Source organism: Bos grunniens, chromosome 19, assembly GCF_055505025.1.
Source record: "Bos grunniens cultivar Pamir isolate PY7600 chromosome 19, Bosgru_T2T1.0, whole genome shotgun sequence".
NCBI lineage: Eukaryota > Metazoa > Chordata > Mammalia > Artiodactyla > Bovidae > Bos > Bos grunniens.
In genome coordinates, this window is record NC_141183.1 from 19,302,917 (window position 1) to 19,364,276 (window position 61,360).

The 61,360-nt window shown below is 48.4% G+C and overlaps 1 protein-coding gene across 1 annotated transcript; it reads left to right on the plus strand.

Moving 5' to 3' along the window:
- Positions 1 to 27,778: 27,778 nt before the first annotated feature.
- SLC4A1 (solute carrier family 4 member 1 (Diego blood group)) lies at positions 27,779 to 38,927 on the plus strand. The gene is made up of 18 exons (XM_086357390.1): positions 27,779 to 27,859; positions 28,177 to 28,241; positions 29,096 to 29,276; positions 29,369 to 29,504; positions 29,924 to 30,047; positions 30,201 to 30,282; positions 30,430 to 30,626; positions 31,094 to 31,304; positions 31,507 to 31,713; positions 31,862 to 32,010; positions 32,125 to 32,319; positions 33,429 to 33,602; positions 34,049 to 34,138; positions 34,646 to 34,812; positions 35,305 to 35,558; positions 36,619 to 36,788; positions 36,886 to 37,062; positions 37,746 to 38,927. Exons 3-18 carry the CDS (start codon positions 29,123 to 29,125, stop codon positions 37,824 to 37,826), a joined length of 2,568 nt encoding a protein of 855 aa, XP_086213516.1. The 5' UTR covers positions 27,779 to 27,859; positions 28,177 to 28,241; positions 29,096 to 29,122; the 3' UTR covers positions 37,827 to 38,927.
- The last annotated feature ends 22,433 nt before the right edge of the window (positions 38,928 to 61,360 follow it).

A 61,360-nucleotide genomic window follows, 5' to 3' on the forward strand; every position in this document is an offset into this window, starting at 1 on the left:
TGTTCTCAATCTTTTTTTTGGGGGGGCCATGCCATGTGGGTTGTAAGATCTTAGTTCCCCAACAAATGATTGAACCTGGACCCACAGCAGTAAAAGTGCTGAGCTCTAACCACTGGACCACCAGTCTTTTTGAATTTTAGCCATTAAGCGGGTCTGTAGTAGTATCTCAGTGTGGACTTAATTTGCATTCTCTGATGACTAAAGATATCAACATTAGCCATCATTAGATGTTTTTTCATGAGCTTATTAGCCCATTGTGTATTTTCTTTTGCAAAGTGTCCAGGTCTTTCATTAACATTTTAATTGACCAATTTGCCTCTTCTTATAATTGAATTGCAGGGGTTCTTTATGTATTCTAGATGTAAATCTTTTATCAGATAAAAGCATTGCAAACATTTTTACCCAGACCATGATTTGCTGTAAGGACTAAGGTGTTGCATTTTGTTGTTTTCCAAGATTACTGAACTTTGTTCTAACAGGCTAGTCTCGAAATTATCCATGATCAACTTAATTCATTTGAAGTTTATTTTTAAGGTGTTAGGGAAGATCTAAACTTGTTGTTGTTTAGTCGCTAAGTCATGTCTGACTCTGTGATCCCATGGACTACAGCACACCAGGCTTCTCTATCCTCCTCTAGCTCCCAGAGTTTGCTCAAATTCATGCCCATTGAGTCAGTGATGCCACCCAACCATCTCATCCTCTGCTGCCCTCTTCTCCTTTTACCTTCAATTTTTCTCAGCATCAGAGTCTTTGCCTATTAGTCAGCTCTTTGCATCAGGCGGCCAAATTATTGGAGTTTCAGCTTCAGTTCAGTCCTTCCAACCAATGAATATTCAAGGTTGATTTCTTTTAGGTTTAACTGGTTTGATCTCCTTGCAGTCCAAGGACTCTCAAGAGTTTTCTCCAGCACCACCATTCAAAAACATCAATTCTTCGGCACTCAGCTTTCTTTATGGTACAACTCTCACATCCATGCATGACTACTGGTGAAACCATAGCTTTGACTAGACAGACCTTTGTCAGAGAAGTGAGGTTTTTAACATGATGCCTGGGTTTATCAGAGCTTTCCTTCCCAGGAGCAAGCATCTTTTAATTTCATGGCTGCAGTCCCTGTCCACAGTGATTTTGGAGCCCAAGAAAACAAAATCTGTCACTGCTTCCACTTTTTTTCCTTTCATTTGCCATGAAGTGATGGGACCAAATACCATGATCTTAGTTTTTAAAATGTTGAATTTCAAGCCAGCTTTTTCACTCTTCACTTTAACCCTCATCAAGAGGCTCTTTAGTTCCTCTTCACTTTCTGCCTTTAGAGTGGTATCATCTGCATATCTGAGGTTGTTGATATTTCTCCCAGCAATCTTGATTTCAGTTTGTGATTCATCCAGCCTGGCATTTCTCATGATGTACTCTGCATATAAGTTAAATAAACAGGGTGATAATATACAATCCAAACTTAATAAAGCTGAAATAGCTGTCATTAACTACTGAAGTGTTAACTTTCTGGGGTCTCTGCTGAATGACCTGGATATTTTAAGGAATATTCTCCATTCTGGGTGATCAAAACTTGATTATATCCTAGCCTTCTGTAAACTCCAGGAATCCTGTAGCTCACAGCTTGTCCGATTCTCTGAGATGTGCAGTGTTTGACCCTCACAGGAGTGGTTTAGTTAACTCAAAGACTCTCTCAAGAACACTCATGCATGTCACTGGAGCTCTCTCTCTACATGGCTTCCTTTTCTTTAATATTCTACTTTGTAAATTCCAAGTGTTACAGCCTCCTTAAGCTGTGATCTCTCATCCCAATCCAGCAAATCTACTGCTTTGGGACCCCTTCCTGACACTGGGACCCCTTCCTGACATTGGGACCCTTTCCTGACACTGTGGTTTAGAGAGTGCCTTCAGGCAGAACTTGAGGCAATCATTGGGCTCACTTTGCTTGTTCCCTTTCTTTTAGATATCTCAGCCCTGTACTGCCTATCATCCAATGTCTACAACAGTTGTTTCATATATTTTATCTAGTTTTTTGTTTAAGCAAAAAGGCAGTTCAGTTCAGTTCAGTCGTGTCTGACTCTTTGTGACCCCGTGGACTGCAGCACGCCAGGCCTCCCTGTCCATCACCAACTGCTGGAGTTTACCCAAACTCATGTCCACCGAGTCGGTGATGCCATCCAGCCATCTCATCCTCTGTCGTCCCCTTCTCCTCCTGCCCTCAATCTTTCCCAGCATCAGGGTCTTTTCAAATGAGTCAGCTCTTCGCATCAGGTGGCCAAAGTATTGGAGTTTCAGCTTCAACATCAGTCCTTCCAGTGAACACCCAGGACTGATCTCCTTTAGGATGGACTGGTTGGATCTCCCTGCAGTCCAAGGGACTCTCAAGAGTCTTCTCCAATACCACAGTTCAAAAGCATCAATTCTTCAGTGCTCAGCTTTCTTTATAGTCCAACTCTCACATCCATACATGACCACTGGAAAAACCATAGCCTTGACTAGACGGACCTTTCTTGGCAAAGTAATGTCTCTGCTTTTTAATATGCTGTCTAGGTTGGTCATAACTTTCCTTCCAAGGAGTAAGTGTCTTTTACTTTCATGGCTACAGTCACCATCTGCAGTGATTTTGGAGCCCAAATAAATAAAGTCTGCCACTGTTTCCACTTGCAAGACAGCAAGTCCCTATAATTCCATCATGATGAGATATAATTCCCTTATTTCTTCTTGAGTTGGTTTGTGATATCATAACTCTAGGACTTTGTTTGTTTTATTGAAACTTTTAAATTCTTTGGTATAAGATAAATGTATCTGTGATATCCTCTTATTTTTTCAAATGTCCCTAAATTTGGTAATGAAACTCTTTTCATTCTGATATTTGCAGTATGTGATCTTTTTCTTTCATGATAAATCACACTAGAGATTTCTACATTTTATTAATCTACTTAAAGAACTACTTTTGTCTTCATTGATTCCCTTTATTGATATTTCATTCTATATTTTATATATTTTATTATTATTTTTCTTCTTTCTACTTTTAAGGGACTCATTTTGTTTTTCTGCTGAGTTACGTGTGCATGCTAAGTCACTTCCCCCGTGTACGACTCTGTGCATCTACATGGACTGCAGCCTGCCAGGCTCCTCTGTTCACGGAATTCTCCAGACAAGAATACTGGAGTGGGTTGCCATGCCCTCCACCAGAGGATCTTCCCAATCCAGGAATCAAATGAGTGTCCGTTATGTCTAACCTGCAATGGCAGGTGGGTTCTTTACCACTAGCGCCACTTGGAAGGTCCTGCTAAATTATAGAAATGGGTAATTTAGGGAATTCCTTGGTCCAGTCATTAGGACTCTGCATCCCCATTGTAGGGGACACAGGTTTGATTCCCTGTCAGGGAACTAAGATCCTGCAAAGAAAAAAAAGGAAAGAAAGCCCCAAGAAGTAGGCTGAGGATACAAGAAAGAATAAGTCTGGTTCTTCTCAAGGATTAATTCCCAATAAATATCTAAAGTAATTTTTAAAAAAGAAATGGGTAATTTAGATTGTCCATTATATACTTATTTTCTAACATATACAATTAAGGCTATAAATTTTTCTGTGAATATTGCTTTAGCCATATCCCACAATTTTTTTTCATTCATTTCAAAACATTGTATAATTTCCTTATGGTTTCTTCTTTAACCCATGAGAACCAGCAGATCAAATAGGTGGACACATATAGATATATAAACATCTCTCTCTCTATATATATAGACAGACATATATATGTAAATATAGATAGATATTTGTATGCACCCCACTCCAGTACTCTTGCCTGGAAAATCCCATGGATGGAGGAGCCTGGTAGGCTGCAGACCTTGGGCTCGTGGAGAGTCGGACATGACTGAGCGACTTCACTTTCACTTTTCCCTTTCATGCATTGGAGAAGGAAATGGCAACCCACTCCAGTGTTCTTGCCTGGAGAATCCCAGGGATGGGGGAGCCTGGTGGGCCGCCATCTATGGGGTCACACAGAGTCGGACACAACTGAAGCGACTTAGCAGCAGCAGCAGCATAGATATAGTTGTGTATTTCTAGATATATTTATAGATAAATACAGAGAAAGAGAGAAGATTGATTGATTGATTGATTTACTGTTTTATTGCCAAGGAATTGACTTAGTCAATTGTGAGGGCTGGTTAGACAAGTCTGAAATCTGTAGGGCAGGCACTGACATTGCAGTTCACAGAATTTCTCCTTCCTCAAGGAACCCTTAGTTTTTCTCTTATGGGCTTTCAGCTGATTGGATGAGAATCATCCATAATATCCTTAAAGTCAACAGATTGTAGATATTAATCCCATACCTTCATAGCGGTGTCTAGATTAGTGGTTTGATGGAATAACTGAGTACTGTGGACTAACCAAGTTGACACATGGAATTAACCATCATGCTGTTGTCTGTCTGATACTTCTCTCATGATTAGACTCAGTTATGAATTTTGAGGAGGAAGATCACAGAGTCCCATTTTCATCCCATCATCTCAAGTGTACATAATATCAACATAATTTATGGTTGATGAGGTTGACTCTGTTGCTGGCTGAGCTAGTGTTTATCAAGTTATTCCACTGTAATTTGCAGGGTTTTGTTTTGTTTTTTTAAGTAATCATTATGTGCAGCCCACACTTAAAGCAGGGGGAGTCATGAGACTTTCCTGGTCCAGTGATTAAGAATATACCTTCCAGTGCAAGGGCTGCAGGTTCAATCCCTGGTCAGGAAGCTAAGACCCACACACCTCAGGGGCCAAAAAACCAAATCAGAAGCAGTATCATATTAATAACCAGTTCAATAAAAACTTTTAAAAATGGTTTAAAAGGGGGATGAGAGGAGTCAAGCTCCCCATCCTTGAGAGAGGAGTATCATCAATATATTGCTACATTATTTGTAATTCTTCCACATGGGAAATTTGTCTTCTGCTCCACTTACTAATTTATGCAATTATTTAAGTATATCAATATGGACTCATGGATACTCTATTTTGTTGTTCAAATTATTCTAGCTTTGGCCACTGGAAACTGCATGGTATATGTATTTCCCATCTTCTTATCTTCACCTTTCAGCATGCACATTCAACAAACATTTATTGAGTACCTACTGTGTGCCATGGCCTGTGCTAATCATATAGAATCTACATGTAGTTTAGTATATAAGTGGAGAGAATGAAGAGGAAGAATGAAACTCAAGGTTATACAGAGCTACAGGATTTGAACATTAGCATTTAAAAAAAATATTTTTTGGCCGAGCCACAGGGTATATAGGATCTTAGTTTCCCAACCCAGGAGCTAAAGCCCAGAGTCTCAACCTCTGGACCACTGGGGAAGTTCCTGAACATTAGTGGGATTTTTTTTAACTTTTTATTTTCTATTGAAGTATAGTTGATCAACAATGTTGTGACAGTCTCAAGTGTACAGAAAAGTGATCCATTTTACATATACATATATCTCTTTTTTAAAATTCTTTCCCCATTTAGGTTATTACATAATATTGAGCGAGTTCTCTCTGCTATAGAGTAAGTCCTTGTTGGTTATCCATTTTAAACACAGTAGTATGTACATGTCAATCCCCAATTCCCTAACTATCCCCTCTCCTCTCTCCCCCACCCCCAACTGTGAGTTCTGAACATTAGCAAGGAGTGACAGGCTCCAGGTTGGGTTTTTAAAAGGTCATTAGTTATAGACAAGTCAATGGGCAGTTCCTTGGTAACTGGCCAGATAAGGTGGAGGCTTTGCAGTCATTTCCAGGTTTCTGGCTTGAGCACTGGGTAGACTGGGTTGTCACTGGCTGAGCTAGTTCACCTTGGATGAAGGCCAAGTTGCAAGAGCATGCAGAGTGGAGCAAGAAGATAGCCCAAGAAAGATGAACTTGGGGGAGCATCAACATGGAGGGAGGTGATAGGAGGAAGATGAGCCAGCCAAGAAGATAGAGCAGAAACCATCCAACAGACAGGAGAGGAAGTGAGAGCAGATACCTCTAAGAAGGGAGACGCTGCACGTGTCAAATGCTATGAAGAAACCCAGCTGGGGAGCTGGGCAGTGTTCATGAGACTTGACAGCTTGCAGGTTATTAGTGGAAAGGGGAGATAGAGGAGAAGCTGAGTTGTCTTGGGCAGAGGAGGGAATGAGAGGTGAGAGAATTGAGGAGAGTACTATGCATTTGAAGGCAAGGAGAGCAACAGAGCAACCTCTCTAGGGTCAAGAGAAGCTTGTCTGGTTATGTCCATGGACAGACTTGAGCTCCTTCAGGGCTATGGGGAAGGAATAAGTTGGGGAAGGAGAATAGGGAGGAAGTCCAGAGTGGCCTGTGCCTCAGGGTGGGAGTGGAGTGATCCAGAGAAGTTGAGTGTCCTGTGGAACAGCCTGAGCCCCCTAGAGGATCGGTGGTGTCACTGCAGACAAGTTTACAGGCCTTGTGGGAGGCTGCTCGTGCCAAGTCGCTTCAGTCGTGTCCGACTCTGTGCGACCCCATAGACAGCAGCCCACCAGGCTCTCGTCCCTGGGATTCTCCAGGGAGGAGAGGTTGTTTATTAGAAACTTCAACCTTTAAGAATCTTTACTGATGGAGAGAAATCCTCACTATTACCTGAACTTTGTTTTGCGTCCAGTTTATTAACCTTCTGTATCTACTAAATAATTGACATCACTTTAAACAATCAAAAAATAGAATAAATAAAATAAAAAAGGGAATTCCCTGGTGGGCCAATGGTTAGGACTTGGCACTTTCACTGCTGTGGCCCTGGATTCAGTCCCTGGTCAGGGAACTAAGATCCCACAAGCCACACAGTGTAGACAAAAAATAAATGAATAAGGCAAATAAAAATAAACAACCAACCTCTCTGATAGTCACTCAAGCACAAATTAACATTTAGGAATTTGACAAATTAAATTTCTCCTAACATTTTAAACACGAATTACCAATACAATGATGATAAAAATTGGTAACACTGAATATTGTCTTTATTATGCCTGAAGCACTTACATATATTACTTCATTAATCCTCACAACAGCCCTTCAAGGAAGGTAAGTATGATGGCTCAGATGGTAAACAATTTGCCTGCCATGCAGGGGACCTGGGTTCGATCCCTGGGTCGGGAAGATCCCCTGGAGAAGGGAATGTCTACCCACTCCAGTATTCTTGCGTGGAGAACTCCATGGACAGAGGAGCCTGATGGATTACAGTCCACAGGGTCACAAAGAGTCAGATACGACTGAGCAACTAACTCGTTCCATTTTGCAGCTGAGGTGACTGAAGCCCAGAGAGGTGAAGTCACTTGCCCAAGGTCACAGAGTTGGTAAGTGTTAGATTTGTACTCAGTCACTTGAGCTATAGAGATGTTACTATTAATACAATTACATACTATAATGAAAACATGGCTGACTTCTCTGAACACTTAAATGATTCTCAAAACATACACAAAATGATTATTTCGAAAAGTATTCTGTCTGGTTATCAGGCAAATTGAGGGTTCTGTTTGGAATGGTCATTTCCTGATGATCTAAACTCTGTGTTTTGTGGGGTTTGGGGGCTGTGCCATGTGGCTTGCAGGATTTTAGTTCCCTGACCAGGAATCGAACCCGGGTCCCTGAAGTAAAAGTGCAAGGTCCTAACCTAACCACTGGATTACCAGGGAAGTCCCTAAACTCTGTTTTTTAAGTACAAAATGAAAAGAGGGAACTTACAGCCAGCAGGTAGAGGCATCTTATGTCCGTGCTCATGTTTTTAACTTCATTTTCTGCCCCGCTTGGGCACAAGGAGGGCCATTTCTCCTGCACTGATCTGTCCAGTGCCATAAGCACGTTTTGACCCACAAGGCATCCTGTCTGTGGTGCCTTGCTGTGTCTCACACCTGGTTTATTTCAAGTTAGCCTAATTGTACCTTTCTTTCTGATGCTCACCCTGTCCTTGCCCAACAGAAGGACTTCTCAGCACAGCCCTTGACATCCTTCAAAGTTTTCTGGCTACCCCAGGACATGGAAGCCACTATCACCCTGGGAATCATATCTCCTTTGGTCAAAGAACTTAAGTGTGCTTGACAATGCAGGAGATGCAAGAGACTCAGGTTCAATCTCTGGGCCGAGAAGATTTCCTGGAGAAGGAAATGGCAACCCACTCTAGTAGTCTCACCTAGAAAATTCCGCAGACAGAGGAGCCTGGCAGGCTACAGTCCATAGCGTACCAAAGAGCCGGACACAACTGAGCGACTGAGCACACACACACACAGACTCAAGAGCTTATTGGAGCCAAACCCAGGAGTTGGGCCATGTTTGGTCTGAGTGATATCCTCCAGCACCAGAGCCTGGGGTGTGAGAGGACGCCCTCTGGTCATGCAAGGCTTGGGATCTGTGGGCAGATGAGGCAGAAGGATGAGGGTGCCCATGCACCACAGGTACTGGCAGGCTTTCTTAGAATCCACCCTCTCAGTTCAGTTCAGTTCAGTTGCTCAGTCGTGTCCAACTCTTTGCGACCCCATGAATTGCAGCACGCCAGGCCTCCCTGTCTATCACCCACTCCCAGAGTTCATTCAAACTCACGTCCATCGAGTCGGTGATGCTATACAGCCATCTCATCCTCTGTCATCCCCTTCTCCTCCTGCCCCCAATCCCTCCCAGCATCAGGGTCTTTTCCAATGAGTCAACTCTTTGCATGAGGTGGCTAAATTACTGGAGTTTCAGCTTTAGGATCACTCCTTCCAAAGAACATCCAGGACTGATCTCCTTTAGGATGGACTGGTTGGATCTCCTTGCAGTCCAAAGGACTCTCAAGAGTCTTCTCCAACACCACAGTTCAAAAGCATCAATTCTTTGGCGCTCAGTTTTCTTCACAGTCCAACTCTCACATCCATACACGACCACAGGAAAAACCATAGCCTTGACTAGACAGACCTTTGTTAGCAAAGTAATGTCTCAGCTTTTGAATATGCTATCTAGGTTGGTCATAACTTTCCTTCCAAGGAGTAAGAGTCTTTTAATTTCATGGCTGCAATCACCATATGCACTGATTTTGGAGCCCAAAAAAATAAAGTCTGACACTGTTTCCACTGTTTCCCCATCTATTTCCCATGAAGTGATGGGACTGGATGCCATGATCTTAGTTTTCTGAATGTTGAGGTTTAAGCCAACTTTTTCACTCTCCTCTTTCACTTTCATCAAGGGGCTTTTGAGTTCCTCTTCACTTTCTGCCATAAGGGTGGTGTCATCTGCATATCTGAGGTTATTGATATTTCTCCCGGCAATCTTGATTCCAGCTTGTGCTTCTTCCAGCCCAGCGTTTCTCATGATGTACTCTTCATATAAGTTAAATAAACAGGGTGACAATATACAGCCTTGACGAACTCCTTTTCCTATTTGGAACCAGTCTGTTGTTCCATGTCCAGTTCTAACTGTTGCTTCCTGACCTGCATATAGGTTTCTCAAGAGGCCAGTCAGGTGGTCTGGTATTCCCATCTCTTTCAGAATTTCCCACAGTTTATTGTGATCCACACAGTCAAAGGCTTTGGCATAGTCAATAAAGCAGAAATAGATGTTTTTCTGGAACTCTCTTGCTTTTTCCATGATCCAGCGGATGTTGGCAATTTGGTCTCTGGTTCCTCTGCCTTTTCTAAAACCAGCTTGAACATCTGGAAGTTCACGGTTCACATATTGCTGAAGCCTGGCTTGGAGAATTTTGAGCATTACTTTACTAGTGTGTGAGATGAGTGCAATTATGCGGTAGTCTGAGCATTCTTTGGCATTGCCTTCCTTTGGGATTGGAATGAAAATGGACCTTTTCCAGTCCTGTGGCCACTGCTGAGTTTTCCAAATTTGCTGACATATTGAGTGCAGCACTTTCACAGCATCATCTTTCAGGATTTGGAATAGCTCAACTGGAATTCCATCATCTCCACTGGCTTTGTTCGTAGTAATGCTTTCTAAGGCCCACTTGACTTCACATTCCAGGATGTCTGGCTCTAGGTGAGTGATCACACGATCGTGATTATCTTGGTTGTGAAGATCTTTTTTGTACAGTTCTTCTATGTATTCCCTCTGTGTATTCTGTGTAAGCCCTCTAGGGCTTCCCAACTGAGATACAGAGACGGCAGATCCCCCACGCTGTGGGCTCATTCCTTCACAGACACACCTGCTATATTGCTTTGAGCACATCTGTTTACCTCTCTGCTAAACCACAAGAGGGAATCCCTGCTCCCTCCTGGGTTTTACTGGCCAAAATGAAGTGATTTTTTTACACAGGAGGCTCCCATGGGTTCTGGGCTTTTGCCATTCTCCGCACAGTCCCAGGACTGCAGTCTTCACTCTCCCCCAGACTCTGAGGTTACCAGGCCTGTCTGCCTGGCTTTCTATATCCCCAAGCACCTAGCAGGGTGCCTGACACATTAATAGATGCAAAATAAATGCTGTAGACCTGCTTCTTAGATGAATAAGTGAACTTCCTCATCTTCTCAAAATTGAGGCTTAGAAAACCCCATCTCCTCCAGTTATCCAAAGGAAAACTGAGACACAGGGGCTTCCCTGGTGGTCCACTGGCTAAAACCCTGTGCTCTCAGTCCACGGGGCCCAGGTTCAATCCCTGGTCAGGGAACTAGATCCCACATGCCACAACTAAGTGTTCACATGCCACAGCGGAAGCTCCCACGTGCCACAATAAGAGCAGGCATAGCCAGATAAATTAAATAAAAACTAAGGCACAGACTGTAAACCCTTCCCCCATCCTTCTCTCCCCTCAGGTTTCAGAGCCAGTGTTGTTTTCCTCCCAGACAAGATGAGTTCATGTGGTCCCCTCCCAAATCGCCCAGCTGACAACACTGGATCCTGAGATAGGGGCCCAGGCCTGTGCAGACACTGCTTTGTACTCCCCACCCTGCCCCACCCAGGACCCTTCAGCACCACTGGTAAGGCCCCACTTGAAATTAACCAGTGGAAGTGTAGAGCTGAGGCTCTGGTTCCTGATTGGCTGCTCCAGGTCTATTCAAAAAGAAACAAGGGGGGAGTCTGGGAGCTTAGGAGTTTGGGATAAACATATACACACTACTATATACAAAACAGATAATCAACAAGGACCTATTGTATAGCACAGGGAACTCAATATTCTCTAATAACCTATATGAGAAAAGGATCAGAAGAAGAATGGATACATGTATAGGTATAACTGGATCACTTTGCTGTACGCTTGAAACTAACACAACATTGTAAATCAACTTGAATATAAAATCAAATTAAAAAGTGCTACTTAAAAAAAATTTAAAAGAAGCAGTTTGCATTTTGGGGCTCCCTGCCCTCGTCCAGGCTCTCAGAGGGACAGTTGAGTCATTAAGCTGGGTCTGCTGGACCCGGCTGGCTTACCCTCAAGGAAGACCATGGGCTCATGGAAAGAACAGAGGTTTCCCTCCTGAGGTCCCCAGAGTTCAGCCTTCCTGCTGGGAGTGGGAGGTGGGCAGCTCAAGGTCCTCTGACAGGAATAGTTTCCGAAGGAGGAGAAGCAAGGGTCAGGGTCTGGGTGACCCAGTGGCCTTGCTTCCCCTCTTCCCTATCAGCCAGGCCTTTGGGCATCTACCCTCACCTGCCAGGAGCATCAGACCTCAGGGTCCCACATATCAAAGGACCGTGGTGCTGACTGGGATTTTCTCTTAACCTCCAAATCTACCGTTTAGCAGACTTTACGATGTGACTGCAGCTGTGCTAAGCGCTTCCTGGACCACATCTCATTCCACCTGCACAGCCTCTCCAGGAGACTGGATGTTATGGATGAAGAGTCTGAGACTTGAAAGACATCTGGAAACTTACTCAAGGTCACACAGCTAGTAAGAGGCCAGACCCAGCTGGTTTGACTCCAAAGCCATTGGTTTAACTACAACTCCTCCCACCACCGCCCCGCTGCCTGCACACACACACACACAGACACATACCCAGTGGGAGACACACCCATGAGCCCAGGCCCCCAGAGACAGACTCTGCCCTCAGCTGTGAGGCAGAGGCCCCACACATCTGCCTCAGCAGATAGAAGAGGCCAAGAAGGGGTGGAGCTGTTCTCTGAGGGAGGGGCAGTCCCCCAAGTCAGGCTGGGCTCTTTTCTGAAGAAGCCATCTGACCCCTCCTCCAGCAGGGATGGAGAGAGAAGCTTTCACGGACTGGGGCTCAGGGGAGGCCCGGACTGACAGGGAGACCCACCTGCCCAGAGGAGGGGTGGGTCTACCGTGTATCCTAGAGGATATAAGTGAGAGACGTGCCAGGGGCAAGACAGAGGGAGGGTGGAAGCTCATACCCTCCCACCTTCTTCCTCTCCCCCAGGGTCCACCAACACCTGTTCTGTCACACAGACACTCACTAGTGATCACAGAAACAGCAGGCACAAATCCCCCCACCCTCTCCCACCCCTTCTCACCCGGCAGAAGTGGCCCCTCCGTAGTTCTATTTCATTCCATTTTACTTTTCTAAATACACCGCGCACCATGTGGGATCTTAGCTCCCCAACCAAGGATCGAACCCAGGCCCCCTGCATTGGAAGCACATGAAGTCTTAACCAGTGGACCACGAGGGAAGCCCCTGGTTCTGAGTACTCCAAAGGGTGAGAAAGAGGGAGGTCAGAGGCAGTTTCCAACTGGGTGACTGACAGCCTGGATAGCCGTCGTCAGTCCCTGCTACCCCTCGTCCTGAGCTCCTATTGGGCGCAGGCCCGCCCTGAAAGCAGAGGGCGACAATCACATGGGGGCCCACAGGGAGGGGAGGAGATCCCCGCAAGAGGACTGGCGGTCGTCTGTGCTGGGTCAACCGAAGGGTAGCTGCCTGGACAGGAGAAGGGACTGAGCTCAATTTTAACCTTTAACCAGTTCAAGGGAGAGCATGGAGGCTAGGACCAGTTGGGCAAGGCCTGGGATCAGGCGCAAGTTCACAGACAGGAAGACCAAGCCAGGAGGTCGGAAGGAAGAATTTGGACTTTATCCTTAGGCACCAGGAGTGGCTGGCGGCAGGGGCAGGGTAGGCCTGCGCGGTCAGCGGGTCCCTAGAGCATGTGGGAAGGAAGAGAGGACCCTCTCTACAGGCTCTCTGCCCACACAGAGTTCCCCACTCCTGGACCCCTGCTCCCATGCACAGAGGCCGCAGGACATGTCTCCCCCGTGGAGGCCCCCTGCTCCCTGGACTCCAGCAGGTTCTCCCCCAGCCCTCAGGCTCTCTGTACCTCCCCGCAGGTCCTTGGGGTATAGAGCGCCCCACCCAGGCCTGTGTCTGGGGTCACCTGGGCCCCCAGTGGTGAGAGTAGGGTGTTGAGCCTCTCCCAGTGGATCCAAGGAACTCTGGCCTGCCCGCCCTGCAGGCCTGGGTCAGTCTAGTGGGCGGCAGTTTCCAGTCTGTTGCAGCCCCGCCCCTGCCCTGCTCCTGGGCCCTGGCCGGTGTGGCCTTGAACTCTCACTGACCCAGAAGAGCCATTTCCTTGAGAGGTTTCCCTCCCTGTCCCCATCCCAAGCTGTGGACCCTGGCTGTCTGTGAGCGAATCCTGCTCCAGGTGGCTGCCGATGAGTTGTGTGACCTCTGGTTACATGACCTCTCTGTGTCCTCCCTTTTCCTCCAGTTTTGTGAGGATCAACAATTGCACAGCCTGTGAGTAACGATAGCTGACCTTAGGAAAGGTGGTCTTTATGCCCTGCAATCAAATATTCCTGTCTGGATGAGGAAGCAGAGGGTCAGGGGTTGCTACTTAATGGGAAAAAGATGAGGTGGAGTGTCCCACCTCAGTGTCCCACCCTGGGCTGGGGCTTATTCTAAGACTAAACTCTTCCTTTTTTTTTTTTAAGATTTATAAAAATGTAGACCTGATACTGGGAAAGACTGAAGGCAAAAGGAGAAGAGGACGGCAGAGGATGAAATGGGGAGATAGCATCACGGACTCGATGGACATGAATTTGAGAAAACTCCGGGAGATACTGAAGGACAGGAAAGCCTGGTGTACTGCAGTCCATGAGGTTGCAAAGAGTCAGATACGACTCAGTGACTGAAAACAACAGCAATTTTTACAGTCTTTTTTTTTTTAGTCTTTATTGAATTTATTACAATATTGCTCTGTTTTATGTTTTGGGTTTTTTTGGGGAGGTGGCTGTGAGGCACGTGAGATCTTAGCTCCCCAACCAGGGATTGAACCCACACCTCCTGCACGGGAAGGCAAAGTTCTAACTGCTGGACTGCCAGGGAAGTCCCCAGCTCTTCCTCATTTCAAAGCCCTGTGGTCTCTGGGGATGTGTGAGTATCCTAGAGCTTGTGTCTCCACTTGTGGTTTGTGCTGTCACCCCTGGGGCTAGATGGTGGGATTAGAGATGGATGAGATAGTCCTGGCAAGTATGGGAAGATGCAGGCTTCTGTGGACTAGTTTGGAAAAAGGTAGTGACCTCAGGGGTCTGCACACAGGGAACAGAGATAATTTGGTCAAATGTTCTACACTAGAGTACCACCTTTCAAGATGCCTCCTCCTTGGGAATTGACTCTGCTTTCAGTGACGAGGGCCCAGGTTCGACCCCAGGTCCGGAAACTAAGATCCCACAAGCCGGGCAACACAAGGGGCTGGGGGTGGGGATGAATGCTTCCTCCTTGAAGCCTTCCCTGACCGCTTCATTCTCTTACTAGAGAGTTCTTGGGGCCTAAGAAGCTGCAGCTTAGCCTCGGTGAGCTGTGTTCCATGTTTCTGCATACGGTAGGGGCCGACCATCTAGTCACCACGGAGTCTTTTTCAAAGAGCTTTCCCATGTGTTATCTCTTTTAATCCTCCTAACAGCCCTGGGAGGGAAGGATGAAATGTGCTTAATTCAAGGAGGCATTTATCTCATGGATCCTATGTAACAGCCTCACCTAGTGAGTAGCAGAAAGGTTACAGAAACTTATCCCAATCATTTTTTGTGTTTATCCCATTGAGGCTAAAGGCAGCATAAATGAGAGTTTGAGACAGAATTTCCTAGGGAAATGGCATTTACAGACTCCACGTGTTTGTGTCCTGGCTTCTAACTAATTCAGGGTGGAGCTGAAGGATCGGGGAAGCCAGCATGTGAGTGAAAGTTGAAAGAACACTGGAACCCCAGAGATCTTGGCCCTATTGCCTACTGTGTGACCTTAGGCGGGTTACTTAATCTCTCTGAGCCTCATTTTCACCATCTGAAAAATGGGAATGAGAATGCATCCTTCATATAATTATTGTGGGGAGCCTTCCAATCTTTCATTTAATAAAAAGTCAGAGCCTTCCCTGTGCAAGGTACAGTGATGGACAAGCCTAGCAAAGAATTTGTCTTCAACAAGCTACTATGTATAAAATAAATAGGCTACAAGGATATATTATACTCCACAGGGGATATAGCTAACATTTTATAATAACTATAAAGGGCATATAGTCTTTAAAAATTGTGAATTACCATGTTGTACACCTAAAACTTACATATTATTTTAAGTCAACTATTACTACAGTAACTTTTTAATAAATAAAAAAATAAAAAGAACTTATCCTCATGGAGTTCATGGTCTAGTGGAGAGAGAGAACAATAAATTGAATGGGAAATTATCACCTGATAGGAAAAAGTAGATGATGTGATCCTGGCTGAGATTACTGGGAGTCCTCTCATTTTCATTCTCTTTTTTTTTTTTTACTGCAAGATCTTGAGTCCCCATCCAGGGAATGAACTGGGCAATTCCACTCCTCTTTTTCCTGTGTAACTCTGGGCAGATGGCTGGCTCCCTTGAAGCTCAGTGTAGCCATGAGGTTAAGTTCTAACTAAAGGGATGTAAGCAGAAGCCACCGCTGGGAAATGTCCTTAAAGAAAGGGGCATGTCTTCCTACTGGCTGGAATGCAGAAGTGAAGCTCACACAGCCATCTTGGACCAGGAGGAGGACAGCATCCTCTGATAATGCCACAGATGGAAGATACCTGGTAGGGCTCCTGATACTATGGGGCACCAGCCTAGACCTCCTATGCTGTTCTGTGCTTAGTCACTCAGTCGTGTTCGACTCTCTGCGACCCTGTGGACTGTAGCCCACCAGGCTCCTCTGTCCATGGAATTCTCCAGGCAAGAATGCTGGAGTAGATTGCCTTGCTTTCCTCCAGGGGATCTTCCCAACCCAGGGATCAAGCCCAGGTCTCCCGCATTGCAGGTAGATTCTTTACCACCTGAGCCACCAAGGAAGCCTAAGAATACTGGAATAAGTAGCCTATCCCTTCTCCAGGGGAACTTCCCAACCCAGGAATTGAACCAGGGTATCCTGCATTATAGGCAGATTCTTTACCAGCTGAGCTACCGGGGAAGCCCCTAGACCTTCTACTTCCAGGCTTTCACATCAAAGAGAAATAAATTTTGGTCTTGAGTAAGCCAATACGATTTGAGGTTTTCTCTCATACATGGCCCACCCTGATTTTCCTTGATGTGGGATAGAGTGGTTGGGGTTTTCTCTAAGTGGGTGATAAAAGATGTGGGGGTAACATTTGATTTGAGACCTGAATAGGCAGAGGGAGGTTGGGGAGGAGCATCCAGGCAGGGTGGGGAGACCCAGGCAGGAATGATGCTGGTGCCCTGACAGAGCAGAAAGGCAAGCGGGGAGAGGAGGGCAGGAATAGCCCGGAGCAGGGAATGGGTGTGAGGAATTCGTGAAGGATTTTACCCAGGGGAGTGATGTCTTCTGATTTCTGTTTCTCAAAGGTCACTCTGAATGCCAGGTGGCTCCTGCATTGTAAGGGCCCCGAGTGAATCCAAGAGGCCAGGTGCCAGGCTCCCGGGGTGATGGAGGAGCAGGACGGTGGGCCTGGGGAAAAACAGTGGAGATGGAGAGAAGAGGATGGGACCATGGAGGTGGAGCCAATAGAACGAGCTGTGGTTGGATGCGGGGTGAGGGAAAGAGAAGAATCAAGGAAGTGCCTCAATTTGGGGCGTGAGGAACCAAGTGAAGACTGGATGAGGCCAGAGTTTGTTTCTTTACCTATTTGTGTTTAGAGGTAAAGGTTAGAATTAAACAATATTGTGAACGCGTATCACCCATATGGTCTTTTTCAAATAGTAATTGTCTCATCCATGGTTTCAGCAGTGGGCTAAGGGACCGATTTTTGCATTGATTCCATTCAAAGTCAACACATACGAACTATCAACTTCGGGCCGAGGTCTGGGCAAGGTTTAAAGGACTGAGTGATGGTCTCTGTCCTTAGGGCTTACAATCTGTGAAAGAGAAAGACAGGGCCATGGATCATCCCAGTAGAGCCCAGACGGGCTGTGACGCAGGTGGGCTTGGGCTGAGCCATTTCAAGCTGCCAGGGGTGAGGGGTGTGGGAGGAGGGAGGCTTCACAAAGTTGGGGATGCAAGAGCTATGCCCTGAAGCTTCAGTTCAGCAGATATAGAAAGGAAAGGAGCCTCAGGACAAGGGAACAGCATGTGTAAAGACCCAGAAGCCTAGGGAGTTCCCTGATGACCTAGTGGTTAGGATTTCAGGCTTTCACTGCTATGGTCTGTGTTTAACCTCTGGTCATAGAACTGAGATCCTGCAAGCCAAGCCATGTGGCCAAAAGAAAAAAAAAGACCTAGAAACCTAGGGAACACAGAATCTTCTGAGAAGAGCAAGTGTCAAAACTCTGAGAGAGCTCACAGCCCCAACTTGAGGCCCCTTGAACAGATTCTATTCCCTGGGCCATCCCCCATGCCACCCCCTACCCCATGATTTCTGGAGAGCCAGGTGGGCCTCCCAGCTCTCCAAGGCCCCACTTTGACTGCCCTCCTCCTCCACTCTTGGAGAAACCCCACCCATCCTTCAAGGCCCTGCTGGAACCCTCCTCCCCCTCTTCCTTGAGCACTCAGCTCTCAGGGGATCCTGTTGACTCCCATTTCATATCTCTGAGTGTCTTATATTTGCAAGATCTGACCTGACTGCCCCCAGACAGACAGAAGCTTCCTTGCAGGATGCCTGTCAAGGGGGGATGCAAGTCAAGGGTACAGGATTCCAGGAGAGGAGGGCTGGACCAGCTCATCTCTGAACGCAACTTTCCAGTTCCAGTCCAATTCCCCTGTTTCCCCACCCCCTCACCCCTCACCCCTTTCTGTAAGGATGACTGGTCCATTCACAACTACAAGGATTACTGCCCCACTTCCATTCACCCAACACTGCTCTAGTCCTCAACCCGTGCTGAACCTTATAGCTCTGTTCCCCCCACCTGAGAAGGCTTGCTTCCATTTCTCCTGATGGATTTTTCTTTAAAACTTTATTTTTTTCAGATTACTTTATTATTCGGATTGTTATTTTACCCATTTCAATTTTTTTGGCTATGCTGTGAGGCATGAGGGAGCTTAATTCCCTGACCAGGAATTGAACCCGTGCCACGTGCAGTGGTAGAGCGGAGTCTTAACCACTGGACCACCAGGGTAAGTCTCATGGACTTTTCTAAGATTCAGCTCAGGGGACTCCTTGGAGACCTCTTCACTTCCTAAATTACTCCTTCCTCGGGCCCCCATTCTTTGTTCACACCCCTTGTTGTCGTCACACTCTGGTTATGTGCTAACATCTTCTGTCTCCATTGAACTCCTTGAGGATGGGTGCTGTGTGGCCCTGGTCACCTGAGCCACAGGTGACTTTCAATCTCCATGGTTTATTTTCCCCATTCACGACTCAGTCCCTGACCTGCATCCAGAGCATATTATGGTCTCAAGCCCCTTTCCATCTGTCATCCCATTTGGTCCACACGTTGGCCCAGAGTGAAAACCAACGCGGGAGAGAGGAGGTGATCAGCTCAAGGTCACCTAACCAAGGGCAGAGCCACCTGCTGTAGCAGTTCACACTGAACCTAGATGTCCTCCTAGCCATGGGGCATGTGCCTTTAGGGCAAAATCCCAGTGGTCTGAGTCCCCAGTCCGAGAAGGCACAAGAAGTCACGTCTTCACTAGGCAATACCCATGAGTCCAGGTCATCTGGTCAGAACTTGTCCCCTCTGCCAGTCCCCTTCAATGGTCACCCCATGCTATCTGGACATCCACTCACCTTAGCTGCCACTGCTCATCATGGCTGCTTTGCTCTGGACTTGGGCCCAGACCCTCCCTTCCGTTCCCACAGGGGAACTGTCCAGCAAAGCTTTCTTTGCTGGGTTTCTAGGGAGAGCATCAGAGGATCACCAGCTGGGGACTGAACAGCAGGTGTGAGATTACTAGGTGGGTCTACTTTTAGTGGTCGCTGGCCCACCTAACACCTCGCTGCCGCGCCCATTGTACGAGGCAGGTCACCTCACCACCACGACCCCACCCCACCCCCTCACAGAGTCTCAGCCTGTTTCTTCAGGCCAAGAGAAAGGAAGTAGCCTTCCCTTCCTCAGTACCCTGCCAAATCCTCACTTCTCACTGAGGACTGACCGTGTCCCAAGCTGATTGAAAATAAGGACTCCTCTCTTCAGGAGAATGTCACAGTCAGTCCACGGGGCCTCCCTCGGGGACAACCTCTCCCAACCCATGGATCTGAATTTCGTGGTCTGGAATAACCACGATGGGTCTGCAACCAAGTCACCAGACGACTTCCACAGACCTGGCTAGGAGCTCCACCCTCGGTTCACCTCATTCCGCCACATTTGACCTTGGCACTGACTTTGATGAGCCCAAACTTTGACAAAGGCATCCATGGACCTTGGATAGGGACCAGGTAAGTGCCTCCCTTCAGGCTGTAGAAAATGGTGGGGTTGGGATGGCAAAAAGGGCTGTAAGTGATGAGGATGAGGGGCTTGCGGGGTGGACCAATCTGATGTCCTCTCAAGACGTCCTGGAGCTCTGCTCAGTCCCCCAGAGTCCATGCCTCTGATTATCTCCATCCAGCCCAGGGGCATGGCAAAGGGAAGGGAGCCTCTCTCTTGTCTTATTTCCCAGTGCCTGGCACTGGAACCTTCAGATGAACTGAACTGACCCGAGTCCAAACTGGAATAAAATGAGCGAGAAGAGCCATCACTTCTTCCTGGAAAATCTTTAAAACAAGAGAAATGTGACGTTGAGCAGATTTGGGGGGAACATCTGCCAAATTCAATCAAGGTGACAAGAATGATCAACAGCAGTGGTGTGAGGAGGAAGGACCAGAGGCCCATCTGCTCTGATGCTGCCTGGGTGACTTTTGGGCTGCGAGGGGCTGGTACCTGCAGAACAGCTGGGTAGATTCTCCTCCTAAGCCAGATATTCCCATGTCATCTACCATCTCCTTGCCTCCCACCTAGCTAGCTGCTGGTTCTTTCTGGCCCCGAAAGAGGTGCTCTCTGGCTGCCTCCTTCACTTGGCTGCCTCTCGGCTTCTGGGACAGGCAGAGGGCTAGGTGCCTGAGCCCTCTGGGCTGTGCAGAGAAGGCAGGGCCTACATTTGGCGTTCATTCATTGCCATGCACCACAGGAAACAGCCCAGTCTGGACCAGGCCTTGGGACACATGCCACCAGCTGGGAGACTGAGCATCAACGTGGAGCACTGGGAGGCGTCCCCAGGCCCCTTTACCAGGACCTCTCTGCTTCTACTGGCATGAAGGCCAAGGGTGGCAGGAGGGAGCCCAGGGCTTGGCAGCAGGCAGAACACCAGTGGAGAGGCCTGGAGGAATTCGTCCACCTCTCCACCCAGCTTCTCCATCTGTAAGAGGGAAAGAGAAATAATAAACAGCGCCTTCCTCAGAGGGGCTTGCAGAGCTCAGAGAGAGATGTGTGTGAAGCCCCGGGCACAGGAACCTGAACAGAGCGGGTATCCGCTCATTGGTTGTTCTTTCTTTCTTTTTTTTTGACTGAGTGGTGTGACATATGGGATCAAACCCATGACCCCTGCCTTGGGAGTGCAGAGTCTTAACCACTGAATCACCAGGGAAGTCCCGTCATGGGTTATTCTTTTTACTGGGAAGCCACTTTACCTCTCTGTCAAATGGGGGGTGGGGGGGTGCTGCTGTAAGGATTAAGTGTGACCACCAGGTGAAGGCCCGCAGGGCAGTGCCTGGAGCAGATTCTTCAGCAAACAGGATTCCCTTTCTCCCTCTGCCAGGGCTGGGCACGTGCAGGCTCGTGGTGAGACCCAGGAAATGGCTGTGGAATTGCTGGGTATGCCACCTCTCTGACCTGGTCTCTGGGTTGCTATTGTTCGAATCCCAAGCAGGAAATCCCCAGGCTGGCGGCCACGGAACCGGCATTCTCCCTTTACAGATGAGGTCACAGAAGCCCAGAGAGGGACAGGCACTTGTCCCACGTCCCACAACCAGGCTGGTTCCAAGGGGCCTGGGACACGGTTTCCTCCCTCTCTGCAGTGTCCACAAAACCCCCTTTCTGTCTGCTTTCAAACCTCTATTCATCCTTGCCGATCTGAACTCATCTTTCAGCCCAGGAACAGGTGACCAGCTCCAGCAACACCCTCACTCCCCAAGAGCAGAGACTGCCCTGCTGGGGGGTGAGGGGAGGGCCACGGCGGGGGCCGAGAATGCGGCTGCTCTGGCCCGGGGGCCTGGGCCGGGCTGTCAACAGAGGAGCCAGTGTGCCCAGACATTGGGGCTTTGTGAGCTCAGAGCACCGTGTGGGGACGTTGTTTGTGTTGACCTGAGATTGTTTCAGGTTGACGGAGGGGCAGCGTCTTAGCATCCAGGTGCCAGTTCTTTAGAGCCAGTTGCAGTCTTGAGGAGATGGTGGCTGGGTTGCCCTAGCCTGGGACAAGAAGGGGAAGGGGCTGCTTGAGCTGGTTCCCCTGGGGGTGGAGAGGATGGCTACAGAGGAAGAGTGAGTGAACCCCCGAGGGAGGGCACCAGGACAGAGGGAGGAGAAAGCAAGCACCCGTGCAGCTTGGGGCCTGAGCAGAGGGGTCTGGCCAGAGTGAGGATGGACAGAGGCAGGACAGGTGCATCCAGAGGTTGGGGCGGACCTGCCAGGAGGCTGGGTGCTCCAAGAACCCAGTCATCAAAGGCTAGTCCACGAAGGAAGATCCAGGAGAATCGGAGGGGCCAGGAGGGACTTGGGAGGCCTTGGGGACTGGCCAGTGGGGTTGGGTGGGGTGGGCCGGACTCACAGCTGTCCAGATGTAGGTGAGAGATAACTCTGTTTACCAGGCACCCAGCGGGAGCAGGGCAGGGGGGGTGGACGGGGCTCCCAGGGCCCGTGGGGCGGGCAGATTAGGAGGCGGGGGCATGAGTCAGGGGTTTGGGAGCTGCCCCCGGGGCGCGGGAGCCGGGACCTATTGCGGGCTGGAGCAGGTGTGAGCTCATCTGGGCGCAGAGGCCACTGGCAGCTGCAGAAGCTCGCCGAGGGACCCTCAAGGCTTGTGAGCAGGTGAGAAGGGCAGGGAGGGGCTGGGGTGGTCCTGAGGCTCCTGTCCTGAAGGTTTCTGCAGGTGCCCAACCTGAATCTGGGCCCAAGTGGGCATGGGTGCTGGCCCCCCAAGGGGTGCCAGTGGTGGGGTGAGAATGTTACCATGTGTGTTTTTACCCTTCAGGGCACAGGCCCATTGGCACCTACAGCCAGGAAGAGTGGGGCGGCAGGTGTTAGGGGAAAAAAGGCTGGCACGTGGCAGCAGAGGTGTGTGAGTGTGTATGTGGAGGGGCGAACCTGATTCCCCTCCAGGTGTAGGTCCTTGTCAGGCTCCTATTTACCAGCCCCTTGAATCACACAGGCTAGGGTCTCCCAGCCGCCCAGCCCCCTCTTTCCTCCATGTATGGGGATCCCCAAGCCACTCTGTCTCCTGCCTAGGAGGAAAATTGTCAGCTGACGCTGCTCATTTTGAAACATTTCCAGGGACTCTAGCCAAGGAGACCTGGCGCTGTCCCCATCTTCGGGGGTGTTGAGAGGGAAAGGAGGAGTCCCCCATCACCTGAAGGTCTCCAAACACAGGTTAATTCTATAGGAACTGAAGGAAAATCAGAAGGGAATGAAGACAGCAAGTCTGCCTTTCATCTCTAGGAGCAGAGCTAATGATAGCAAGCATTCAAAGAGAGCTCTTTATGTGCCAGGCACTACTCTTTTTTCATTTTAACTTTTTATTTTACATTGGGATATATCTGATTAACAATATTGTGACAGTTTCAAGCGAACAGCAAAGGGACGCAGCCATACATATACATGTATCCATTTCCCTCCAAGTTCCCTTCCCATCCAGGCTGGCCAGGCACTATTCTGAGTGCTTTATCTGCATGAACTTTCTTAATGCTGCAACAGGTCTATGGGGTAGATAGCATTATGGCGGTGGTGATTTAGTCGCTAGGTCATGTCCTACTCTTGTGATCCCATGGACTGTAGCCTGCCAGGCTCCTCTGTCCATGGGACTCTCCAGGCAAGAATACTGGAGTGGGTTGCCATTTCCTTCTCCAGAGGATCTTCCCACCCAGGAATTGAACCCAGGTCTCCTGCATTGCAGGCAGATTCTCTACCAACTGAGCTATGAGGTAGCATTATGATTACCCCCATTTTATAGATGAGAAAACTGAGGCACAGAGAGGTTGAGTTACTTGCCCAAGGTCACACAGTGAGTGGCAGGGCTGGGATTTGAACCCAGGCAGCCTGACTGCAGAACCCATACTCTTAGTCACAAATACTAAACCAGTTAATAGATGTTTTATATTCTGGGAGGCAATTAAGCACCATGGTTAGAGCGGTAGCTGGAGCAAGATAGGCCAGGGTTTAATGCTCCCTCTGCTATCTACCTGCTAGGGAACCAGGGCAGGTAAGCCTCTCTGAACCTCAGCTTTCTCATCTGTAAAGTGTGGCTAATGACACTACCCACTTCAGAGTGGTTTGTGGATCATCAGAGATAAGACAGCGCAGCTATGTATGGTGTCGGGGTGATTACACAAAGGTGGTGTCCTGTGCTTCCAGGGAGCCTTCCCCGTCATCTGGTACTCCCCCTCCCAGTCTCTTCCAGCTGTGTTCCACCTCCTAGGCCCCAGATGCCCTGCTCCCCTTTATCTGCCTGGCCCTGGCTGGTGGGCCGGCCAGGTGCTTGGTGTACTTCCAGACACAAGTCAGCCATCGGGGTCCAGGCTCTTATCAGTGCTCGCAGAGCAAGGCCTGCAGCTGGGGAGTGGCTGGGCCTGGAGCAGGCAGCAATCTGGGTCATGGGTGCACCTCTAAGGCCCCAGAGGAGCTCAAGACACCTACGTTCTCCCCTCTTCTCTCTCACTGATGGCTCAGGACCCCAGCAGGAGGGCTTCCCATTGTACAGATGGGGTGACTGAGCCCTAGAGAGAGTCTGGGAGCCGCCAGTCAGTGGCAGAGAGGCAGCCTGGATGTTTCTGGGTGCTCTGGCTCTGGGGGGACCCTCTCCCCTCTCAGACGGGAAACTAAGACCACAGTGCCTGCCCGAGGAGGGCGGTGTTTAGTACCTCAGGGTCGACAAGGTGGAAGCGGCTAGAGATCTGAGGCCCAGGTGGCGACAAGACCAGAGATGGAAGAGAGAGGTTAAAGATGGGAGAAGAGGAAGGAGAAGGGGACAGGGAAAGGCAGAAGAGGGAGAGAAAAAAGGTGCATGAGGACTTCCCTGATAATCCAGTGGCTAAGACTCTGTGCTCCCAGTGTAGGGGGGCCCTGGTTTGATCCCTGGTCAGGGAACTAGAACTCACATGCCGCAACTAAGACCCAGTGCAGCCAAATAAATAAATAAATATTTTTAAAATAACAATAATAATAAAACATAATTCGAAAAAAAAAAAGGTTTTCTCTGCAATACCAGAGACCTCAAATGCCAAGTCCCCTGCAGTAGGGACACCCCATCCTCAGACTTTAGAATTTCCCACCATGGCCATCATTTGCCCTACAACCACCCCAAGGCAGGGACCCTTGCCTTCCTCAGTTTGGGCCAGGGGCTCACTCATGTCCTTTCTCTATCTCTAAGGACTGCAGGACTATCCATTCCTCAGAAACAGATCTCTGTGTACAGTTCTTTCTGTACATACTCCCTGTCCTGTTCCCTTCCACAGTGCCCAGCCTTCTCTGGCATGGTCTTCTGTCTGCCTCTTGCCACCATTCCTAACACCTGGACTAGCCCTTCCCATCTCTCAGCCCTTCAAATCCCACCAGTGCTCTGGGGCAAGCGCCAGTGTCCCCTCCTTCAGGGACACTCTGCCTTCTACCCCGTCAGCAAGTCCTACTCTCCCTCCTGCAACAAACATCCTTGGCAACCAGCACAGTCTGCTCACTGCTTGCTTTTGTTTGGGGCACGTGTTTTCTCCTGAACCTCTTCACCTGTCACGTGTTCCTGGCTGGTCTCCCCAGCCAGGGCTGTGAGCTTCTGGAGAGCTGAACAGTGTCTTGTTCATCTCAGCTTCCCAGGCTCTATGCCAGGCGTGGAGGGGCACAGTTGTCAATCTGACTCAAATCTGTGTCACTACAACACGCTATGCAGCCTGCCGTGGGTGAAGGGGAGAAGGATGTCCCTCCACGCCCAGTCTGGGCCATAGCAGGGCACCTCTGTGTTCTCTTGGGCTGATCCTCACATTCCTGGGGTGGGTGTCCTTCCTTTCCACTAGAGACACAACTGAGAAAACGGAGGTGCAGGACTCCATGGCCTCCTGGCCTCCTAGTCATCCTGGCTCCCCAGCCCCAGAGCCCCAAGCCTGCGAGAAGGAGCCATTCTTCCACTCTTTCAACACGCTTTTTAAAAAAAAAATTTATTATAATTGCTTTACCACGTTGCATTAATTTCTGATTTACAGCAAAGTGAATCAGTTATATGTATACATATAGCCTCTCTCTTTTAAATTCCCTTCCCATTTAGGTCACCTCAGATCATCGAGTAGAGTCCGCTGTGCAATACAATAGGTTCTCAGTAGTTATCTATTTTATACACAGTGATCAACAGGTATTTATTGAGTGCCTACTATATGGCAACCACTCTGCTAGGAGTGGTGGATCTGGTGGGGATTGAGACGTGCAGGATCTCAGTGCTCATGTGGCTTCCCTTTTAGAAGCATCCTCAGACCATACATGGGCTTCCCTCGTGGCTTAGACAGTAAAGAACTCACCTGCAATGCAAGAGACCTGAGTTGGGAAGATCCCCTGGAGGAGGGACTGGCTACCCACTCCAGTCTTCTTGCCTAGAGAACTCTATGGACAGAGGAAACTGGTGGGATACAGTCCATGAGGTCGCAAAGAGAATAACATGACTAAATGACTAATACTCACTCAGACCATATATACACAAATGAATCAAGAAACCAGAAAATGACAGACTGCGTTAGTGATTGTTGTCAGGAAGGTCAGGAAGGGACTCTGAAGAGCTGGTGTGTGAGCTGAGGGGTGGGAAGGGCTGAAGTCGGGGGAGGGACATCCATGACATGGACAAAGCAGGTGCAAGGGCCCTGGGGCAGGAAAGGGCTTGGTAAGCAGGCCAGTGGGATAGGTGGTGAGAGAGCAAGAGAGATGGAGGTCAAGATGGAGTAGGGAAGAGAAGCAAGGCTGCATCATTCAGGGCCTGTGAGCCACTCCTAAGGATACCGCAGCCCTATGCCCAGCAGGAAGCAGCCATTTCTGGGAGAAGACGGTGTTTTGTGGAGACTCTCAGCTAAGCTCCCTGAAAGAGGGACGGGTCATCTCCTGAAGTTAGCTGATTCCTGGGGAGGGGCAGAAAAGGAAGTCAGGTGAGGACTGGTGGATGGAGGAAGGAGCTTATTTGAAGAACAACCCCCGTCCTCCCAAACACCCTGAGATTGATGCCAGCCAAGTTTCACCTTCCCTGCACTTCACTGTCTGCGGCCCCTGCACACCTGCCCTCACTCCTGCAAACCCAGCTCCTCCCTCCCCTCAACCTCCCACTTAACTTCTTTCCTCTGACCCTCCCTTATCTCCTAACACTTGGGATCCCACTTCGATCAAATGCAGCCCCCTGGGGGGGTCCCCTTGGGGGACCAAGGGGAGACCCCAGGTTGCCCCATGCCTCACCCAGCCTGTACCTTCCCCCCAATCCACCACAGGAACTCCGAGTGTGGGTTATGCTGGGGGCTCAGATCACTGCAGACAATTGAACAATCAGGACAGCGCCATGGGGGATCCGGAGGTGAGTCTTTGGTGGTGTCTGCAGGGCTCCTACCTGGGGGCTCTGGGAACCCAGCCCTGGACTCCCACCTTCAGAGCCCCCTGCAGCCCAGCCCTGATGGCAGCTTCTCACAGGAGTATGAAGATCAACTGGAGGAGACTCTAGAGCAAAAGGAATATGAAGACCATGATTCCGTCAGTATCCCAATGGAAGAGGCAGAAGGTGACACAATTCAGGAAGAGGAGGCAGAAGGTGAGCCCATCTCCAGCTCTCCTGTTGGGATGAGCTGCTGAACTCTCTGAACCCTATCACTGACAGGTGGGGAGTTTGTATTTGCCTTCTTTCCCCTCTCCACCAGCCCAGCCCCAGGGCCAGTTCTCCCACAATCCTGGCTGATTGAAGGATAAACAGAGTTTTGTTTGAAATGATCACAGGAGGTGACTAGGGGCAGTGGGAGGGCAGGACCAGTCACCCATTACTGTGCCCCGTAGATTTGTGAGCGGGCAGTCAGCCTTGTCTGGAACGAGGACATGAGCCCCCATGCCATTTGTGCCCATCCAGCTTCCGGGCCAGGTGCTGGGCCTGTTCTGAGAACATTGTTCTGTTTGGAAGTCCAGAAGTCCTGAAAATGGGGGGCTGCGGGGATCCTCAGGGCAGAGAGACCTGAGGAAACCTTCCTGGGCTTGTCCAAGGTCTTGGTTGGGGAGCCCTGGAAGGGGACCTGTTTACTGTCAACTGGACTTAAGTGCTGGCAATTGATACAGGAGATAAGAGGCCCCTCTGGGAAATGAGGGCTAAAGGGTGTGGGGGCCAGTATAAAGGCAGCCCCCACCCTGGCTCCCAGAGCTCTGCTTGGAAGTGGTGAGAAGCTGCTGGGCCAGTGAGATTGTTGAGGCAGGTGGGAAAAAAAGGGAATGTGGTCCCAGAAGGTAGCAGGAGGGGGAAGAGAACTGCTGTTTAGGACTCCCCAGTCCCCTTGGAGATGACCCTCCTGTCAGCGCGGGGGGATGAGCCCCAGGGGTCCTCCACAGGGCTCAGATGGCGAGTGACAGTGCCAGTCTGGGCCAGGAACAGGCGTGGGGCAGGGTCCCAGCCAGGGGCAACGAGAAGGAGAGAGGCGTCATCCTGTGTGGTCTCTGCATCTCATGGGGATGGGGCAGGAGGGTCGTGGGGGGATTGTCTGGGGGCATCGCTAACTGGCTTTGGGGTTTTCAGCTCGGGTCACCCAGCTGACAGACACGGACTACCACACCACATCGCAACACCCAGAAACCCACAAGGTGAGCACCCCAGCCTCCCCCAACCTTCTTTCCTGAGCTGCCCTTGGGACCCATCATTCTACCAGGGGAGGGGAGGAACGGAGGGAGAGCTACAGCTTTGGGATGCGGAGACTCCACGAACAGAGAAGGAACGGGCATCCTGGGAAATAGGTAGAAGAGGACATCTCCCGGTGAGCGGGGAGACCTGGGCCTCCTTGCACTCATGGGGAGCTCGCTGGACAGAGGTAAACTGACCACTGGAGGTCTGAGCCCCCAGGTCCGCTGGCCCGGGCCGGGCTGTCAGGTGCCCCCTGGAGAAGCACAGAATTACATGCATGCTCTCCTCCACCCAGATTTCCCTCCCCAGGCCCCCCATGTCATTGCTGGGCACCAGACTGTGTAGCCAGTTAGGAAATTGGGTCTGCCCTCAGCTAGGCCCCTGAGAGTGGGCCCCTGGCCTCATGGAAACCCAAGGGCACGCCGAGCCCACGCAGAAATCTTAGAGGCAAGAGACGGACCCAGCGGGTCCCAAGGCTTTCCTCTCCTCTCCCAAGCCCACTCTAGCACCCCTTTTGAGTATCTTCAAATGCCTCTGAAATGGGGGGAAGAGCCTGGTCAGGAAGTTGGGGAACAGAGGCAGAGGTGGGGGACCCTCAAGCATCTCCCCACGTGTCACATCTTACTCTACACCCCCAGGTTGTAGCCCCTGACGGTCCCCTCTGAGCTCAGCCTCTGTCCTGAGTGCCCCAGGACCCTGGGCCTCTGACAAATACCCCTCAGGGCCTGCCAAGTGCCCACTGTGCCCTGGGCTTCCAGTTCCCCCCTACAGCCCTGCCCTGGGCCTGAGGAACTAATTCAAGCCTGTGGGGCCGCAGGTGTGCGTGCAACTGCGGGAACTGGTGATGGATGAAAAGAACCAAGAGATACAATGGATGGAAACAGCACGCTGGGTGGGGCTGGAGGAGAACCTGGGCAAAGATGGGATCTGGGGCCGCCCCCACCTGCCTTACCTCAACTTCTGGAGCCTCTTGGAGCTTCAGAAAGCCTTCGCCAAGGGTGGGTGAACCCTCTGCAGCTCTGCATGTAAAGCCTGCTGGGGGGAGGGGGGCGGGGCAGGGCCAGCCACCTCACCCCTCCACTGCCTGCAGGTACTGTCCTTCTGGATCTGCCGGGGAAATCCCTGGCTGAAGTGGCCAACCAGTTGCTGGACAGGTTTACCTTCGAGGGGCAGATCCAGCCAGACGACCAAGACAATCTGCTCCGGGTCCTGCTGCTAAAACACAGGTGCCCCTGCCTGCTGGGCCCTGGACCCCACACCCACAGGGCCTATCTCCCCAGCCCACCTGCCCCAAGCTCTCTGCGGGAGCCCCTCCCCACCAGGCTGGGTCCCACTTTTCTTGCACCATGGCTCCTGCCTCCGACACCTTTCAGGCAGTGACCATGTCTCCATGCTCAGTTTTGGGGGCCACTGGTCCCCAGGGGGACAGACTCTTAAAGTCCCTCCCTCTATCCATTCTTCTGGCTCTACCTAGTCAGTTCAGACTGAGGCCACCCGCTTACAACCACAACATCCTTCGGAGGAGGCCGATTCTCCTTCCACCCCTAGGTCTCTCTAGTCTGACGCTAGTGAGTCCCAGTCTCCACTCTGCTAACAGCCCGGCCTGAGCAGCCTACTCAGCCCATGTCCACTGTGTGCCCTGCAGCCACGCCAGCGACATGGAGGCCCTGGGGGGTGTGAAGCCTGTGGTTGTGACACATTCTGGGGACGCTTCAGAGCCTCTGCTCCCACAGCATCCGTCACTGGAGACAGAGCTCTTCTGTGAACAGGTGAGGCTGTGCCGAGGCCATGTGAGGAGAGTCGGAAGGCCCTCAACCTGAATGTGGTTCTAAATGAGAGCGGGTGGGGGAAAGGGGGTGGGACACTCGGGTGTCCAGGGTCCGCAGTGGCCGAGGACTCTACTCACCACCTCCTCCCAACAGGGAGAGGGTAGCACAAGAGGGCACGCACCTGAAATTCTGGGAAAGAGTCCCCAGGACTGGGAGGCCACCCTGGTGCTTGTGGGTAAGTGGCCAGTGGGCTCCTTCCCTCATCCCTGCATACTACCTGCTTCCACCTCCTGCCCCTCCATAAGCCTGAACCTCACCAGCACTGCCCCATGCCCCCCACCTCCCCCACGGGCCTCAGCACCCCATTTCGTCCACCTGCCAGGCTGTGCCAGGTTCCTAAAGCGGCCAGTGCTGGGCTTTGTGAGGCTAAAGGAGCCGATGGAGCCGGAGCCAAAGCCAGAGGGGTCAGAGGAGCCGGCAGTGCCTGTGCGCTTTCTCATTGTGTTGCTGGGACCCGAGGGCCCCAACATCAACTACACCCAGCTGGGCAGAGCTGCCGCCACCCTCATGTCGGAGAGGGTGAGGAGGGGCCAGTGAGGGCCGGGGGAGCCGGGGGCCCTGGGTGGCAGGGGAGGTGTGGCTTACTTTAACATCACTAGTTTGGCCCGTTCCGTTGGATCTATCCTGTCTGCTCAGGGGGGTCCAGGCCCGTGTTCTGGCCTAGCCCTGCCTGATCAGGCCTGGTTTAGTCTGGCCCTCTCTGTCTTGCTTCTACCTGGTTACGGCTGGCCTGGTCTGCTCTTGTTCCATCTGGTCTGCTACAAGCCACTTGGTTCACTTTAGTTCTTTCTGCTTTCCCCACTGAGGGCCCTGTCTACCCTTTCTCAGTAGAGAGTGGATGGGTGGAAGGACAGGGCAGGAAAAGCAGATCTCAGCTGGCAGGAGCTGGGTGAAAGGATTCTGATCCCCAGAGGCCTTGGCTGTGGACTCCTGTGGACCTGAATCCAGCAGGTCCTAGTGGCTCTGACCTTCTCTCCTGCCCTCAGGTGTTCTGGAATGACGCATACCTAGCCCAGAGCAAGGAGACGCTGATCCAGTCCCTGGAGGGCTTTCTTGACTGCAGTCTGGTGCTGCCTCCCTTGGATGCCCCCTCTGAGAAGGCCCTGCTCAGTCTGGTGCCTGTGCAGAAAGAGCTGCTGAGAAGACGCTACCTGCCCAGCCCTGCCAAGCCCGACCCCAGTATCTTCAAGGACCTAGGTACCTGCCCTGCCCTGCCCAGCCCAAGTTTTTTTGAGCCCCCAGACCCCCAGCATGGCCCTGTGAGCCCCTGGCTCCCCTCTCCCTGTCCTCATCCCTCCCAGCCTCCCAGATGACCCCATTCCCATCAGGCATCTCCTCCTCGATTCCCCTCTCCCCTCACCTCCCCCTTCAATCCTCTGTGACATGGTCTCCACTACAGATGTGAAGAAAGGTCCAGGGGACACCCCAGAAGACCCTCTGCAACGGACAGGCAAGCTCTTCGGGGGACTGGTGCGTGACATCCGGCGCCGCTACCCCCGCTACCTGAGTGACATCACAGATGCCTTGAGCCCCCAGGTCCTGTCTGCCATCATCTTCATCTACTTTGCCGCCCTGACCCCCGCCATCACCTTCGGCGGCCTCCTGGGTCAGTGTCTCCATGTGTCCCACTAACCCTCACCTCTGACCCTCTGGCCTACGTATCAGCCCTGATTTTGCCCCGATCTGACACCCTGGACCCCTATGTCAGCTTACCCGTGAAATGATCTTGACCTTGACCACACCTCCACCCACAGGAGACAAGACCGAGAATATGATAGGGGTGTCGGAACTGCTCCTCTCCACTGCGTTGCAGGGCATCATCTTCTCCCTGCTGGGGGCTCAGCCCCTGCTCGTGTTGGGCTTCTCAGGACCCCTGCTTGTGTTTGAGGAAGCCTTCTACTCGGTAACTGTATTCTGGCCCCACTGTGACCCTGTAACTGGCCCCCAGCCCCACCTGCTTAACACATGGTGCCTGGGCCCATGTGTCTGACCCCAGCTCCCTCTGACCACCCTACAGTTCTGCCAGACTAACAACCTGGAGTACATTGTGGGCCGTGTGTGGATTGGCTTCTGGCTCATCCTGCTGGTGGTGCTGGTGGTGGCCTTCGAGGGCAGCTTTCTGGTCCGCTTCATCTCCCGCTACACCCAGGAGATTTTCTCCTTCCTCATCTCCCTCATCTTCATCTATGAGACCTTCTACAAGCTGGTCACGGTGAGGGCTGCAGGAGTGTTAGAGGCGTGAGCGTCTGTGTGTGTGTGTGTGACTGTGCACAAGCTATGTGACTGTGGGTGTCATTGCACTAGTGTCTATTTGGCATTTATGTGGCCATGTTTTCACGGAATGTGACTGTGACCACATCCATGTTGACACCAGCTGTCTGTGGGCTGGTATTCTCACCATGACTGTGCATGAGAGGGCCCTTCTGCATGCAACGGCCCATGTGTATAATCACAGACAGTGACTAATGGGCTTCCCTGGTGGCTCAGATGGTCAAGAATTTGCCTGCAATGCAGGAAACCCAGGTTTGATTCCTGGGTTGGGAAGATCCCCTGGAGAAGGGAATGGCCACCCACTCCAGTATTCTTACCTAGAGAATTCCATGGACAGAGGAGCCTGGTGGGTTACAGTCCATAGGGTCACAAAGAGCTGGCCACGACTTAGCACTTTCACGTGTGTGAGACTGAATGTTGGAGCGAGTAGGCATGGCATGGTAGCAGAGGTCCTGGGGGCTCTGGAGCCCCACCCTGCCGCTCCCTCTCCTGCTATCGCCCTTAAGAACCATAGGGCCTGCAGAGCACGTGCCCCGCCTCCTCAGCTCTGTCACCTTGAACTATGCCTACTTCTGGGTCTCCATTTTATATGGAGGAAGGGCGAACACTTTACGTCTACCCCTGATTCTGCTGGTTGATGGGTATTTCAGTTTTCAAGTCTTTGGAGCCCAAGTCTTTTTAGAAACTTCCTTGGCACTTGTTTCCTGCCCTCCAGCCTTCTCATGGTTCCCAGGCCCTGCTTGCATGTACACACACACACACACACACACACACACACACACAGACGACTCATTTCCTCCATGGTCTGTCCCACCCAAGCCTAGATTGGTCCTCAGTCCTGAAAACCAAGCTGTGGAATCCCATTGCCTCTCTGTTTCCATGACAACTGAGGAATAAGATAGGTAGATGGATGATGGATTGGTGAATGGATGCTGAATAGAGAGATAAATGGTGAATACAGAGATGCATGGGATGGATGATGGATAGATAAATGATGGTTGGAGAATGGATGGATGGGAAGGAACAGGATGCCTTGGTTTTCTGCTGCAGATCTTCCAGGATCATCCACTGCAGAAGAACTATGACCACGATGTGCTGACAACACCCAAACCTCAGGCCGCCCTGCCCAACACAGCCCTCCTCTCTCTTGTGCTCATGGCTGGTACCTTCTTCCTCGCCATGATGCTGCGCAAGTTCAAGAACAGCTCCTACTTCCCTGGCAAGGTCAGCACACCCTCCCCACCTGTCCTTGCTTTTACTGCCTCATCCAACTCCAAGGCACTCGCCTCAGCTTTCCCAGTGCCATCATTTCCCCTTCTTACCCTAGATTTCCATTTCCAATTCCAAGCTCTGCTGGCCCCCTCATCACGTAGGATTTTACCCTTGAGACAATCCCTTTCTCAGCACATCCAGGCTGAGGACCCAAGTGGGGAGCCAAGGATAGTTCTTTGAAGGGGGTGGAGAAGCTGTGGGGCCAGGGTGCAGCTGGGCCAGGGGGACAAGAAAGGAGGCAGGTATGTAGAGGCACAGGACAGGTCATTAGATGTTGATGGACCCCCTGAGAAGAGTGGGTGCCTCCTGGTGAAGATGGGGCAGGAGTGGGGCCACGTGGAAGGTGGGAGGTGGGACGCCACTGGGCACTGACCGCTGGCCCCTCCACCTGCCCTCAGCTGCGACGATTCATTGGGGACTTCGGGGTTCCTATCTCTATCCTGATCATGGTCATGGTGGATGCCCTCATCCAGGACACCTACACCCAGGTGACCCTCTCTCCCCACCCCGCCACTTTATTTTGTTCCCCCAGCATGCCCCCTCCCCCAAACCGCTTTCCCACGCCTGAAGCCAGCTAGAACTACCCCTCCCCTATCCCTGCCTCCCCTGGGAGCCCCGTGTTCTTCCCACAGCCCCTCAGGACCCCTCTGGCTGCAGCAAGGGCCTGGGTCAGGTGGCCTCCTTTTACTTCTTAATCCAGGGTGATAGGAAAGGATCTGCTTTGGAGCCCAGGCTGTCCTGACTTTGAATCTCAGTTTTGCCGCCAAATAGCTGTGCGATGCAGAGCCAGCTACATAACTTCTCTGATCCTGTTTCCTCATCCATAAAGTAGGGAATGAGAAAATGTATGTAAAGGGCCTAGTACAGTTATGGAGTACAAAGTAGATGCTCAATATAAGTAAGTTCCCAAGTGCCCAGGACCCTGGCTCCTTCGGTCCCCACCTTTCCCCATCCTCCTACCCCCAAGTGTTCTCACCAGCATTCTCATCCCACAGAAACTCAGTGTACCTGAAGGCCTCTCTGTATCTAACCCCACGGAGCGAGACTGGCTTATCCACCCACTAGGCATACATGTCGAATTTCCCATCTGGATGATGTTTGCTTCTGCCCTGCCTGCCCTGCTGGTCTTTATTCTCATCTTCCTTGAGTCCCAGATCACCACGTAAGAGCCAGGGTGGGATGGGGCCTGGGAGGGTCGGAGGCAGAGAAAGGGACAAGCTCCAAGCAGACAAGGGACTAAGCGCTCAGAGGAATGATGGGTGGGCAGGGGCAGGTCCAGATTTTGTGGGACCTGACATGACATTATTTGAGGGGTGCTTTTTAAGAAAAAGAATATAAAATGAAAACTGTAAAATTAGGTGCTGGATCTTGGAAAGGGCCTGCACTGGTGAGGTTTTCTGAAGTGTACGCTTCTTCAGTTTCTGAGTAGAACTGCTGGCGGGTGTTTGTGGCGATGAGGAAGACCTTTCTGCTCTTAGAGTCTCTACTGTCAAGACGGGGTGGGGGTTGAGGGGTGGAGCATGGAACTCCAAGGGAGAAGGGCAACGAAGGACAAACTAAAGCAGAGGGACCCAAGTCTGGGGAAGAAAAGAGGGGTGAAGGGCGGTTGGGGTGAAGGAGAGCCCTGCTTACTCCCCACCTTCCACACCCCCAGGCTGATCATCAGTAAACCGGAGCGCAAGATGGTCAAGGGCTCTGGCTTCCACCTGGACCTGCTGCTGATCATAGGCATGGGTGGGGTGGGTGCCATCTTTGGGATGCCCTGGCTCAGCGCCACTACGGTGCGCACTGTCACCCATGCCAATGCCCTCACTGTCATGAGCAAGGACAGCACTCCAGGGGCTGTATCCCAGATTCAGGGAGTCAAGGAACAGCGGATCAGTGGACTTCTGGTCGCTGTGCTCGTGGGTGAGTGAAGACTGGCCACACTCTCCAAACTTTCCACCACCCTGCTGGCTCTGCCCCTTAGCATCCAGTGTCCCTCCAGTCCTGGCCCTGCAGCCAGGTCTCCCCAAACACCCACTGCCCATATCTTCCTAGAGTCAATTATTCACATGAGGGAATTCTGGAGGAAATACCCCAGGCACTGAGATGGGCATTTGTGCAGGGCATGTGGGGGGACCACTTGCTAGAAACTTCTCTAGACAAGACCCTGCAGTCAGAGCTTCTCCAACAGTTCAATGACCTGTGATTCCAGCCCTGACTGGCTGCTGACCAGGCATCCCATCTCATCTCTGGGCCTCAAGTTTCTCTGTCTGCACCAAGAGAGGGTTCATTAGATGCCCGAGGTCTCCCCAGCTCAGCCACTCTGTGACTGATACAAAAAGCAGGGCTCCTGGAGCAGGGGATGGTTGAGGTGAAGACAGAGGGTCAGGGGTCTGAGTTCTGGAGCAGCCCAGAGTCCAACGGGCTCCGTGTGTGGGCAGCGCCATGGTCACTGTTGGAGAGGCCAGGGAAGCTTCCTGAAGGAGGCGAAGTTGATGTTAGCTGGAGGAGACCTGGGATTTGGGTAGGTGGAGGGTGATGGAGGCATTCTGGACTGGGGTAGGAGGAAAGGTGGGCTTCTCTGACCTCCGTAACTCCCTCGATTAAAGGAGTAGGCTATGACTCAGGCAGGCAGGAGTTTGTCTCCCTGCTCTGCACTTAGTAGCTGTGTAGCCTTAGGTAAGTTGCTTCCCCTCTCTGCGTCTGTTTCCTCACCTGTAAAATGGGGATAACATCTATCAATAGGATCTAGGGAGTTCCCTGGCCATCGAGTGATTAGGACTCGGCACTCTCATGGCTGTGGGCTCAGGCTCAAGTCCCTGGTAGAGGAACTGAGATTTCACAAGCCATGTGGCATGGCCAAAAAAAAAAAAAGAGGATCCACAGAAGGAGTTCCATATAATCCCTGTGATTTCGTTCCTCAGCCCCTGCTGGTGCCGATCCTTGATCCTTGGGGGCTAAGAGCGCGTGGTTCTCCCCGCAGGCGTGTCCATCCTCATGGGACCCGTCCTCCGCCACATCCCCCTGGCGGTGCTCTTCGGCATCTTCCTCTACATGGGGGTCACATCCCTCAGTGGCATCCAGTTGTTTGACCGCGTCTTGCTTTTGTTGAAGCCGCGCAAGTACTACCCAGAAGTGCCCTACGCCAGGAGGGTACGCGGCTGTCTTGGATGCCCAGGTTGGGGTGGGGTGGGGTGGGGGGTCTGGGTGCCCAGGCCGGGCAGGCGATGACCCCAGCCTCTGCCCGCAGGTGAAAACCTGGCGCATGCACTTGTTCACGATCACCCAGATTGTCTGCCTGGTGGTGCTGTGGGTAGTGAGGAGCATCAAACAAATCTCACTGGCCCTCCCCTTCGTCCTCATCCTCACGGTGCCCCTACGCCGCTTCCTGCTACCATTCATTTTCCGGGACATGGAGCTCAAGCTTGTGAGTCTCTGCTTCCAAGCCTGTCTTCCTCACGCATTTCCTCTGACCAGAGGGCACAACTCCAGGCAGAGGGCAGAGAGGGGTCATCAGTGGCACTGGGAGAATGTGGGAGGGGGAGGGGTCTAGGAACTAAGGAAGGCAGAAGAACGCCGTGATCAAGGCCTGGGTATCCTGCCTGCCTCCTCATCCCAGCCCTGCCATGTCCTGGGGGGTGACCTGGAGCAAGTGGCCTCATTGCTCTGTACCTCAGGCATCCTCCCCTGGAAAGAGAGGAACAGTGACAGGGCTGGTGAGAGGGCTAGGAGGCTCACGGGATGCGTTGCTTGTGGGTTGTCCTGACCACTGAGCAGTTAGCCCTTGGTCTTCCAAACCATCTGGCCAGTCACTCCTCCCAGAATGCTTCCACGACGTGACACAGGTCACTGCGGCACTGCCCACATGAAGGGGTCTCCTGCCTGCCTTCTGGAGGCCCTCCCCCACCAGGGACCAGATTCCCGGGCGTTCCTAACCCTGAGGAAACTCCTCATTTAGACCATCCCTAGGGGATGAAAGGACAGGATGGGAGACTTGACCCAGGTTCAGGGAGAGACAGGCTCTGCTGACTCCAGAAGCGCCTCCGTGCAGTGGGGAGGGCTCACGTGGCCCCTCAGCCGCTCACCCTCTGTCCTTCCTTCTTCCCACAGCTGGATGCTGATGATGTCAAACTGAACTTGGATGAGCAGAATGGTCAGGATGAATACGATGAGGTGGCCATGCCTGTGTGAGGGGAGAGCCTGGGCCCCAGAGCCCCCTCCACCATTGCACTTCCCCGTTCTCCCAAGAAAAGCAGAAGTTCCTGGGCACCTCATGGACTCCCAGGTGCCCGGTGGGCAGCAGTTGAAGTCCCGGGGACATGGGTCGGGGAAGGAAGGGGTGTCTAGGAAGCTTTGCATGAAGGGTAGACTGGCTTTTCTGGATGGAAATGACCAGTGGGGCCCAAAGTAGAGGATTCGCTGTGCAGCCCCTCCTGGGCCACACTGCTACCTGAGGGTCCTGGCCTGGAAGACTGAAATCTAAGTCCTACCTCCTCAAGGCACAGACAGCGGCAGTAACAAGGTGGGAGTTGGTGGGGGGTGGGGGGGGATTCAAAATCCTGCTTGCTATATAACCCTGGGGAAGTCCCTGGACCTCTACAGCCTCTGCTTCCTTATCTGTAAAGTGGGTATATTGATAATCCTACCCACATTACAGGATGGTCTCTGAGCACCAAAGATAAATGTGAAAAAAGGGCTCTGTATAATCTGAACAGACTATTAGACAATAGTCATCACTCTTCAAGCCTGCCCAAGGTTACCCAGCTCCTGAGCCATGCAGCTGGAATTTGACCTCTGAGACCAGAGTCTACTTCAGTCAGCCACCTTTCCAGGCTTAGAGATGTGCCTGCTGGTCCCTCTCTTCCCCTTCTCCGCTCGTACTGGGACCCTCTTCCTCTGGGCGGAGGAGGTATCTTGGTAACAGCAAGGATCAGGTGAGGATAAAGTCAGGGCTGGGACTCAGGACTCCTGAGTGCTTGCTCTCTCTCCCATGCTCTCATTCATTCACTCATTCATTCATTCCACAAACATATACCAAAGGCCCTGGACCCTGTGGCCACAGAGGTTACTGAGACAAGACCTTGCCCTGGGGTTGGGGGTGGGGGCAGTGTACAGTCTTCTTGATTTGGAGGCAGGTGGGAAGAGGACGAGAAGATAGGGAGGAGATGGGAAAGGGGAGAGAGGGAGGTTTGTAATTTATACCTTGTATATTCTCAGAGCTTTCATTGTACTTCACCTACGCACATGTACACGCATACACACATACCCTGATTAAAGGCCCGCTGTCCTCAACTCCACTTGAACCAAATCTTGGAGAGAATCCCAATTCGACCAACTGGGGTAGGAGACAGTGGTAGCTGCAGAATATGGGCAAAATCTTTTTTTTTTTTTTTTACAAAAGAAAAATATAAAAAGAGTTGAAAGAACTGGAAGCAGTGAGAGATGGTTGAAACTGGGGATCCGGGTGTGACAGAAAAGACAGGAGGCTGAGAGAGGACTCTCGGGTACCTCTTGAAGGCTGACAGCTGCTTCCCACCACTTCACTGTTCTATGCCTCAGTTTTCTCATCTGTAAAATGGGGACGATAATGGTACCTACTTTGTAGGATCATTATAAGGATTAAAGGAGACAGTGCCTGTAAAGTGATTGCTTAGCACAGACCCCTAAGCAAGAGTTTGGCACAGTTAGCCACTGGTCTTGTTATTCTGAATGGGATGTCCCGGTTCCCACCCTCTGCTCCTTGATCACTGCCAAGTGGAAAAAGTCACTCTGCTAGCATCCTTCCCCTTGATGGTGGGAAATAGGTTTTACTAATAAATGCATATATGGTAGAGTGAAGACTGTGCTGGAATTCCCCTCCCAGAGCTGGGGGAGTCCCAGGGGTCTGGGCTGGATGAGGCCGACAAGGAATATATGCTGTGGAGCTGGGGCAGGGCTGTGGCCCTGGGAGGAGGGGGGAGGGGGGCAAGGTGGGCTGGGCTGGGGGAGGGGAGTGGCACTAGAGTTAGGGGAGAGGCAGGGCTGGTGGGGAGGGCCAGCACCCAGTGAGGGAGTGAAAGAGCAAAGGAAGACAAGTTTATGCCCCGATAGCCCGCCTCTGCAAAATAAGCAAGACCCATGGAGGTGGGGAGAGGGACTTTCCAGGGGCCTTGCCCTCTGCCCCTTGAACAGTGAACCCCAAGTCCCTTTGGGCCAGTTAGCCTCCTAGCTGGGACTCATCAGGCTGGACAGCACCTCTAAGGGAAATTTCCAGAGAGAGACTCCCCTGGTGGTCCAGTGGCTAAGACTCCTAGCTCCCAATACAGGGGGGTCCAGGTTTGATCCCTGCTCAGAGAACTAGATCCCGCGTGTCACAACTGAGACCCAGAGCACCAAATAAATAAAAAGAAAAAGAAAAGAAAAAAAAAATGCCAGAGAGAAAATGCAATTTGCCATGGGTCATAGAAGAACAGCATCTCTTGACCACCTTCTCACTAGCCCCCAACTGTGATCCCCGTGGAGGCTCTGTCCCCTCCCCTCCCCCAGCCACTTCCAGCAATTCCAGAGGGCTGCTGGGTCAGGGGTTACCCATCCCTGGAAAGGAAGATGCTAAGACATAATCCCTCCCCACCCCACCCCCACAGCCCTCCAACCTTCCCAAGAGAGGTCAGCGCAGGGTTGGGCCGCCTGGCTTCCTTCCCCGGATCTATATTTACATGCTGCCTATCCCCAGCTGACTCCTCCCAGGCTGGCCAGAGCGGCTGCCAAAGGGCCAGAGTGCTGCTGTGACCCCAGGGATAGTGGTCACAGGCACTCCTCTCCAACACACAGCAGCTTCAGGTCCCACAGGCCTGCCCAGTCCCTGGGACTTGCCAGAGACCCACCCCCACCCCCACAACGGGAAGACCACAAAAATCAATCAGGAGCCAACTTTCTGCCTGGCCCGAGACCTCACCCCCCCCACCCCCTACATTTCCTGCCTTCTCTCCTCACAGATGCCCTGCCCCCATGCCTGCACTTCCTCTCAGGAAAACTACCTCAACGTGAATTAACTGCCATAATGAGGTCTACTGTGTGAACACAAACTAACCTAACCCTCACCCACTCCTGGTAAGGGAATAATGCCACAGAATCCAGAAGCTTTATACCTTGCAGAACAGTTGATGAAAGTAAAAAACTAGAAAGAGCCCAAATACTCAGCAGTAGGAGGGCTGTTAGTAAATTACAGGGAGTTACATCAATATAATGGACTATTAGGCAGGCCCTAAAAATAATGGGCTTCCCTGGTGGCTCAGATGGTAAAGCGTCTGTCTGCAATGCAGAAGACCCGGGTTCAGTCCCTGGATTAGGAAGATCCCCCGGAGAAGTCAATGGCACCCCACTCCAGTACTCTTGCCTGGAAAATCCCATGGATAGAGGAGCCTGGTAGGCTACAGTCCATGGGGTCGCAAAGAGTCGGACATGACTAAGTGACTTCACATTCATTCATTCAAAAATAATGATGATGATGAAGAATCGATTGGATCAGCTTGGTACAGTCACGGGATCCTGAGACCACGCTGTTTGAAATTCCAGCTAAGAACCACATTCCTGGGCTCAGTTTTCTGCATCTGTAAAATGGAGACCAGGACATGGGACTGACCTCACTCACAATGTTACTGAGAGGATGAATTGAGATTACACACCAGTGAGTCCTAGCTCAGTGCTGGCGCTCAGTAAGCAGAAGGGCATTCCTGTTTCTAAGGGAGGCATATGGTGATGTGGCCGTCATGGTGACAGCCAGGTGGAAAAGTAAGGTGGGCACAGGAAGAAGGGGAGAGGCTTAGACAGAAATAGTTAAAATGCCATAGTGGTAGAGGTATAGGGGGTATCAATTTCTTTCTGTTTTTTTTTTAATTGTTTGTTTTTGGCTGTGTTGGGTCTTCGTTGCTGTGTGCAGGCTTTCTCTAGTTGCAGCGAGTGGAGGGTCTATTCTCTAGATGTGGTGTGAGGGCTTCTCATTGTAGTGGCTTCTCTTGTTTCAGAGCAGGGGCTCTGGGACTCAGGGGCCGAGTTGCCCCGAGGCATGAGGGACCATCCCAGACGGGGATCTGGCAGGCAGATTGTTAACCACAGGACCACCAGGAAAGTCCTCCTCCTTCTATTGGACTTTAGGTGCACAAGGTTAAGTTAATTATCCTCCTGAGGACAAATGGGATTTTCATTGATCACTTGTTTTCTTTCTTCTGTCCTTCCTTCCCCTTTGTCTTCATTTTCTACTTGAAAAAAAAAAAAAGGAAACCATGGCAGGTTTAAAAAAAAATAATAAATTTGTTTATTTTTATGGCTGTGTTGGGTTTTAGTTGCAGCACAAAGAATCTTCATTGCAGCACATGGACTCTCTACTTGTGTGTGCTCAGGCTTAGTTGCCTCGCTGCATGTGGGATCTTAGTTCCCAACCAGGGATTAAAACTGCGCCTCCTGCACTGGAAGCATGGTGTCGTAACCACTGAATCGTCAAGGACTATGTGAACATAGTCTTGAAAATATGTATCAAAATTGATGCTATTTTGTTTTACTATGAAATGTTTAATACATACACAAAAAAAGAGACAATAGTACAACCCCCGGTATATTCATCTCTCAGACTCAAAACTTATCAAGATTTTACCTTAAAATCTTGCTTCAATCCCTGCCTACAACACATTTGTTTCACCTTTTTCCCCTCTGCTGAACCACTAGAAAGTAAATTTCATACATTGTGCCATTTTACCCTATATTTTTCAGCGATGCATCCCCCCAACATTATACATTTTCTTGCCCAACTGCACCACCATCATCCCTGTCCAATCCAGAACCAAATTTCTCAGTGTCTGTTTTCAGTTGGTTTGGGGTGTGTGTGTGAGTGTGTTTGTGTATGTGTTGGGCTGCACCCTCAGTTCAGTTCAGTTGCTCAGTCGTGTCCGACTTGTTGCGACCCCATGAATCACAGCACGCCAGGCCTCCCTGTCCATCACCAACTCCTAGAGATCACTCAAACTCATGTCCATCGAGTCGGTGATGCCATCCAGCCATCTCATCCTCTGTCGTCCCCTTCTCCTCCTGCCCCCAATCCCTCCCAGCATCAGGGTCTTTTCCAGTGAGTCAACTCTTCGCATGAGGTGGCCAAAGTATTGGAGCTTCAGCTTTAGCAACAGTCCTTCCAATGAACATCCAGGACTAATCTCCCCTAGGATGCGCTGGTTGGAACTCCTTGTAGTCCAAGGGACTCTCAAGAGTCTTCTCCAACACCACAGTTCAAAAGCATCAATTCTTTGGCTCTCAGCTTTCTTCACAGTCCAACTCTCACATCCATACATGGCCACTGGAAAAATCATAGCCTTGACTAGACGAACCTTTGTTGGCAAAGTAATGTCTCAGCTTTTGAATATGCTATCTAGGTTGGTCATAACTTTCCTTCCAAGGAGTAAGCGTCTTTTAATTTCATGGCTGCAATCACCATCTGCACTGATTTTGGAGCCCAAAAAAATAAAGTCTGACACTGTTTCCACTGTTTCCCTATCTATTTCCCATGAAGTGATAGGACCAGATGCCATGATCTTAGTTTTCTGAATGTTGAGCTTTAAGCCAACTTTTTCACTCTTCTCTTTCACTTTCATCAAGAGGCTTTTTAGTTCCTCTTCACTTTCTGCCATAAGGGTAGTGTCATCTGCGTATCTGAGGTTATTGATATTTCTCCCAGCAATCTTGATTCCAGCTTGTGCTTCTTCCAGCCCAGCGTTTCTCATGATGTACTCTGCATATAAGTTAAATAAGCAGGGTGACAATATACAGCCTTGACGAACTCCTTTTCCTATTTGGAACCAGTCTGTTGTTCCGTGTCCAGTTCTAACTGCTGCTTCCTGACCTGCATACAGGTTTCTCAAGAGGCAGGTCAAGTGGTCTCGTATTCCCATCTCTTTCAGAATTTTCCACAGTTTATTGTGATCCACACAGTGAAAGGCTTTGGCATGGTCAATAAGGCAGAAATAGATGTTTTTCTGGAACTCTCTTGCTTTTTCCATGATCCAGCAGATGTTGACAATTTGATCTCTGGTTCCTCTGCCTTTTCTGAATCCAGCTTGAACATCTGGAAGTTCATGGTTCATGTATTGCTGAAGCCTGGCTTGGAGAATTTTAAGCATTACTTTACTAGCGTGTGAGATGAGTGCAATTGTGCGGTAGTATGAGCATTCTTTGGCATTGCCTTTCTTTGGAATTGGAATGAAAACTGACCTTTTCCAGTCCTGTGGCCACTGCTGAGCTTTCCAAATTTGCTGGCATATTGAGTGCAGCACTTTCACAGCATCATCTTTCAGGATTTGAAATAGCTCAACTGAAATTCCATCACTTCCACTAGCTTTGTTCGTAGTGATGCTTTCTAAGGCCCACTTGACTTCACATTCCAGGATGTCTGGCTCTAGGTCAGTGATCACACCATCGTGATTATCTGGGTTGTGAAGCTCTTTTTTGTACAGTTCTCCTGTGTATTCTTGCCACCTCTTCAAAGTTAATATCTTCTGCTTCTGTTAGGCCCATACCATTTCTGTCCTTTATCGAGCCCATCTTTTCATAAAATGCTACTTTGGTATGTCTAATTTTCTTGAAGAGATCTCTAGTCTTTCCCATTCTGTTGTTTTCCTCTATTTCTTTGCATTGATCGCTGAGGAAGGCTTTCTTATCTCTCCTTGCTATTCTTTGGAACTCTGCATTCAGATGCTTATAACTTTCCTTTTATCCTTTGCTTTTTGCTACTCTGGGCTACAAATGCTGTGCTTGCCCAGCTTCAAGTCTAAAGAAGGAGTCTGGAGTCAGCAATAGGCACATCAGTGGTTTAATGGATGGGGGAGCTTACGTGTCTGAAGCAAAGTCCTAGAGCAATACCCTACCATGTATAGTGGACAGTAAGTAAGACTTGGCTGCAGTCTTTGTTCCGGTGGGGAAGAGGAGATTGCCAATTGTGGGGGGAATTGATATCTGGTTTGTCATTAGTTAAGGACTTCCCTGGTGGCTTAGACGGTAAAACGTCTTGCTTACAATGCGGGAGACCTGGGTTCAATCCCTGGATCGGGGAGATCCTCTGGAGAAGGAAATGGCAACCCACTCCAGTACTCTTGCCTGGAAAATCCAATGGATGGAGAAGCGTGGTGGGCTACAGTCCATGGGGTCGCAAAGAGTCAGACACGACTGAGCGACTTCACTTGTCATTAGTTACCAGGGAAACCAGCAGAGAAGCATGCCCCTCACCACCCGTTTGATAAGCTATCACTAGCTGGGTTCTGGGGCAAGTATGTAGGAAGGTCAATCATGTAAATAGGGTGCAAGTGAAGCAGGCACTGGTCGGGCAGGGGATGTACCCAAGGCAAGAGAACAGCCATCTTGAGTCGCCTGACCACACAGTGTGTGTATCTCTATACATTACTGTTGATGGGGCTCTCAAGGCAAGAACACTGAAGTGGTTTGCCATTCCCTTCTCCAGTGGACCATTGCCACTCCCCTGACTCCAGTGGTGTTTTGTTAGAACTCTCCACCATGACCCGTCCGTCTTGGGTGGCCCTACATGGCATGGTTCATAGTTTCATTGAGTTAAACAAGGCTGTGATGGACAGGGAAGCCTAGTGTGCTGCAGTCCATGGGGTTGCAAAGAGTCGGACACGACTGAGCGACTGAACTGAACTGGTCTCTATACATTACCAGCACTGTGTTCTAGGCCTTGTTCTGCTGGTCCTCCCTTCACCCAGCACTATGGTTTTAAGATCCAGTCAGGTTGCCCTGTGAACACTGAGGTGTTTTCATCGCTGTGGGGGCAACCCCGCACTTTGGCCTCTCCACTATCCCAGAGAGGGACATCTGACTACACCCAACTCCCTTCCAACAAGCAGTGCTGCGGTGCACACCCTCAGCCCTGTTCACCTATGGATCCAGTGAGATCTCTCTGGGTTATATACTTAGAAACTAGGAGTGGACTTGCTAGGTCATAAACTGTACATATATGTCTCCCTTTGACTAAGTACAGACATAGTTTTCTCCTCAGTGTCTGCCCCCGTGCGCACTCCCACACACAGAGCAGAAGGTTCCTGTATTCTCCTATGACTGATGTTATCCAGCTGTATGAGTTTTCCTACCCTGACTGAGGTATTATCTCATTGTTGTTTTATTTGCATTTGTCTGGTCACTCACTAAAGAGTTTGAGCATCTCTGCACTTGATGATTAGTCTTTCACATTTCCTCTTACGTAAACAGTCTTTTTATATCAGTGTGTTATATTTCTATTGATGCCTTTTTGGAGGCTGATTTGCAGGAGATCTGAAAGAGTCTATCCTTTGTTAGTTTTGGACCTTGCAAATATATTTTCCCATTTTGTCATCTCTCTCTCAACTTTGTCCATGTCATTGAACAGAAGTCTTTAATTTTGATGTAATTAAATATACACAAGAGGAAGAGTCTGGATTTGATTCAGTAGGCACTAGGAAGTCATTGCAAGTTCTAGAACTGCGGATGCCATGATTAAAGTGATTTACTTGGAAGCTATATACAGGAGGAGTTGCCTGAAAACAGGTAGATTGGGAATCTTTCCAGGTAGATGAGTCAATAGCAGAGGCAGGTGGATGCCTTCCCAACCCTCACAGGACTTCTGGTCCACATGGGAGTCAGGGTTCAAGAGTGATCTGATTCTACAGGGAATGCTGGGAGCAGAGGAGACTGGGGTTTGGCAAGGCTACCTGGAAACATTTACTCTGACTCCTGAGGAAAAGTAAGAGCTGGGCCAGAGATGCTGCTGCTGCTGCTAAGTCACTTCAGTAGTGTCTGACTCTATGTGACCCTATAGATGGCAGCCCACCAGGCTCCCCCATCCCTGGGATTCTCCAGGCAAGAACACTGGAGTGGGTTGCCATTTCCTTCTCCAGTGCATGAAAGTGAAAAGTGAAAGTGAAGTCGCTCAGTCGTGCCCGACCCTCAGCAACCCCATGGACTGCAGCCTACCAGGCTCCTCCATCCATGGGATTTTCCAGGCAGGAGTACTAGAGTGGGGTGCCATTGCCTTCTCTGGGGCCAGAGATGAGAGAGGGGAAATATCTTGAGAGAGTAAGAATCTGGAGAATGGAAAACATTGAGACATAATCTGAAGATAAAGTGGGTGAAATTTGCTCAACAAAATCAAGTCACATGATGGAAAGCCTGCTGGGTTGGCAGGCCACATGGTGACCTCAAAAAATTGTTTCTTTCCCAGGCACCTGGGCCCAAAGCCAGGTGACAGGAGGTGAGGAAGAGGGGCTGATAAGCAAGAGAAGCAGAAGGTAGGAGCCACAGTCTGGGAGCTTGGCAGGATGGGACAGGCAGAGATCTCCCTTTTTTTCTGAGATGGACCAGAGAATGCTTTGCAGGCTGGGAGGACACATTTGCAGGCACCTTTATATTTTCAAATTTAAAAAATAATACATGTGTTGTAGGAAGGGGCACCCCTTCCAGGCCCTGAAACCAGACTCTTGTCTAACACTCGGAAATGAATTGTCCGAGGAGACACATGTGCTGACAAAGCAAGAGATTTTATTGGGAAAGAGTGTCCGTGTGGAGAGCAGTAGGGTAAGGGAACCAGGAGAACAGCTCTGTCACACGGCTTGCAGTCTCGGGTTTTATGGTGATGGGACTAGTTTCCGGGTTGTCTTTAGCCAATCATTCTGACTCAGAGTCCTTCCTGGTGGTGCACGCCTTGTTCAGCCAAGATGGATGCCAGAGAGAAGGATTCTGGGAGGTGGTTGGAAATGTGGTGTCTCCTTTTGACCTTTCCCGAACTCTTCCAGTTGATGGAGGCTTATTAGTTCTGTGTTCCTTACCAGGACCTCCTGTTGTGAAACAGCTCAGGCAAATGGTTACTATGGTGCCTGGCCAGGGTGGGCGGTTTCAATCAGTGTGCTTCCCCTAACACATGCATATCATAAAACACTTAAAATTACAGAACTATTTAACATTGAGAATAAAAGCCTCCAATACCCTCCTCCAGTAACCACTGTTAATAATTTAGACTGTTTTCCTCCAGATTATTTATACATGAACACTAGTTTTGTTGTTGTTCTTCAGTAGCTAAGTTCTGTCTGACTCTTTGTGACCTCAGAGACTGTAGCATGCTAGGCTCCTCTGTCCTTCATTATCTCCTGCAGTTTGCTTAAATTCATGTCCATTGAGTCAGTGATGCTACCTAATCATCCCATCCTCTGTCGCCGCTCCCACCCGTCTCCTTTTGCCTTTAATCTTTCCCAGCATCAGGGTCTTTTCTAGTGAGTCAGCTCTTCCCAACAGGTAGCCAAAGTATTGGAGCTTCAGCTTCAGCAACAGACCTTCCAATGGATATTCTGGACTGATTTCCTTTCGGATTGACTGGTTTGATCTCCTTGCAGTCCAGGGGACTCTCAAGAGTCTTCTCCAACACCACAGTTCAAAAACATCAATTCTTTAGCGCTCAGTCTTCTTTATGGTCCAGCTCTCACATTCATAACATGACTAGTGGAAAAACCATAGCTTTGACTAGACAGACCTTTGTCAGCAAGTGATATCTCTGCTTTTTAATATGCTGTCTAGGTTTGTCATAGCTTTCCTTCCAAGGAGCAAGCATCTTTTAATCTCATGGTTGCAATCACCATCTGCAGTGATGTTGGAGCCCAAGAAAATAAAGTCTGTCACTATTTCCATTGTTTTCCCATCTATTTGCCATGAAGTGATGGGACCAGATGCCATCATCTTCATTTTTGAATGTTGAATTTCAAGCCAACTTTTCCACTCACCTCTTTCACCCTCATCAAGAGGCTCTTTAGATCCTCTTCACTTCATGTTACTAAAGGCGTAGTATCATCTGCATATCTGAGGTTGTTGATATTTCTTCCAGCCATCTTGATTTCAGCTTGTGATTCATCCAGCCCAGCATTTTGCATGTTGTACTCTGCATATAAGTTAAATAAGTGGGTGACAATACACAGCCTTGTACGCCTTTCCCAATTTTGAACCAGGCTGTTGTTCCATGTCTGGTTCTAACTGTTGCTTTTTGACACACATACATACAGGTTTACACACTTTAAAAAAAATCATAGAGGCTGAAAGTAGAATGGTGGTTGCCAGAAGCTGGAGGGAGGAGGAATGAGGAGTGATTGTTGAATGGGTATAGAGTTAGTTTTACACAATGAAGAGTTATAAAGATGAATGGTAGTGATAGTAGTGCAATATTATGAATGTATTTAATATCACTAAAGTGCACACTTACAAATGATTAAGACAGTAAACTATGTTATACATATTGGGGAAAATAATGAATTAAATAGTGTAGCAAAGGAAAAAAACAAAAGAACAAAAAGAAGTAGAGGACTTCTGGTTTCTGGTCCGGCATATAAAAAGACTAGAAATCTTCCTTCTGCCCTAAAAACAAGTAAAGAGAAGAACATATGAAAAACCAACAATTCTTTGATTTGCCAGAGAAGTAAGGTCACAAGGCAAACCACTGTGGACCCCCCAGCCCCAAAATTGGAAGGACAGACAGGCAGATACAGAGAATCGCAATTTACCTAAGCAGAAACCTGCACTGGAACCACTGTCAGAAGGAAAACCTGAATTGTGATTGACAAATTGCTGGAAGTTTATAGTGTAGACACGCCCGGGGGTTGAACACTCCAAGGGAACCCAGTTCTAGGGGGACCCAAACTTTTGTGAGTTTTTATCCAAGGGCTCTACCAGGTCCTCACAGTGAGTATCAGAGAAAAATCCTCTCATGCTTCTGACTCCGGGAGGGGAAAGGAACCATTCTGAAATATCCTAGAGCATTCCTTTCTTTTTAACAGGCTTGCCCTTAGGAGAAACTCTTTTATGAGAGCCTAACCTGCTGGGAGAGGGGGAGGCAATTGTTTTAAGTATTTATGTATTTGGGTATGGCTGAATCTTAGTTGCAACGTGAGAACTCTGAATTTAGCCTGTGGGATCTATTATAGTTCCCAGACCAGGGATGGGACCCTGGACCCCCTGCATCTGGAGCGGAGTCTTAGCCCCTGGACCACCAGGGAAGGCCGCCTGCTGGAATTTTACCGGAGACTAATTTAAGAGAGAATAGAACAATTCCAGCCCCCTGTAGTCATCCTGCCCCACCTGTGGGGAGAAAAACCTGAAAAGTACTGGTGAGGGTCACGATCTAATAGGACAGGCTCACCAAAAGAGAAGACCGAATCAGACCTACAGAATGCTTTCCCACGTTCCCACCACGGTACTAAAGGCCTATTTACCATAATTCCTTTTACCTAGCACTTAATATCTGCCTTGCAGCAAATAACTACAAGGCACACTAAAAGACAAAAAACACAGTTTGACGAGGCAGAACAAACCAGAGTCCAGTGTGGCACGAATTTTAGAACTAACAGTTTAGGATTTTTAAAAATCATGATTAATATGCTGATGCAAAGAGCGGACTCATTTGAAAAGATCCTGATACTGGGAAAGATTGAAGGCAGGAGAAGGGGATGACAGAGGATGAGATGATTGGATGACATCACCGACTCAATGGACATGAGTTTGAGAACTCCAGAAGTTGCTGATGGATAGGGAGGCCTGGTGTGCTGCAATCCATGGGGTCGCAAAGAGTTGGACATGACTGAGCAACTGTACTGAACTGAACTGACCCTGAGGATTTAATAGAAAAAGTAGGTGCCATGCAAGAAAGATGGATAATAAAAGCAGAGGGATGGAGACTCTAAAAAATAATAAAAAAAGAAATGCTAGAGATCAAAGACGCTGTAACAGAACTATAGAATGCCTTTGATGGGCTCTTTCCTAGACTGGACAGGGCTGAGGAACAATCTCTGAGCTTGAGAATATGACAACAGAAATTTCTGAAATTGAAAAGCAAAGAGAAAGATGAGTAAAACAGAGAGAGAAAGAACAGGATATCCAAGAATTGAGTTTAACTACAAAAGGTGCAATATACACACAGTGAGAATACCAGGAGAAGAAAGAGAGAAAGAAACAATATTTGAAGCGATAATGATTAAGAATTCAGACTTCCCTGGTGGTCCAGTGGTTAAGAATCTGCCTTGCAATACAAGGGGCTGCAGGTTCAAGGGTTTGATCCCACCCACCCACGGGCAACTAAACCGTGTGCTCTGGAGCTTAACAAAAGATCCCACATGACAAAGATCCTGCATGCTGAAACTAAGACCCAGTACAGCTGGTCTGGGTAGTAAGATAGTAAAGATAGTAAATATATACATGATATATATATACATCAATATATACATGATATATACAAGGTAGTAAATATATACATGTGTATGTACAGACTGAGAATTTCCCCAAATCAATGTCAGGCAACAAGTCTCAGATCCAGGAAACTCAGAGAACATTAAGCAAGATGTTGATGTTGCCAAAAAACAAACACAACAAAACACACATACACATAAAAGAACCCTGCAATAGGAACAGGTATATCTTATTCAAACTTCAGACAATTAAAGCTAAAGAAAAAAACCTTGAAAGAAGCCAGAGGGGAAAAAACTCCTAATCTACAGAGAAACAAAGATAAGAATTACATTTGACTTCTCAGAAGCCATGCAAGCAAGAAGAGAAGTGTTTAAACTGTTGAGAGGGAAAAAATACCGACCTAGAATACTGTATTCTGCAAAATTACCCTTTAAAAGTGAACAAGAGGGCTTCCCTGGTGGCTCAGTGGTAAAGAATTCGCCTGCCAATGCAGGAGACATGGGTTCAGTCCCTGATCCAAAAATATGCCCCTTGCCAAGGAGCAACTAAGCCTGCGCACCGCAACTATTGAGCCTGTGCTCTAGAGCCCGGGAGCCGCAACTACTGAGCCCATATGCCCTAGAGTCTGTGCTCTGCAACAAGAGAAGCCACTGCGATGAGAAGCCTGCACCCTGCAACCAGAGAGTAGCCCCAACTCGCCACAACTACAGAAAAGCCTGAGCAGCAATGAAGACCCGGCACAGCCAAAAATAAATAAATAAATAAAATTATTGTTTAAAAGTGAACAAGAAATAAAGGTTTTCTCAGACGAACAAAAATAAGGAGAATTTGTTGTTAGTAGACCTATCTTGTAAGAAGTGTTAAAAGAAGTTCAGCAGAGAAAAGGAAGATGGTAACTCAGAAATTCAGATCTATATAAAGAAAGGAAGAGTACTAGAGAAGAAAAAAGTGAATGTAAAAGGAAAACATTTATTTTTCTTATTTTTTTAGAAAAATTATCTTTATCATTCTTAAATAACCTAACATAACAGTTTGTTCAAAATAATAATAGAAACAATGTATTTGACTATATATGCTTGTGGGTGTGTGTTAGTCCCTAAGTCCTGTCTGACTCTTTGCAACTCCATGGACAGTAGCCCACCAGGCTTCTCTGGCTCTGGAATTCTCTAGGCAAGAATACTGGTGTGGGTTGCCATTCCCTCCTTCAAGGGATCTTCCCGACCTGGGGATTGAACCCAGGTCGTATGCTTATATACAAATATATGTATGCCTATATATCAGTGAAATGAATGACAGCTGTGACAGGAGGGACGGGAGGAGGGAGGGAGGAATTCGGAATATTTTGTTATAAAGTATTTGTACAACCCATGAAGTGGTATAGTGTTTTTGAAAGTTGTAAATATATATTGTAAAGTGTAGGGCAACCAACTAAAAAACATAGGGGCAGAAAAGCATAATGATATGCCAAGAAAGGAGAGAAAATGAATTCATATAAAATACCTAAAACCACAAAAGGCAGAAAATGTGTGGAAGAAACAAAGGAACAGAGAACAAAGGGAACAAATAGAAGATAGCAACAAATATGAGTGGAACTCTGTCAATAATCACCTTAAACATGTATGGTCCAAAGACACTAATTAAAAGATAAAGATGGTCAGAAAGGGTAAAAAAACAAGACCCAATTATATATTATCTATAAGAATCTCACTTTAAATGTTATAAATACACATATAGATTCACAGCAAAGGGATGGAGAAAGATATACCATGCTAACACTAATCAAACAGAAAAGTAGAGGGAGTTCCCTGGTGGTCTTGTAGTTAGGATTCAGTGCTTTCACTTCTGTTGCCCAGGTTCAATCCCTGGTTGGGGAACGAAGATCCCACATGCTGCAAAGCATGGCCAAAAAAAAAAAGTGAGGGTAGATATATTAATTTCAGACAAAGCCAACTTCAGAGTAAGCAAAGTTACCAGGGATAAAAAGGGCATTACCAATTAATAAAAAGGTCAATACCCCAAGAAGATATACCAATCCTCAAAAAAAAAAAACTTATTTGGCTGTAACAGGTCTTGGTTGCCAAGTTGCCTACGGCATATGGGATCTTAGTTCCCCGACCAGGGACCGATCCTGCATCCCCTGCATTGCAGGGTAGATTCTTAACCACTGGACCGCCATGGACATACCCACCATCCTTCACTTGTATGAGCCTAGCAACAGAGTGTCAAAATACATGTGGCAAAAACTGATAGATCTGCAAGGAGAAATAGATGACTCCACTGTAACAGTTGGAGACTCTAACACTGCTCTATCAGAAATGGACAGATCCAGCAGGCAGAAAATCAGTAAGGACATGGTTGAACTCAACCACACTGTAAATAAACTGTATATGATTGACATCTGTAGACTACTTATCCAACAACACATTGGTCTCAAACTCACACATGGAACAATCACCAAGGTATACCATATTCGGGGCCATAAAGCACACTTTAATAAGTTTAGAGGATTAGAAATCATACAATGTCTACCCTCAGACCACAATGGAATGAAACTTGAAATCAACAACAGAAAGATAGCTGGAAAATTCCCAAATACTTGGAGATGGAGCAGCATATTTCTAATAACACATGGAACAAAGGAGAAATTTCAAGAGAAATTTTAAAATATTTTGAAATAAATGAAAACAAAAACAACTTATCCAAATTTGTAGGATTTAGCAAAACCATTGCTCAAATTTATATCAACAAATGCAGATAGTATTAGAAAGAAGAAAGATCTAAAATCAATAATCTAAATTGCCACTTTAGGAAACAAGAACAAAAAGAGCAAAGTAAATTCAAATTCAACAAAAGAAAAGAAATAATAAAAAAGAATCAGAGCCAAAATCAATGAGGTTGAAAATAGGAAGTCAACAGAGAAAATCAACAAAACCAAAAGCTGGTTCTTTGAAAAGATCCATAAAATTGATAAACTTCTAGTCAGGGTAACTAAGGAAAAAAAGAGAAGAGAAGACACAAATTACTAATATCAGGACTTGTCTGGTGGTTAGGAGTCTGCCTGCCAATGCAGGGGACACAGGGGCTTCGATCCCTGGTCTGGGAAGATTCCACATGCCACAAAGAAACTAAAGCCCGTGGGCCACAAATACTGAGCCCACGTGCTGCGACTATGGAAGCCTCTGCACCTACAGCCTGTGCTTTGAAACAAGAGAAGCCACCAAAATGAGAAACCCATGTACCGCAATGAAGAGTAACCCACACTCACCACAACCAGAGAAAGCCCACACGCAGCAATGAAGACTCCACCAAAAATAAACAACTTTTTAAAAACTGCTAATACGAGAAATGAAAGAGGGGATGAAAGTACAGCTCCCATGAACATTAAAAGGATAATACAAGAATATCATAAATAGCTTTATGCCCACAAATTTGATAACCTAGATGAAATAGACCAATTCCTTAAAAGTTACAATCTGCCAAAATTCACACAAGAAGAAATAGGTCTTTTTATCTATTAACGAAATTGAATCAATAGTAACCTTCCAAAACAACAAGGACCAGATGGGTTCATTATTGATTTCTACCAAATGTTTAAAAAAGAAATTATAACAATTCTCTAGTCTCTTCGAGAAGATAGAAGTAGAGGGAATACAGTCAGCTCTCTGTATCCCCAGGTTCCACACCTACAGATTTCCATTAACTGTGAATTGAAAATAATCCAAAAAATAATTTCCCAGAAATCTCCAAAAATCAAAATTTGAATTTTCTGTGTGCCAGCAACTATTTCTATAGCATTTACAATGCATTTTCGACCATTTCCATAGCATCTACATTGTATTAGGTGTTATAAGCAATCTACAGGTGATTTAAAGTATGTTGTTGCTGTTGTTTAGTCACTAAGTTGTGTCCCACTCTTTTGTGACCCCATGGATTGTAGCCCGCCAGGCTCCTCTATCCATGGGATTTTCCAGGCAAGAATACTGGAGTGGGTTGCCATTTCCTTCCCCAGGGCATCTTCCCCACCCAGGGATTGAACTCATGTGTCCTGCATTGGCAGGTGAATTCTTTACCACCAAGCCATCAGGGAAGCCCAGTTTAAAGTATATGGGAGGGTATATTCACACATAGGTTTTATACAAATACTAAGCCATTTTATATAAGGGACTTGGGCATCTGTGGAATTTTATATCTGTGGGGGTCTTGGAACCAACCCCCTGTGGATACCAAGGGAAAACTGTACTTCCTAAACTCAGTCTATGAGATCCTAATACCAAAACCAAAGACATTACAAGAAAGAAAGAAAAAAAAAACACAAACCTACAGATCAATATCTCTCATGAATATAGATGCAAAAATTCTCAACAAAATATTAGCTAATCAAATTCAACAATGTATAGGGCTTCTCTGGTGGTTCAGTGGTAAAGAATCCGTTTGCCAATGCAGGGGACACAGGTTCAATCTCTGCTCCAGAAGATCCCACCACACGCTACAGAGTAACTAACCCTGTGCACCACAACCACTGAGCCTGTCTGTGCTCTAGAGTTTGGGAGCCACAACTACTGAGCCCATGCGCCGCAACAGCTGAATCTCAAGCGCCCTAGAGCCCGTGCTCCACAGCAAGAGAAGCACCACAACACGAAGCCTGCGTACTGCAACTAGAGAATAGCCCTCCACTTGGCGCAACTAGAGAAAAGCCCACGCAGCAACGAAGACCCAGCACAGCCAAAAAAAAAAAAAAAAAAGAATTCAGCAATGTATAAAAAGAACTATACACCACAACCAAGTAGGATTTATTGCAGATATGCAAGGATGGTTCAACATTTGAAAATCAATGTAATTCATCACATTAATGGGCAAAAATCACACGATAACATCAATAGAGGCAGAAAAAGCATTTGACAAAATTCAATACCTATTCATCGTAAAAACTCTCAGCCTACTAGGAATAGAGTATGCTCCTCAATTTGATAAAGAACATCAACAAAAAAGGTACAGCTAACATACTTAATGGTGAGTATCTTGACGATTTCCCATTTAGATTAGGAACAAGGTCAGATCAGATCAGTCGCTCAGTCGTGTCCGACTCTTTGCGACCCCATGAATCACAGTACGCCAGGCCTCCCTGCCCATCACCAACTCCCGGAGTTCACGCAGATTCACGTCCATCGAGTCAGTGACGCCATCCAGCCATCTCATCCTCTGTCATCCCCTTCTCCTCCTGCCCCCAATCCCTCCCAGCATCAGAGTCTTTTCCAATGAGTCAACTCTTCACATGAGGTGGCCAAAGTACTGGAGTTTCAGCTTTAGCATCATTCCTTCCAAAGAAATCCCAGGGCTGATCTCCTTTAGGATGGACTGGTTGGATCTCCTTGCAGTCCAAGGGACTCTCAAGAGTCTTCTCCAACACCACAGTTCAAAAGCATCAATTCTTCTTCACAGTCCAACTCTCACATCCATACATGACCACAGGAAAAACCATAGCCTTGACTAGACGGACCTTCGTTGGCAAAGTAATGTCTCTGCTTTTGAATATGCTATCTAGGTTGGTCATAACTTTCCTTCCAAGGAGTAAGCGTCTCTTAATTTCATGGCTGCAATCACCATCTGCACTGATTTTGGAGCCCAGAAAAATAAACTCTGACACTGTTTCCACTGTTTCCCCATCTATTTCCCATGAAGTGGTGGGACCAGATGCCATGATCTTCGTTTTCTGAATGTTGAGCTTTAAGCCAACTTTTTCACTCTCCACTTTCACTTTCATCAAGGGGCTTTTGAGTTCCTCTTCACTTTCTGCCATAAGGGTGGTGTCATCTGTATATCTGAGGTTATTGATATTTCTCCCGGCAATCTTGATTCCAGCTTGTGCTTCTTCCAGCCCAGCGTTTCTCATGATGTACTCTGCATATAAGTTAAATAAGCAGGGTGACAATATACAGCCTTGACGAACTCCTTTTCCTATTTGGAACCAGTCTGTTGTTCCATGTCCAGTTCTAACTGTTGCTTCCTGACCTGCATACAAATTTCTCAAGAGGCAGATCAGGTGGTCTGGTATTCCCATCTCTTTCAGAATTTTCCACAGTTTATTGTGATCCACACAGTCAAAGGCTCTCACTACTGCCTTTCAACATCATACTAGATATCCTAAATAAGGAGAAGAGAAAAAGAAAAGGAAAAGAAAGATTAGGAAGTAAGAAACAGTGATTAGGAGGAAGGAAATAAAACTATCTCTGTTTGCAGATGACACAATCATCTATGTAAACAATCTGAAAGAACCAACAAAAGCACTCCTGCAATTAATAAATGATTATAGAAAGGTTGTAGGATACAAGGTTAATATACAGAAGTCAATTGTTTTCCTATACTGAATACATTAAGTATTCAGTATAAATCTAACAAAATATGTATAAGAACTATACGAGGAAAATTGCAAAACTCTGATGAAAGATACCAAAGAAGAACGAAATAAATGGAGAAATATCCATGTTCGTGAATAGGAAAACTTATTATTGTCAAGATATCAGTTCTTGCTATTTTGATCTATAGATTCAAAGCAATCCGAACCAAAATCCCATCAAGTTATTTTGTGGATATGGGTGTGTGTGTGTGCTGTGCTATGCTCAGTTGTGTTAGACTCTTTGAGACCACATGGACTATAGCCTGCCAGGCTCCTCTGTCTATGGAATTTTCCAGGCAAGAATAGTGGATTGGGTTGCCATTTCCTCCTCCAGGAGATCTTCCCGACCCAGGGATTGAACCCATGTCTCTTTCGTCTCCTGCGTTGGCAGGCAGATCTTTACCACTGCACCACCTGTGTCAACAAACTATTCTAAAGTTTATATGGAGAGACAAAAGACCCAGAATAACCAATACAATATTGAAGGATAAGAATAAAGTTCAAGGACAGATAGTACTCCAGTTCAAGATGTATATAAAGTTACAGTAATCAAGACACTGTGGTATGATTGAAAGAATAGACAAATAGATCAATGGAATATAATAGAGACCAGAAATAGATCCACATATATATAATCAACTGATTTTAGACAAAGGAGCAAGGCAATACAAAATGGCAAAGATTGTCTTTTCAACAAATAGTGTGTGGAATTCCCTGGTGGTCCAGTGGTGGTTAGGCTGGGTGCTTTCATTGCTGTGGGCAGGGGTTCAATCCCTAATCCGGGGACTAAGATCCCACAAGCCACATGGCAAAGCCTCTCCTGCAAAAAAATGGCGCTGAAACAACTGGACATCAACATGCAAAAACTTCAAAAATCAATCTAGACATGGATCTTATATCCTTTACAAAAAAACTAACCCCAAATGGATCACAGACCTAAATCTAAATCACAAAACCATAAACTATACATCTTCTATGTGTAGAAGATAACACAGGAAAAAACCTAGGTGACCCTGAGTATACTGGTGGCTTTTTAGGTATTATACGACACCACGGGCATGAAAAGACATCATTAATAAACTGGAATTTATTAGAATAAAAAACTTCTGGGAAATACAAGATCAGAATGAGAAGACAAACCACAAACTGGGAGTAAATACTTGCAAAAGACACATCAGATAAAGAACTGTTAGCCAAAATATATAAAGAACTCTAAAAACCCAACAATGAGAAAACAAACAGGGACTTCCCTGGCAGTTCAATCCCTGGACAGGGAACTAAGGTCCTGCATGTTGTGTGGTACGGTCAAAAAAGAAAATGAAAGGAAAACAACCTGATTTTAAAAATGGGCAAAAGATCTGAACAGATATCTCACCAAAAAAAAGATATTCAGAGGGCAACTAGGCATATTAGAAGATACCCAATATCATGTCATTAAGGAGTTTCAAATTAAAACAATGAGACTAAAACAAAGAACACACTTGTTAAAACAATCAAAATCCAAAAATACTGACAACATTATTTGGCAATATCTAATAATGTCCAGTATATTTATACCCTATGATAAAGGAAATCTACTCCTAGAAATCTACAGGAAAAATGAATTCATATATCTACCAAAAGATATGCACAAGAACGTTTGAAACTTTTACTCATGGTAGTCAAAGACTGGAAATAACCTGTATGCCCATGAAAATTAGAAAGAATAAGTTGTGGTATACTTATACAATGGAAGAGTCTGCCTGCAATGTGGGAGACCCGGGTTCGATCCCTGGGTCGGGAAGATCCCCTGGAGAAGGAAATGGCAATCCACTCTAGTACTCTTGCCTGGAAAATCCCATGGACGGAGGAGCCTGATAGGCTACTGTCAATGGGGTCGAAAAGAGTCGGACACGACTGAGCAACTTCACTTTCACTTTCACTTTCTTATATGATGGAATGGGCTTCCCAGGTGGCGCTAGGGGTAAAGAATCCATCTGCAAATGCAGGTGACATAAGAGACAAGGGTCGGTGGGGAAGATCCCCTGGAGGAAGGCATAGCAACCCACTCCAGTATTCTTGCCTGGAGTATCCCATGGACAAAGGAGCTTGGTGGGCCACAGCCCCTGGGGTCACAAAGAATCAGACACCACAGAAGTGACATAGCACGCACATTTGCATACAATCCAATTTTCTGTTGATGGAGGGGCATGTGTTCCCTCCCTGTTGTTTGACCTGAGGCTAAACTACAGCGGAGGTAATGAAGATAATGGCAACCTCCTTCAAAAGGTCCCACGCACGACGCACTGCTGCATTCAGTGCCTCCGACCTTATAGCAGGCCACCATCAACACACTCCTCTGCTGGAGACTCCTGGACACTCACGGGCAAATCTGGGTCAGCCTCTTGCAGGGTCACTGCTCCTTTCTCCTGAGTTCTGGAGCACACAAGGTTCTGTTTTTGCCCTACCAAGAGTCTTGTTTCGTCAGTCCTGTCTTAAGCTCTGGCAGCTCTATGGTGGGGTTAATGGTGACCTCCCCCAAGAGGGCTTATGCCATACCCAGGTCTGCTGCACCCAGAGCCCCTGCCCTTGCGGCAGGCCACTGCTGACCAATACCTTCATAGGAGACACTCAAACACAGTTCTGGCTCAGTCTCTGTGGGGTCTCCGGGCCCTGGTGTGCAGAAGGTTTGTTTGAGCCCTCTGAGCATCTCTGGCCAGTAAGGGGTTTGATTCCAAATGTGATTTCACCCCTCCTGCCATCTTGCTGGGGCTTCTCCTTTGCCCTTGGATGTGGGGTACTTTTTTTGGTGGGATCCGACATTCTCCAGTCGACGGTTGTTCAGCAGCGAGTTGTAGTTTTGGCATTCTCGCAAGAGAAGACGAGCACACGTCCTCCTACTCCTCCATCTTATGCCACAGATGCACCTCATTATCAGAAGTCGCCTTCTCCTCGCTCATCTTTCCCTCACTATGATCGGATCTGGAGACGGAGGAACAACAACAGGCAGAGGAACAGCAGTAGCACTGAGGGGCAGGAGACAGCAGCAGGGGGAGGGGGTCACAGGGGCAGCAGCTCAGGGGCCTCACCATGGTGGATGCCTCACCCAGAATGGTGCCCCCCACAGCCGGAAACCCTGCTGAAACAAAATTCTCCAAGCCAGCATTCAACAGTATGTGAATCGTGAACTTCCAGATGTTCAAGCTGGATTTAGAAAAGGCAGAGGAACCAGAGATCAAATTGCCAACATCCATCGGATCATCGAAAAAGCAAGAGAGTTCCAAAAAAAACCTCTACTTCTGCTTTGTTGACTACGCCAAAGCCTTTGACTATGTGGATCACAACAAACCGTGGAAAATTCTGAAAGAGATGGGAATACTAGACTGCCTGATCTGCCTCCTGAGAAATCTGTATGCAGGTCAAGAAGCAACAGTTAGAACTGGACATGGAACAACATGTCCAGTTCCAAATCAGGAAGGGAGTACGTCAAGGCTGTATATTGTCACCTTGCTTATTTAACTTATATGCAGAGTACATCATGCGAAATGCCGGACTGGATGAAGCACAAGCTGGAATCAAGACTGCCGGGAGAAATATCAATAACCTCAGATATGCAGATGACACCACCCTTATGGCAGAAAGTGAAGAACTAAAAAGCCTCTTGATGAAAGTGAAAGAGGAGAGTGAAAAAGTTGGCTTAAAGCTCAACATTCAGAAAACTAAGATCATGGCATCCGGTCCCATCACTTTATTGCAAATAAATGGGGAGACGATGGAAACAATGACAGACTTTATTTTTTTGGGCTCCAAAATCACTGCAGATGGTGAGTGCAGCCATGAAATTAAAAGATGCTTGCTCCTTGGAAGAAATGACCAACCTAGACAACATGTTAAAAAGCAGAGACATTACTTTGCCAACAAAGGTCCATCTAGTCAAATCTATGGTTTTTCCAGTAGTCATGTACAGATGTGAGAGCTGGACTGTAAAGAATGCTGAGTGCTGAAGAATTGATGCTTTTAAACTGTGGTGTTGGAGCAGACTCTTGAGAATCCACTGGACTGCGAGGAGATCCAACCTAAAGGAAATCAGTCCTGAATATTCACTGGAAGGACTGATGCTGAAGCT

Bases quoted from the DNA above. Each gene is read 5' to 3' on its own strand.
- SLC4A1 (XM_086357390.1), top strand. From the start codon at position 29,123: ATGGATGAAAAGAACCAAGAGATACAATGGATGGAAACAGCACGCTGG. The intron at 32,011-32,124 runs GTAACTGTATTC...ACCACCCTACAG, and splicing joins TTGAGGAAGCCTTCTACTCG to TTCTGCCAGACTAACAACCT. The intron at 34,813-35,304 runs GTAAGAGCCAGG...CCACACCCCCAG, and splicing joins CTTGAGTCCCAGATCACCAC to GCTGATCATCAGTAAACCGG.